Consider the following 66,448-nt stretch of genomic DNA (forward strand, 5'->3'; position numbering starts at 1 on the left):
TGAATAGGGTTTATTGCTTTATGTCTCATGATGATAGAGGTGGACCCTTGTTGATTTAGGTGAATATTTTGAGGTACCCTATGTTTCATACTGGTGACATACCCCTAACTATTGCCTTTTACTAAGGATTTAGTAAGGACTAACATGGAATAATCAAAACTACCCTCATCTTAAAATTGTAGGCAAAAACCCTTGGTTTTTCTTCCTAAAATATGTCATCTTTATCCTTTGGGGTACAAGATTTTACAATCATCATGAACCTTAGCTTTCAAATTCTAAAATCTTCAAATCCCGATAATAAGATATATTTTGAGGAAGTTGAAGCCAACGATATTTTAATGGAAAAATTATAATTAATAGTAAAGTTTAAGATGATTGATTGATGATGGATATTTAGAAGAAAAATCAAAGTTTTTTTTTTGGTTATTGGTAGATAACAAGGGCCCTTATGTCAATTTTTTCCGTAGTCTCTCAGACCAAGATCAAGGCGTATGTTATCAGTTTAAAACCACCCCTAGGCATACCGAATATCCAGTAATTTCTAAATCGTCTCTTTTTTATTTTTATTTTTAAATAAAATAAATTGGTATCGCAGTTATCTGGTAGGACATGATAGTAATTTAATAGCAAATAAAGGGTAATAAAAATGTATGCTGATTCAACATGAAACAGTTCCACGTCATTTTTGCAGAATCTATTTATTTATACTTAAATGTTCTCACACAGAGAGAGAGTCGAAGTTCTAGACTCTTGTGTAACAAATTACTAGCAGATTGGATTTTTTGCAGAACTATTTTGCAATCTTGGCAGAGATGGGTGAAGTAAGTGTAATTCTATCACAATATGATCATATATTGAAATTAAATTGACAAATAACTTGGGCTAATTTTGTTGTTTTTTTATTCCTTGAATCTATGGCGGTTTAATTTCTTCTTTATTTAGAGATTATTGTTTTTATAATTTCTTTGTAGAACAATAGTGAGATATGTTTATAGTTAAAAAACTCATGTTTTTAAATACTTTATTGTGTTGTTTTGAAGGAAAATAAAGAAGAATTAAAGAAGGAAGAAGAAGAGAAGAAAGAAGAAAGTAAGGAAGAGAAGAAGGAAGAAGAGAAGAAAGAAGAAGAACCTCAAGAAATTGTACTCAAGGTTGATATGCATTGTGAGGCTTGTGCAAGGAAAGTTGAAAGAGCCCTTAGAGGATTCCAAGGTTAATTACCATTTACCACCACTATTTGACTTATATCTACTAAATATAATATTTATTAGCTGAAATTTTAAAATACTGAAAAAATATTTTTTAAGGAAAATTTTCTTAGCTTGAGCCTTGTTTTTTTTAGAAGAAAAAAAAAATCTAAAGAGAGAGGAACTTGTGTCAAGTGAAGTTGGGGTATGGGTTGGGGACACATCATCATCATGGGCTTCTCAACTTGGAAATTTGAATTTAAATGTTTACTTAATGTTCCATACCTACTTTCAGTGAAGAATAAAATAAACACCTACTGATAATCTGACTTAGGCACTAGGCATACTCAATCTACTCTCCTCAGGATATAAAACTGCGATTTCCCCATAAAAGATGTAGTTTTGTATCATGAAGAGAGAAAATCTACGGTTTTCAAGTCTGTCATGTCAGGTAAAATGATTGAGTATGCCAACCTAAGTCAGATTATCACGAATCTAAAATAAAAGTTGGAATCATGATAATCTAACTAGCTCACGTGTCAAACTCAATCAACTATCCTGATGTGACAAGTTTGGAAAATGTAGATCTACTCTTCTTGGGTTATATGACTGCATTTCTCCATAAAAAAATGTCTCCCGAGGGAATCATGTACTAGAAGAGTGCAAATCCCCGTGCAGTAGCGGGATTATCACAACTCTAAAAGTTGTATTAAAACTGTCACGTTTTACAAGTTTTTTATATATGAGATTATTTCATTAATTTTCTTTTTCATCATTTTATAATTTATTTATTTATTTATTATTGTAGGTGTGGAGGATGTGAAGACGGATTGCAAGTCTCATAAGGTGGTAGTGAAGGGAAAGACAGCAGACCCCATAAAGGTATGTGAGAGGATACAAAAGAAAAGCGGCAGAAAAGTAGAGTTAATTTCGCCTTTGCCCAAACCCCCTGAAGAGGAGAAGAAAGAGGAAGAGAAAGAAAACAAGGAAGAGAAGAAAGAAGAGGTACCTTAACAGTTTTTTTTTTACTTGTTAACACTACCATTCAGGACGAACGAGTCCACTCAGTTTCGAGTCTGTGAGTTGAGTCGATTGAAAAAAAAAAACTATAATTTCCGTGCCCATTTGAAAGAAACCAGACAGGGAATGAGCACTGCAATCTAGACATGCATTTTGAAAATTGATTGATTCTAAAAGGGAATTGAGCTTCAACTTCAAGCATAATTCAGGATTTTCAATATATAAAAAATTTGCATTAAATTTTTTTTGCAAAATAAAATACTAATAATTTAATAATGTTTATGATTTTTATTCTATAAAATATCATTTTACAATAATTCAGGTATAATGCCTGAAATTTTCAACTAGACCCACAAAGTTTGAGAATTATTCTGAATTTTCGCTTAACTGGTCTAATTATAACTTTCTCAGATGATTAAAAAAGTACATTTGGACTTTTTTTTTGTTTTTTTTTGTTTTTCTGTTTGTTTGTTTTTCTAAAGGTAGTCAGGTACTCTCTTGATGTGGCATGTGCTAGAACGATATATCTTTTGCCTCGAGATACACAATTACACATTTATGAGGATGCGAATGTGTATCCCGAGACAAAAAATCTAAGGTTCTAGCACATGCCACATCAGGAGATTATTTTGAGTATGTCTTGTGGAGGAGTCAGATTATCACGACTCGTATAGGAATCGAAATCATCAATTATATAATATTCTTCTTGGTTCTGGTTCCTGTTAGTTTCGATTATGATTGTCAAATCAATGGAATCAGAATTGGCATCATCAAAAATAAATTTCTTTAAATGATTTTGATTATCAAATATTATTATTTTCTATTGATTTTGATTTTCAATTAGTTAGGTTTGAAGAGATCTGATTCTAATATTAATTCCACTAAAAAGAACCCACAACTGTCCAATCGATTTCGGCCAAGTTAAATTTACACCCATACTTTTAACTTGGTACTGACCAATCCCCGTGATCGGTTTTAACTATAATTATGTTAGTTACACCATAAGGACAATCATTTGTAAGGATTTGTTGGTTGGTCACCAACCAAGGTCGTTACCTTGGTCAGATGGTAAGGTCTGTGATAAGAAAGAATCATGATGAATGCACATAGTTTTAGGTACGTGGTTGATGTGACAAGGGCAAGCACAGAACCATAGATCTTTTTGTTCGTGATACACAAAAAAAAGATCCACGGTATTGTGCCATTGCCACATCAGCCGCATACCCAAAACCGCGTGCATTCTTCATTATTCCAAGAAAAATTAAATAATAAAAAATGCCATCAAACTTGTGTGAATCTCACTATTTTTATTTGCAACAAATATTAAAAGAGAGTTAAATATTTTAATGCTATTTGTTTTTTAAATTATCAAAATTGAATTAAGTGGCTGGACTTTTTAGTAACTCGCTAGACTCTCCAACATTTTAAATGGAGGCTAAATTGATGGGATGTTAAAACAAGCCATTAAAATGCTGGACAATCCAGCGTTTTAAGCATTCATAGGGCATTTGTGGTAAAATAATGTATATTAACACATTGAAACGCTCCAACAACTTAATTTGTTTCGGGTGATTTTTGGAAAATAAGATTCTTTTTTTTTGTAAATGTTAAAATATTTAACCATTTCCCCTTCTTATTTTTATTTTTATAACTGTAAGCGTTTTTTATCATATTTATTTATACTTTTCATGGAAGTAAATCTTTTTTACAGTACTAAGTTATAACCCAAGTACGTTTAAAAAGTATGACTATGACAACACATTTAAAACTTTTATTTATGTAATTTGTTTTGCTTGTTGTCTTCCATGGCAGCCACCTCCTGTTGTCACTGTAATACTGAAAATACACATGCACTGTCAAGCATGTGCTCAAGTTTTACATAAACGCCTCAGAAAGATCAAAGGTATTTATCTATATCCCCTATTCCCCATTTATCTTATTTAATACTGCACATAATTTCATTTTTTGCTTTACATAAACCCAAATATGAACCAATCAGGACCTTTCATCGCAAGCCAATGCTCATATGATCATAAGAAGTAGGTCATCCTAATAAACAGGAAAAAAAAAATTACTCACAAAAAATATAAACAGGGATTTCAAATCCCGAATTAACCAATCACACAAACCCATGTGTGTTGAGTTATGGTCTATCTAAGGAGCACCGGCATAGGGGCATGTCTATGTTAGGGTACATACATGTAAATAAGATAGTTTTAAAAAGATAAAATTAGAAATGAACGCATTCATACTAATGTCAATTATTCCAATAAGTAATAAATTAAGGGAAAGTAGATTAAGATGGTTTGATGATGATGGTGATGACCCAAAGGAGGACATCGATGTCATAGGCCTGATCTTTGCTCACCTAAAAAATATGACTAGTTTCACTTTTGGCTAAGTCCGAAATTGCATTTTAGAGTAAATTAATGGAGGGACTCAAAATTCTATGGTATTTATATGTTTTGCAGGTGTCGAATCAGTAGAGACTGATCTAATGAACAATCAAGTGGTCGTAAAAGGTGTTGTTGACCCAAATACGCTCGTCGAGAGTGTGTACAAGAAAACCAGGAGGCAAGCTTCCATAGTACCAAATGAAGAGAAGAAAGAAGAAGAGAAGAAAGAAGAAGAAAAGAAGGAAGAGGAGAAGAAAGAAGGAGAAAAGAAAGAAGGAGAGGAAGGCAAAGGAGAAGATGATAAGAAGAGTGATTCCAAGAAAAGTGAATATTGGCCTCATAGGTACCATGTGGAGTATGCTTACCCTATTCAAATTTTTAGTGATGAGAACCCAAATGCTTGCTCTGTTATGTAATCAAATACTGTAGCCATTGCGTACTTTGGTAAGCAAACTACGAAATTTTCTATGTATGTATGTACGTATAATGCAATAAGAATCTAGATTAGTATGTGAGTCTGAATTTGTACACTAGTTTTTATTATTATTATTTTTTTTTAATTTAGCATATTCGAAGTCTTGTGATTTCAAGTGCAAATAAATCTGATATTTAGAGAATCCCAAGTGTTGTGTTGGATGTGTTGAATTAAGGTTCTGCGGGTTCTCTTCGTTAGATGCCTAAGCTTGGGGTCACAAGGAAAATATGGCATTTTTGGTTATAGAGCTGTAATCATTCTCAAAGATGGTGAAAATTTCTCATCTCTCATATGTGAACCTAGGCTTTAGTTAACAATATAAATATTGTGTTTTCTTGATTGTTTTCCATTCCATACCGACCTAGGGATCCAAGCTTACACTAACCATCGTAAATTATCGACTTCTCGAACCAGCTTGATTTATAACCACTTATGTCATATAGCTGTAGCACATCAATGGGAATTTGGACCACAATTCGACCCAATTTTCCTTCTGTAATTGAACCCGTGACCTCGAAGTTACATTGGAATTTCGTGGACGCAATTATTGCAATTTCGTTTAGGTGCAATTGTTGCAGGGAAAAATAGATATTATAGATTCTCTATGGCTCAGTTCTTGGCTCTTTGCAGATTGGAATCACAGAAAGAGCTAAAGAGGTAAGAAATATTCTTTATTCCAACAAGTAAAAGTGGCACCATTTTTCTTGTCATTACTAGCCAACCCAAGTAACAGTCTATAATTTGGATCATTGCCTTTATCTTCTGTGACCACTTAAAAGATTCTAAGGGCTTGGAGATTCACAATCATCAAATTGGATTGATTTTGATTTGATTCCAACTTGAAAAATGAAGGCCCACTGTGAATCTGTGATCAATGATTGATGGGCAAATAAATATTTTTCCCTTCTAAATATCAAATGAAATAGAAAAGTTGGTGTTTATATTTAAATGATATAGAAGAAATATGAGTTAAAATATTTTTTCTTTTCGAGAAAAGATCTTCTTTTTGAATCCACACCCACCACAAATAGAGGGAATATCATCTCTCCACCTTTATTAGGCAAGTTATGCCAAGAACTTATGTCGATGTTGATTATGAAATTTGGTTTTTATCTTTGCCTGCTTTATGAAAAGAAAACGGATTGTCCAATCATGTCCAACAAATCCAGGAAAATTGTATTTCTTGTCTCATCTCAACCATTCTTGAGAAACTTAGCATAATTGGACAATATAAGTATTTTATCAAACAGAGATAGAATAGTAATGACCACCCAAGACTAGTGCAGATGCCATGTCAAGTGAGTGACTTTTTTCGAGTCAGTTTATCATTAGTCTTTGACCCCCCCCCCCCCCCCCGATAGGACTGCAATTTGGAAATCTACCCGAGCCAATCCAAACACCAACTCGGACCGTGCCTTCGCCCCACGTGACCTCAGACACGAAATGCTAATTCATTTCTCATTAATACTAGATAATTTAGTAAAATGATAAGAATTGATATAAAGATACGTGATATTAGTATGATATAAAATTTACATTTATTTGTCCTAAAAATGTATTTCAAAATTTCCATACATGAAACTATAAGCTAATTTAAAAAACTCGATCCCTATCCCTGGATCCAACCCGATTTGATTCAGACAATTTTTTTTTATTTTTTATTTTTTGCCAAAACCTAGACAAAAGTCAAGTTTTCTGTGACCAGGGCTAGCCCGCCCAACTTGAAGCCCTACTATAATACCTTTATATACATATAGTGAAGGCAACAGGTTTTGGGCTGGGCTGCTTCATGGACCTAGTTTAGGCATGCGTTTTGCACGTACTTGGGACACCTTCAGACGAAATCTTTAAATTTAGTTGTACTTTGGCTGACCTTAGCCTCAGGTTTGAAATGGATCCAAATTTTGTGGACCAGGCAAGACCACCTTGAGATAATGATTTTAGAATTTATAGGTTGGTCATTATTTTGATTAAGATAAGCACTACGATCATCACATCGAAAGCCTAACTTGAAATTATTTTCTTCAGGAGCTATGAGTCTCTCTTGTAGGCTTGTGTAAAGGTAAGGAATCTAAGATAAGGGGTCACATTTTTTGGAGAATGTAATCCCACAAATGGATAGGAGAATCTCTTGTGCCACTTTCTGTCATATCATAGCGACAAAAATTGGTGACTTTTGGAAAAAAAAAATTGTATTAAATCACAATTTTAATAATTGTTGAATCACTATTAACGTCATGTTTATGAAAAAAATGCACAGCCAATCATGATTTAATTAATAATTTTTTGAAAAAAAATACTGATTATTTTTATTTTTTTAAGTGTTATTTTATTATTTAATGTATGAAATACATATTTTTATAATTAATTTATTATCTTTTTTAAAGAAAAAAAAATATCAGATGTTTTCCCATGTAGAAGCTCATGGGCTTAAGTCATCCTTACAAAATTGGTTTGTAAGTTGAGAATTGCCCTAGGTTTATATATAACCCAAAGGTCATGATATCCAAGAGATATGGGAATATCTCTTACACTCCCCCTCACGTACAACATGTATCCTATATCCTTGTGATTACCCGTTCTATATCATGGAGAAGTCCATGGGCCTAACTCATCCTCTCAAAATAGGATTGTAAGGTGAGAATTGCCCCAGGTTTATATACAACCCAAGGTCATGATACCCAGGCGATGTAGGACTATCTCTTACATCACAACTTTATTGATTTTTTGCCGATTTTTCAAGAGCTTTTCCTTGCAGAACTATTCCTAAACCTGGCTTAGGATAAAAATGTCCATCATCTATCAATTAATATGTTTCAAGAATTTTTTTTTTAATATAATAAGTTAATTGTTCTATACTTCTCCTATAATTACCAAGATTTACAGGGAAGTTGTTTGTTCACCAAATTTGGGGTTTCAATGGATCGGTTTTGTTCCAATTTCTATATGAATCAGAACTACTTATTTTTCTCGATTCTAGGCCTATCAGTTTTGATTCCACCATATAAAAAAAATTCTCTTTAAACGATTCTTGACTCTTGGGATTTACTGCTTCAACTGGACTCTAATCTGTTGAAATAAAAGAAGACAGCCCCTACACCAACTGTCCAATAGATTGAGAGTGGTGGTGCCATCTAACCTGGCCAGACTTCTTTTTGGCCATGAGAAGAGAGAAACTTACCAAAGCAGGTATGTATGATTCCAAAGTTATTGGCCGAGCAAAAAATATCTATTAAAAGAATGAGTTATACCCATTTTGATATTTATTTATTCTTTCCTAAACGGATACTCACTGTACAGTCATTTATTTACCTTTATACCCTTCTTTTTAATTTCATACAAATGATCTTTTTATTTGGGGTTCACAAGAAGCATATAAAGTAAAATCACCAAAGTGTTCCTAGACCCAGAGTGAGCAACTTTTTCTCGAAGGTATATTAAATATCAACATGGGTAGATACCCGTTTTGATAAACATTTAAAAAACACGTATGAAAAGGTCATTTGAGCATTTTGGTAAATTACCCTTAAAGTTGAAAGTGGAAAGTTGAAACAGACAATAGGCAGCCTTACTTTTCTTACATGTAGAATGTTTTCTGGGTTTTAAAGTCTATCCCACCTTTTTTTTTCTTGGCTGCTTATGTGCCTATCGGTCTCTATAAAAAGATGATGAACAAGAAAAAGAAGGTCATGATAATTATATCTGAGTGGACAACCTACCTAAACATTGAATCCTTAATTATCCACATTTATGTGAGAAGAGACTTCAGAGCCCCCTGGTCATCTCAAGTTAGGTTTCAATAAAAGCACCCAGCTGAGGCCCATTCCTTTTAAAGATATTAATTTTTTAAAATTTGAAATATGGATTAAAATTTTGCTTGAACTTGTTATAAGGTTAATTAAACACACAATTTTGAAATTTTTTTTTTCACAAATAGAAGAAAATTGTGTTTAACCAAGGGGTTGGTGAGATGGCTAAAACCACACCCACGAAACGGAGGTCTTGAGTTTAAATCCCCCTTAAGTACTCCTCTTAAGGATTTATGTAAGAAATTATGTGGTAGGTGTGGTGGGAAGGGGGTGGCATGTGTCTCAAGAATTAGTTAGGTGCTCTGAAAAACCTGAATACCTCGGCTAAAAAAACAAATGAAAAAAAGTTGGTCTCAAAGATATAATTTTACTGTTACTGATTGGAGTCTACCTAACCCGATTTTCACTATTTTGATGATTTAATCTTTCGCAGGAGCCTAATTTTTATGATACACTTCATCGTGAATGTATGTGTGATCATTTTGAGGTAGGGTGAGGACTATAAACCTATTTATAGACCCTCCATGCATTAATCCATTATAAAGAACGGAGGGTTGTAAAGAAATACAGTTTTTTCACGTTAAAGAGAAAATTTGTTTTCCACACAATCTTGGGGTGAAAGTGATTTTTGCACATTAATGACTGGCACAGTACTTTGTCACCTTAAGTAGATCCCGTTGGCAACACCAATTCTCTAGTCCAACAACCAACACGGTGTGATCCATGAAGACATACTTGTGAATATAAATTCTAACAGCTACGACAACTTCCACACTCTTAATATTGCAAAATTCGAGACCAAAACAATCACTCAAATCATCAATAATCCAATTTCGGTGAATATTGAAACATTGTTGCATGCTAACATTCAACTAAGTACTTCAAACAAACTAAAAAGAAAAACTATATGGTAGTTCCTAGACCATCATAAATCACAACTTTTCTCCTAACCTACATTTTCATGGAGATTTTGATACAAGACATGTGATCGGGCAGAGGCCATAATAGCCACTAAAGCATCACAAAATAATGTGACGCCATTTGTCTTCTTCATATTAGTGGAAACCAATCCAATAGTGGAAAGACCACAACTTTGATCTTTCACAATTTTGAGACTTTTTGGCGTTATAAACATAAAAAAGATTTGATTTTGGTCTTAGTGCCCCCACCAAAAATAGGTAACTTGTCTTGAATTTTTCTTATATAGAGTAAGCTTTTGTCTAGATGTAAAAAAAAAAAAAAAGTGCAAAAACAGCAAGAAATCTGGAGCACCACATAGTAAAAGAGGAGAAGAGGTAGTAATCAGTTTCACAAATGTCAACGAGTAGTCTTTACTCCCCACCACGCATCCACACACATAAAGGCCTGGAGGAAGACAGAGGTGACATGCCCAACCAAGAAATTCCTCGGGATTCCAATATAACATACAGTCCAAATAGATTGTATACTTGATGGGAAAGATGGAGAAATTATGTTGTTAGTATTTTTAAATTTCACTAAACAATGGGTTGACTCACCCTGCAAACGTTAGATCCTAAATGTTATGTAAAGAATCTTCTATTAGTATATTGAGGTCAACCTTGACTGGTGCATTTTCAAGAATCTCATGAAAACCCAATCCACCTTCACTCTTTCAAGCATACAGAACTATATCCAGATATTGTATGTTAAACACTTGAATTTATTTTTGTATCTTTAACATGGGCATTTGGTTGAAATTGAATAAAAGATATGAAAGTAAATTTAAATAAATGTAATTAAATATAAAAGATTTGATATCCCATTCTTCTAAATATCTTATGTTTCTTAGACTTACAGTCTTATTTTAAGGTTTTCGTCTCCTCCACCTCTCTCTTTATTTATTTATTTATTTATAGAGTTTTCATCTTCCAGGTTTTCTTTGAGAAGAAAAGCTTAGAAGAAGACTCTAGGAGAAATGTTTGGTTTATTTGTCTCTATATGAATTTCATAGCTACTGTCATTAAGGAAGACTAGAAGGCATGGTTTTAAAACTCCGTTTCGTGTCTTGTGTCCTTCATGCCAGATACCAAGTCATCTCAAACGAACTTATCAATACATTTGAGACATCTCATTCAAAAATTTAAAAATGAATGTGGGGTTTTAAATCTCGTCTAAAAATTTGACTTGTCCGTCAATCTCGTCCATGCCTAATATCGAGACGATTAGAGTGATATGTCTTGGTCTCGGACGAGTTTTGAAACCATGCTAGAAGGTGGCATGTGCAAGCGCACATATATCAAAAGGCTCTATTTGTACTTTAAAATTTTGATTAAAGGATTTTTGAAAATTAGATGCTTTTGCAATTTTGAAAACTAAAGGAACTTGGATTGCAATTTTCTTGGTTTTTTAATATTAATCTAAATATAAAAATGGGGGCATTTATGGTAACTAAAATTTTGGTGTCAAACCACTTCTACCTGGCCTTCTCTCATTATAATAGTTATGGTTCCTCGAGGCCATCCGCAAGTGCATACCCTCACTTACTTGGTACGTATGATATGCGGGCATTGCATGTGCCCGGGTGAATGACCCATATGCCTTGATCCAAGCCTTGGCTTTCCCAATCCCAATAGTTGAACGTAAGTTCAGATACCTCACTAATAAAAAAAATATTATAAAAAAGAGTCATGATAATTTGATATTCTTTGTATGTTCCCTATACAGAACCATAGATAGTTTGCTTCGGGATATACAAGTACAAAAGATTTATGGTTTTGTGAACTGGTTAAATAGCATACAAAAAGAGTGTCAAATTATCACAATTCTATAAAATAAATAAAAAAGTTGGTGCGACAATAAAAATCCTCCTTTTTGATAATCATATTTGTTGGACTACAATATAGTGTTATCTTTTCACAAAAATAAACTATGGAAATTTAGGAACAAATGCACATTTAAAGTTCTTTAAAAATGTAAATGAGGTGTAGCAAAATTGGACCAGATGAAGTGCGTCGGGGAACTGTCTATTCCGAATCAAAAGAGAATATCTCTTTACGAATCTGTAAAGTTGTTCGTTGCGAGGCCCAGCATTGTTTGACTCTACATGAATCTCTAAGCATGTTGTGAGGCCCATCACTCTTTGTTTCGTTGTGATAAATGGAAAATCATTAAAAATATTGCTCAAAATTTTGAAGAATCCAAAACACCTCTCTCTCTCTCTCTCTCTCTCTCTATAACAAGGAGGCACTAATCTCCCTGGCTTTAGATGGGTATAAATTCTCTTAAAGATAAGCCTCCCATCCTAACATCTCAAAAAGAGTTGCAAAGCCCATTCATATAGAATAACTAGCTTTCAAGATATTTTACACATTGGGTTTTTATACCCACCACATCCATGTGCACAAAAGAAGTTTTTTTTTTTTTTTTTTCACCCAGGGAGAATCCTCACATTGGTGAGGCTATAACTACTTGGGGGCCCACGCAGAACCCACAACTTAGTGAGAGGAATTTGTAATTACTCAATTTCGAACTCACAATCAGAGAGAGCAAACTCTTGTTGCTACGTCTTACCGCTAGCCCCCACCCTGGCGGATGCACAAAAGGAGTTGTGCCAAGTCATGCATGAACGCCACATCAACATTTGGTATTCAAGACTTCAGTATCTCGATTCTATTTTTCTCTATAGCACTTGACCTCAATACCCCCATCTTCAATCACTAACTTAAAAAATCATTTTTATCTTTGCAAAACTAGTCTCATGCTCAATTTCGTATTTGTTTAAAAAAAAATGTATCTTTAATCCATTCCAAAACTTCATTTGATTTTTTTATTTTTTTTATTTTTTTATATCAAAATTAGTCATACTTCCCTTAATATTTATATTTTTTCCCCTCGAAATAAATCATCTTAAATCCTTGATTTTTAATTTTTCAAAATATCATCATATATGATGGCATTATTTTGATAGAAAATCTATTTTTTTTTTTTGAGGATTTTAACTTGGTAGATTCAAACTAGGTTGAATAGATTAAAATTTCTTTAGGTTGAATTGATTAAAAAAATGAGGAAAAGATGATTATTTTGGGAAGAAAAATTATGTAAGGTTTTTTTTTTTTTTTTTTTTTATAAATTAGAAAAGGGTTGAATTACTAAATTAAAAAAATGAATATCTCGGGGAGGGGGTACTTAAGTCATTTGCTGTGTATAGAAAATGGAAGAGGTCATGCACGACCTCGTACAACTCCTTTCGTGCAAACCCTTTGCATCAAACTCAGACTCTACGTTTGGAATGTCATGCATGTGAATCAAACAAAAATCTTTTATTAGAATTGCGGCTGTTAAATTTGTCGGAAAGTATTCAAGTTTTCCCTTGATGATTATATTAAGATTTTGGGTTTTGTTAATATGTACCCCAAGGACACACGTTAAGATACATTAAATACATTTTAAAAATATATTTTCTTATACTATAAAAATACCCTCTAAAATAAAATAAAATAATTTCAAAATACCCTCAAATGCTTATTTCCAAAAAAAATTCAACAAAAGTTCATGTGCCCTTAGGGCCTGTGGACCCTACGATTTTTTACTTTTTCGATTATTGATTTAAGAGCTCAAATCATGATAATGTCGAGAGAACAAGATTGAAAGTGTCCGGCTTTGAAGTGGGGAGTCCACTTCAAACTTTGAAGGAACCCTCCTATTACAAGACACATGACATTTTGTATTTATTTTATGCCCTTACATTTTTTGTCAATATCTGGAATACCTCTTTAGAAATGTCATGTGTAATAATTCAAAGGAGAGGGTTCCTTTGAATTTTTGAAATTGCATGATCACTTCAAAGTTTTTTTTAGGTTGAAATCCCACTCCCATATCTTAAAAAAAAAAAAAAAATTTATTCCTTCTAAAACAAACACCAAAAAATTTCCTATTTACAACTTTAACTTTTATTTTTAACGTCGTAAGACTATATCATCCTTATAACTCGAACATAAACTCATGTGTGTTACTTTTTTTTTTCTCTGAAAGGTCTATTCATAAAATCCATAATGAAAAAATCTTGAATAGATAATAACTTGATTGACTTATTTTCTCATTCTAACTTATTTTTTCATTCATAAGCTTGCAAAGGTAAGGTAGAAGGTTTAAGTGCCAAAGGGCATAAATAATGTACAAATAAGAGGGAAAGGGTTCATTGTTCGGCTTGCTACCTGACTTATGACAACTACTTGGAGATTTGTCTGGAAGATGGATGGAAAAAATACAATGCTAATTACATCAACGAGTGGATCCAATCTTCTTGACTATGAGAAGCACTATGTGAAAATTGAAAAGATAAACGAGAAAATTCGATGGGTCCAAGCCCAAAAATTTTAAAAATCGAATTTTGACAATTCATGACTATTGAAATTTTTTTATATTCCCCACATGTAATGTCTTAGAGTCGTCGAATTTCTCTAATACTCCATTCATTTGACGATTTCAATTCGTAAAAAAAAAAAAAAGTATTCAACGACCGCGAACTCTCAAATATGATTTATTTATTTAGTTATTTTAACATTGTGAACAATACAAGAAAAATACCTAACTTTAATTTTAAATTCAAATTTTTATACACACCCCTTTCCTTATCCTCTCAAAGACTAAAAATGAGAAAAGTCTTAATGATGAAAATAGTCCCATAACAATTTTATTATTAAATTAAGAAAATAATATATCATAATCATTAAATTAAAACACATCGAACGACTCAGATAAAAGATACGCATAACCAACATAATTACTTGTATTTTTGTTATAAATTCTTAAAATAAATTAAAAATTATATTTAAATATTCAAAATTGGTAATATGTCATGCGTAAGGGTGTATCAGTCCAAACTATTCAAAAATAAAATGAGAAGATATTTTCAGTTGAATTCATTCCAGCCATCAACAGAAAAGATTACTTTATCAGTGGTCGGGTCCACTCCGAAAGAAAGTCATGCCACATGTGAGGAAGAAGTCCAGATGCCACTTGTCATTTAATCAAAAGAACCCAGAAATATTATTTAACTGATGTACTTTAACAATTTTCTTGCAAGTTCGTGCCATCTAACATGTAATAATTGTGTGGAACTCGTATGCCATCTGTCCACAATTACCAAATAAATAAAATATAGTTAAGTATCCAGCTTTTACTCTTGCTGGGACCCACCACATCAGTCATAAATTACTACTGTGTTTCATCAAAACAAATGATTGGTTAATACGTGATCGTTCCCGTCCACAAACATGGAACCCAACCCACTAAACTAACCACGTGGTTTTTAGATTCAAAATAGTGGGCCCTACTCATGCCCATATTATGTTTTTCCAACATAATATAGTCTTCTATTCTAATGGTCGTTAGTGGGATTTGATGATGGATCAGATAGTCAGATCATTAATGACGAATTTCTGCCAAGTGGATTCCACTTTCCTCTTCTCCTCCGAAGAGAACCCGAGACGTACACGTGCTTTTTTGTCTTACGTGGCGAACAAGTGTACAAAAGTCACGGCGACGTTAGTTTATGCTGATTAAAAGCTGACATGGCTTTATAACGTTTGCCATTCCGTCAGTTTAAGTGAGACATGCAGTCTGAGATGGACATCATTGTTAAAGAAACCACACGTATTAGCTGTCCAGCTTTGATAGATGCCCAGACAAACGTGTGCCAACAACACGTAACATAAGACTCTCACACGCTCCAAAAGAGTAGTCCACCGCCTTCCATACTTTTTTATTCTCTCAGTACGAAAATGCCCTTTTACATGTCAAAGCTTACTCATTATTCCTAGACAAAATTACTTCATACACCTTATACTATAGAATAGTCTTATATTATGACTTGCCAGGTGGCATACTCAATAGATAAGTTTTGAAACCGTAGATCTATATATCTTGAAATACACAATTCTCACAGGGGAAGTATAATAATATATCTCAAGACATACAAATCTATGATTCCCGAATTTATCACGTCATAGAATCGATTGAATATGCCACCAGGCGAGTCATATTATCACTACTCAATATAGAACTTTTCTTGTCAAAAGACTCTCAATTTTTTGATGGCATTGAGTTTGATCAGTAGACTTGGCACACTAAGAACAATACAAAGTCACTATGTTTGCCACATCAACCTTTTAATTTAAAATCCTGATCCAAAATAGTGGAGTACGAATTTGATGTTAAAGATTATCTGTGGTAAGTTGATCAACCCATGGCATGTTGTCACGTGGATTCAAAAACAAGCGTGATTGGTTGGTGGAGGCACAAAAAAATTTTAATGATTAGAAATTTGGACTTTTAGTACTTTTCAATACATGTGACAATAAGCCATTGGTTCGTAACACAGAAATACCCTAATAGCAAAATTAATTCTCAAAATGGTGTCTCATTTCTATAGCAATCTATGGTGTCAACGTTGCATTTCTTTAATGGCTTTGTTAGAAATCTTTAAATTCTAACCAACACATGGACACCTTACCTAATCCTTAATCCTAATTCTTTAATTTAAGAGTTATGTCGGGATGACATTGAATTTTACATCATTTCACACATTATTCAGGTGGAGGTGCCCACAGAACCATTGATGTTTTTCACTCTTATATTGGTGTAAAGCATTTATGGTCACATACACACATTCACATCAACAATGTGTGAAATTATGTAAATTTCAATGTCACTTCAACATTTTCCTTAATTTAATGTCTCCAACACTGTTTTAGGGATACACACTCTCACCTAAAAATACCCATATGCCCTCATCTTCACCCAATAATAAGAATTATTATTATTATTATTAATGACAACTAGACTTGGATCAAAAGTTATTATTTATGAACGACATACTATGAAACCTCTCCAACGACACGAGTGTAATTCATCCTCACAAAGTAAGACCACAACCTCATCAAAAAGATTCATGACATCGAAAATTATATAATTACACGATTTGAAGGCAAAAGTATACAATCTTTATCATACTAAACTAAAATTTTGTTGAATTATAAATTGACTTGGGAGCGCTCTGTGGTGCTTTTTTTCTATAATTCCATGTACTTTAGTTCGACAGTTAAGAGAGCGACATGTGGTATAGGGACCAATATCTCTTCGTTGAAATGTTAGATTTTATAGACCTTCCATTTTCAATCTCTTTAATCTGGCTTAAAAATGAAATTTTTTTATTTTCAAATCTGATCCAAATCATGATCAAAACATTGCTGGTGGTTTAGATTTTATTTTTCAACACGGTTTCTTCACCATTGAAAGAGTAATACAGAAAACTATAGTAAAAAAAAATACCACACAGTATCCGTTCCCATTGACTTAATTGTCAGGACTATTTCGCATAGCCACCTCCCCATTTAGATAAAGAAGCTAAGGATCAAGGATCAAACAAGAAAAAGGATCCACACTTCCTATACATAATCTCCGCATTTTATGAAGAAATTTTTTTTATTATTATCATTATTAATCCAACATTCAAATACTAATTTGTTTTTATTATTTTGTAAAAATTTCTTTAACTTGGTATCAGATAATATTTCAAAATCACTCACTACTTGATCCATCAAGTACTAATCAGCAATATATATCATCAACATTTTCTCTGTCTTAATGAATAATTGAATAGAAACAATGAAACTGATCTTTATGAGATATTGTTTAATTGTCGCTTTTAATTAGTACTTATTATTAACTTACTCCTTGCATGGTTTCATCTAGCAATTTTATATATTCTACTAATACCATAAAACGACAAGCCTAACCTCAAATAAGAATACTTAATTCATCACCTATAAATAATGCAAGCAAGGGTACAAAAAATGAGCATTTGTGATGCAGAGTTATCCTATATAAAAATTATACTTGCTTACCGACAGTTGTTATAAAACTACTAATGCAAGAAAGATGCCGTCGTAGGTTCAAGTCCAATTTACCCATAAAAAAATTAATAATAATAATAACACAAGAAAGAGTACGAATGATAAAAATTTGCCGTGCAAACTCATTGTATGTAATAAAAAAAATTCAAATATTTTATCGACAATTGTTAGGATACTTGTTATAACACCATCATACATTTTCTTAACATACTTAAAAATTCTATATTATTTTTTAGAGTCGTTCTAAACTTACTTCCTCCGATACTGTGTTGGCATGGCAGTCTATAGGGAGTCATAAATTTTTTTTTCTTTCTTTTTTTTTATTTTTATCTCGAGAAAAAAAAACTTGTGGTTTCTCTACACACTGCCACATTAGCATTGTCTCAAAGGAAGTCAATTCAGCATTTTTCATTTTTTAACGCTTATGTAATTTACCAAAATACTTAATTATACTTGAAGATAAGAATGAATGGCCTTCACCATTGTTTAATGGATGGCCATCCCAAAATAGTATCTCCATATTAAGAATTGGAATCAAGATGACCATTGGGATGTTAGGCATTCCCAAGAAAAATGTTTCTTTAGTGAAAATTGTGCTAATCCTTAGAAGTTGGAATTGATCTCTAGGAAATCTACGTTCTTCCTCAAATCCTTACGATCATGTTGATGGAGAGCCTTAATAGATGGAAAAAGCCTAGATAAGTCCAAATTAATTAGATCACAATCCTCTGTTAATGAATGGCCGTCCTAATATTGTCTCATTGTATCTGACCAATTATAACTATGGAATCACGATAGATTAATACTGAAACAAAGATTTAAATGTAGTGTTTAAATGATCCCATGAAATATAAACTAAGAGGATATATGTATCTTAAGTAACTTACTTGTTGTTATTCCAAAATTAGAGGAATTAATTATTGGTATGGAATCACGATAGATAATACTGAAACAAAGATTTAAATATAGTATTAAAAAGTTACTTACTCATTGTCATTTCAAAATTAGAGGAATTAATTATTGGTATGGAATCACGATAGATAATACTGAAACAAAGATTTAAATATAGTGTTGAAATGATCCCATAAAATAAACTAAGAGGATATATTTATCTTAAGCACCTTACTCGTAGTTATTTCAAAATTAGAGGAATAAATTATTGGTATGGCATGAGGCATGGTATGGAATGAAAGGAATGTCTCTTATTATTGAGTCAGAATGGTGACTTGTTCATATTTTATGAGAGTTCAACACTATTTTTAAATCTTAGTTTCAGTACTATCTGAGCGCAAGTAAATTATTCTCAATGATCTTTATGATGAGGAGATCATCTTGACAAAAACTTAGCTCATTCCAAAAATTTTAAACCCATTTAAAGTGGTTACAAATTGACTATCCACGATTCTTCAACTTATAAATTAGGATTAGAAATTTCAAAATAGACTGATTTTTTGTGAGAATAATCTCTATGGATGATCTCCTCACCAAATAGATTATCCTCACAAAAATCAGGTACTTCCAAAACTTTTAGACTGTATAGGACAAAACACATTGTCTACAATTTTGTCTATCGAACCCAACCCTATATATATAATTTTAAACCTGATCGGGTGCCATATGGATGTAAAGAACAAAATTTAAAGAATTCTAATTTAAAAAGAAAAAAAAAAAAAAAAAAAAACCTCTCTTTTCACCATTGGATTTGAATTGTAAACTTGGGACTTCAACACAGGTTAATTTTCAAAGGTTTGGTGGACTGCATTGATGGAATTTAAGAAAGGGACTAGATGAGAAGTTTAGATTGGTGTCTAGGGCGATTTACATTTGGTGGCAATGGGGGTACTTGCAAGATTTTTTAAATTTACAGGGATATATATGCTACTGCAACTAATAATAGTGGTCCACAAGATATTTTAAAATTTGCAAAGGCCTTTGTCACCTCCGCGTAGACAAAAATCTTGGTTTGGCCCACTAGTGGATGATCATATCTTCTTGATCAAGAAAAATATAAAAGTAATGATTACATGACTCCCCCACATGGCCTACTCAATCGACTCCCTCGACGTGATATGTGTTAGAACCGTAGATTTGTGCAATTATATATTTGGAGGTGTATAGATCTACAGTTCTAGCACATGTCACATCAGGGGAGTCGATTGAGTATGTTGCATGGGGGAATCATTTTATTATGACTCAAAATATAAATCCCATTGTTTCTATAATTGTCCAAGGTTACTTTTTAGTTGAGTCGTGTGATAATATGACTTTTCAGGTGGTATACTCAATCGACTCCCTGATGTGAAAAGTTTGGGAATCGTAGATCTGTATGCCTCGAGATACATGATTGGACTTCTTTATTAAAAAAGTGTATCCCGAGACTTATAGATCTACGATTTTTGAACTTGTCCATGTCAAGAAGTCGATTGAGTATGGCACCCGGTGATTCATATTATTAGGACCCTTTTTAATTAAGAAAACCTTGGAGATATCACATTGCTTAATTTTGGCTCTTTTATCAATTGCTTACGTGTCATCTTTACTTATGCATTTTCGTTCATTTAAGATATTTAATATAAATAAGAGAATATCACAAACACAAAAGATCCACAAAAGTACTTTATTTCTATATTTACTTTGATTAAGGTACTGTAATTAGTAAATTCCTTCTTGAACTTGCATTCTAAACCGCATTTTGGAGTATATTTATAAAATTACCATGCACAATAAAAATATATTTTTTTTCTTCACAAAATGATAAAATAATAAATATTCTTTAATTACATTTGTGAAAAATCAACAGTTGTAGAAGTTGTTCGAGGACGTATCAACAACATCCTAATAAAAAGAACAACTTCTTCTCGTAAGGTTTCACAAGATGGTTTATTAGTTTAAGACCTAAGGACATTTCGTCAAATCTCTTCCAACTGAGCTATATCATATTTACGCCCACATTTTTGTTGGTTCAGAGTCTAGTCCCAATTAATCCTTGCACACCATGAAAATGTGTGGTCCATCCAAAATTTTTGGCCCCATCTCCATGAAAAGGAGTTTGATGAGAGCTTTTAATTAGCATGATAAAACTGAGTAGTGTGTATAGGATCTCCAGTTAGATTTACTAAAAGAAAAATTACATAAAGGTTAGATTTGGGTAACAAATAAGACGGAATCTATGATTAACAATCAAACATGAAATTTTATCAAATCAAATGATTAGAAGTCACTGATCAAATTGAATGTTTGTGCATAGGTCTATCAAAAGATGTTAAATCAATTTTTTTCTATATTTAGTAATAACGTAAACTTTATTTTATAATACTACCAATTTATAATTCTGATGGCGCGTTCTTACATAACCCACAATCCCAAAAAAATAATAATAATTATTATAAATAAATAAATGACATGTATTGACCAACCAATGCTTTGACCATCCTAAGTGGAAAAGTATACCAAAATTATTATTAAAAAAAGAATGGTTGATAACTTATTGGCTTTGACCATCCTTGAAAGAGCCGTTACAATCTGACTACCTCACGTGGCATACTCAATCAACTCTCTTAACATGATAAGTTCAGGAATTGTAGATATGTACACCTCAGGATACATGGTTCCTTTGGGATACACTTTTTATAGGAAAATATAGTTGTGTATCCCGAGGAATTTATATCTACGATTTCCAAACTTATCACGTAAGGGGAGTTAATTGAGTATGCCCCATGGAATAGTCTGATTATCACGATTCTCCTTGAAATACTAATTCTGTGGGTATTTTAGTTACCCCACTAATGTCCTTGCCTCACAACTAAATATAGGGTTAGATTAGGTCTAACCTTTTGAAGAAAAGTCAATGTCATCAACTCACATTGAAATAACACAGATTTTTAAAACTCTAAAATTATCAAAAGTATTCTTTAAAAAGAAATAGTTTATCAAAACTATCCCTATTAGTGGGTTTCACCAGAGTACCAGAAGTAAGTATAAATCTCTATTGTTGCAATTTTCTTTTTAAGTAGTGAATTTTTACTTGTCAAATTGTTCGTGGATGTAGTTTCATTGTATGTGAACTATGTAAATCTTATGCCGTGATTGTGTATTCTTTTTTTATTTTATTTTATTTTATTTTATTATTTTATTATTTTTCTTTACAACACATTCTTAAGGTTTGATTGTTAAAATTAGTCCATTTATTGTTAGAAATGATTAATTTTGATAATTAATTTTTCTCGTGTAACTTTGAATCTACTCATAATTCTCTTCGAGATTTGTTTCAAATTAAATCGTAATTACTCTTTATGTGAGATAAACATTAGGAAGACAACCATCCTATTTTATTTTATAATAAAGTTTCCTTGTGCCTATAGTAGATATCATTTTTATAATGAGTGAGTAAAAGAGGAAAGACAACAAAGTTGGAAGATTATATTGGAAAATAATAATAAAATTGAAGAAAAGGAAAAAAAAAAAAAAAAAAAAGTTGAAAAGGCATCTTAAAAAATGGACAAAAAAGGAAAATAATAAAGTTATGAACATTCTTAAAAGGTGGGAGAATAGGAAAAATATTAAAATTATCCTTAAGATATTTTAAATAAAGGAGAGGGGATAATTATTATGTTTTATTATATAGATATATTAAAAGAAAACATAAATATTAAGAGAACATCTTCATTGTTCAACCAAGATTGAATGGTATAGACTTTCTCTTATTCATTTAAATCCACTCCCATTTTATTGAAAGTTCAGTTCACATTGGATTTATAGAATGCAGGCATTTTCATGAATATTTGAGACACCCATAAGTTTTCAAACTAGTGACATGCCCTTTGACTTTGATCTTCTCTAATAAACTAATGAAAATGACCAAATGCCATCATCTTCTCCATGTAACCAAAAGACCTTCATTTTTCCCAAAATCAACCAACTTGGTTAAAAAATTTAACCTTATTTCTTAATCTTAACACTCTATCCAACTCAACGTTAAAAGTTCAACAATAAGCCAAACTAAAGAATCTTTATAAATAAATAAATAAAATTATCTCTATCTATTCTTTTGAATTGGGTTTGCTCAAGATTCTTCCTAGAGGATAGGCTAACCAATGTGTAGGCTCACCACATGCAAATTAAACATTAAAACTACAAAAAATTAAATATTACTTTCACAAATATAAAAATTAGTATAACCTCATACATAACCGGAAAAACCTTACTTTTGTTTTCCCTCGACTTATTAGGAAAATGAAGATTTTTGTTAATAAAAATATCAACAACTGTCTTGGAGCTTTTTATTTAGTTTTTAGTTTTACTTTCGAAAATATTCTATAAAGATAAATATGGAGATCATTAATGCACTAAAATAAAGAAATAAGTGGAAGAATGTAGCATTTGGGAGTGAAGTGACGAATTGATTCCTAAAGAAAATGAACAACATCAAAGAACCTGTTCGGTCAATAAAATAAAGATGAAGATTTGAAATAAACTATATTTATATGAATTTCTGCCCATCTTATTTTTCTAATAAAAAATAACATTTTTGTAATGTGGATCCCATGCATCGAAGTAGGGGATCATTAAAACAAAAATCCCACACCATGAATCTTGCCTGATAGATCTCTCATCAGGGAAAAACAAAATCTTCTTTTATTTATTTATTTATTTATTTATTATTATTGAGAATTTTTTACTTATGACACATCAAACCCTTTGATATTACACAATTTTTTATTTACAGATTTGTGTACTAGAAGTAAAAGTTGGTGTGTTATGGATTGATTTAGGCGTGGTGGATCTTGACTCTGCTTCAGTGTAACGTTCAAAAAAAAAAAAATAATAAAGAAAGACTCTTGAACGGTGGGAATGGGGTGTATAAAAATAAAATAAAACCACTGTCAGTTCGTTGTCAGTCAACACCACTGACTTTAAGTCAAGAAATTGACTAAAATACCCTTGAGAAAGGCATACGATGTGGGAGCTTTTTATTTTTATTTTTATTTTTCAGATAGTAGACCCTAATAGTTTACTACGTGGCATTTTAAATTTGAGGTGACGGGGGCTTTCAATATAGGTCAATAAGTCGCTTTCTAGGGGTGTACCCATTTGTGAGGTTAATATGGTCATTTAACTGTAAATTTTCAGCGAGGAGCCGCGCGAACTGTCCAATTTAGAATAAGGGTGTTTACGTAATTGGATATTTCTCTTCCCTCTCTTATATAATGAATCCACTTCTCAACGTTTCCTAATACCGAACTCTTACAGAGTACAACAGTTTGAAACAGAGATCTGTTTACAGAGCTCGAAAACCATCCTTAATGGCGTCTGAGCCCAAAACCCAGAATCTTGAAACCAATACCCAGAACCTTAATGGAGAGTCACCAGAAGATGTTTTCCCGATTGAGGAAGTACGTCTTGTGGTACCGGAAACTGACGACCCATCACTCCCTGTGATGACATTCCGGGCATGGTTTCTGGGTGCTACTTCGTGTACTGTTCTTATATTCCTTAACACATTCTTTGCGTATAGAACGCAGCCATTAACGATTTCAGCGATTCTGATGCAAATTGCTGTCTTGCCCATTGGAAAATTCATGGCGTCTACGTTACCGAAGAAGGACTTAAAGGTGTTTGGTTGGAGATTGAGCTTGAATCCAGGTCAGTTTAATATGAAGGAGCATGTGATCATCACTATATTTGCGAATTGTGGGGTGTCTTATGGTGGAGGTGACGCGTATTCTATTGGAGCCATCACTGTTATGAAAGCTTATTATAAACAAAGCTTGAATTTCTTCTGTGGGCTTCTCATTGTGTTAACCACACAGGTTTCTCTCTCTCTCTCTCTCTCATTTTTTTTTCAAGTTCATGCATTTAGTTGTTGTTGTTGTTTTTTTTTTTGTTAACTGTAGTTATTGGGGTATGGATGGGCTGGGATGCTAAGGAAATATTTGGTTGATCCAGCTGAAATGTGGTGGCCTTCAAACCTTGCTCAGGTGTCTCTGTTCAGGTCTTCTCCTCTCTCTCTTCTTTCTTTTGTTCCCCTAAAAGTTTATTTTCTTTATAAATTTGATTTTTGGCGGTGGTCCTTCAAAAGGTTTTGTCCTGAAACTTTATGATGGAAGGGATTTAGAGATAATAATTATAAAGAATAAAAGAACAGAATAAATGCATCTGTTAATGGTACTAGAATTTTGATGGCCTGTTTGATTCGATTTGGTTATGGACTTTTCTATCCTCAATCATGGGTTGAAGTTTCCCCATCAAACAGACAGTTGAGATAAGAGGAAAAAAACACAGAATTCCTGGAGATCAGTACTGTCCTTGTTAGGATTAGTACTGTTTTTTCTAGGGATACATTTTTGTTGGGAATCTCTAGCATCTCATTTGATGGATGGTTAAGGGTAGTATTTTCATTCAATAATTGATAATTGGTAAGATTTTCTTGATTTGTAGGACCAAAAAATAAATATTATGTTCTTATTCTTGCATATCTCCCCTTTAAATTTATATGGTGATTTCAGGTGTGCTTCTTGTTCCAAAATTTAGTACAAATTCATTAGTAAAAGATGTTTCTATCTTGGGTGAGAGAAAAGTATTCGATGGTTTGCCTAATTTATTACTTGTTTTTTTTTACTTTTAATGGGTAATTTGCATACAATTAGTTACGCTCGAAGAACAGAATAAGTGAAGAAGCAATCCTTGTGTCACCTCACTTGTTTGTAGATAAAAGAACCCATAAATCTGCCCTGGAAAAGATTTTAACTCGGTCAAGAAAATGTTACTCACCATAATTTTGATCTTGCAGAGCTCTCCACGAGAAGGATCTTGGATCAAAAGGATTCACCCGAATGCAATTTTTCCTTGTTTTCATGGTGGCAAGTTTTGCATATTATGCTTTGCCTGGCTATCTATTCCCAATCTTGACATTCTTCTCATGGGTATGTTGGGTATGGCCTCACAGCATCACAGCTCAGCAGATTGGGTCAGGATACCATGGACTTGGAGTGGGAGCCTTCACCCTTGACTGGGCTGGGATCTCAGCCTACCATGGTAGCCCACTAGTAACACCTTGGTTCTCAATTGTCAATGTCGCTGTTGGGTTCATCATGTTTATCTACATAATCGTCCCTGTGTGTTATTGGAAGTTTAACACCTTTGATGCTCGAAAGTTTCCTATATTTTCAAATCAACTTTTCACTTCTAGTGGGCACCTTTATGATACCACCAAGATCTTGACTCCACAGTATGATCTCAATATTGCTGCATATGATAGCTACGGGAAGCTTTACCTTAGCCCTCTATTCGCCCTGTCTATAGGATCAGGTTTTGCAAGATTTACAGCAACCCTCACTCATGTGGCACTCTTTCATGGCAGGTAAACTTCCTTCGGATGAACCATTTCTGAATGCTCGAAAACTTTAAATTAGACTAAGAGTACATGCTTGCTTTTATTTGTGTATGTTATACGGATTAATGATAACTTCTCAGTATGTGACTATTAAGTTAGATTTATCCGATATTAAATTTCCTTTATGTAGTAGGATGAAGGGGACAGAAACAATTTTCGAGGGATCCCATTTAGGAGTTTCCTTGGCCGACAAATAGCGTAAAATGGTTGTAACAATCCCATTCATCTATGATTTTGGACAATGAGGGAAAGGAGTCTTTATCTCTAAGCTATAATCATATATAAACCTTAGGATTTCTCATTTACAAACTGTAAATGTCTTAGTCATTCCCTGTGGATGTGATTTTGACAAGATTCATCTTGCAGTGATATTCTGAGACAGAGCAAATTGGCAATGAAAAATGTGAAGTTGGATGTCCATGCAAGATTGATGAAGAACTACAAAGAAGTGCCACAATTGTGGTTCCTCATCGTATTATTTGGAACCGCTGGGGCCTCTCTCTTGATGTCCTTTGTGTGGAAAGGAAACGTGCAACTTCCATGGTGGGGGATGCTCTTCGCTTTCGGCTTGGCTTGGGTTGTTACCCTACCCATTGGAATCATTCAAGCAACTACAAACCAGGTATGCTATCAAAATTGGCAATTTTTTCAAGCTTTCTATTAAAAATATTTAAATCTATAGGCAAATAATATGTCATTAAGGTCTTAATGTATAAAGAAAAAGAAATTGCGGACTTTCTTATTATTTTGATGATCTTACGGCTATTTTGCAGCAACCGGGATACGATATAATAGCGCAATTCATATTTGGGTATGTCCTACCAGGAAAACCCATAGCTAATTTGCTTTTCAAGATGTATGGACGAACGAGCACCATTCATGCGCTCTCCTTCTTATCTGATCTGAAACTTGGGCACTACATGAAAATCCCACCTAGATGCATGTTCACAGCTCAAGTAATGCAATTCTACAACTCCTCACGTTAACTTCATGGAATGTCATTCTTTGCAATTCAGAATTAATTTAGTCTTTGTCTTTTTGAAGCTTGCGGGGACAGTAGTTTCTGCCACCGTCAACTTTGTAGTTGCATGGTGGATGCTTGGGAGTATTAACAACATCTGTGACGTCGAAGCACTCCACCCAGACAGCCCATGGACTTGCCCGAAATTTCGAGTCACCTTTGATGCTTCTGTAATTTGGGGCCTAATTGGACCAAGGCGATTATTTGGGCCTGGAGGATTGTACAGGAATTTGGTCTGGTTATTCCTCATTGGAGCTGTCTTGCCAGTTCCCGTGTGGCTCATGAGCAAAATCTACCCAGAAAAAAAATGGATTCCCTTGATCAACATACCTGTTATCTCTTATGGATTCGCAGGAATGCCACCCGCGACTCCTACCAACATAGCTAGTTGGCTTGTCACAGGTACCATATTCAACTACTTTGTTTTTAGGTACCGGAAAGGGTGGTGGCAGAAATACAATTACATTCTATCCGCAGCATTGGATGCTGGGACAGCATTCATGGGTGTTCTATTGTTCTTCGCTTTACAAAACGCGGGTCACAATGTGAAGTGGTGGGGGACCAAGCTTGACCACTGTCCTTTGGCTACATGCCCAACAGAACCGGGTATATCGGTTAAAGGGTGCCCTGTTTTCTAGTAGCCAGGTCATTGTTGCATTGGTACATCTCCAATAAGCTTCGGAAACCAAGAAAGTATGGAGATGGTAGAGGAGCTGAAGTAGAGTTGTTAGTATAAGTATTGGGGGACCAGGAAATTTGAATCTTGTACATTCTTGTTTTCTCTCTTTGAAAAGTGAAGGATGAGGGGAGGGTCTTGTCAGGGTGTTGGTTGCATGATTTGAGTGTTGTAGTATTTTCATTTTGGATTGCCAACCTCTAACTAGTTTTGAGGCTTCTACCCAACATACAATTGAGATGTGACGAAAAACAGAAGCTTTTTCGAGATCAATACTACTTCCTTAGGAATAGTTCTATTTTTTCTCGGAATTTTTCTCACTGGGATTATCCTCCCATCTCAGCTGTTAGTTTGATGGAGATGCCCCGAACCTCGTTTGAGGCTAATGTTTTTCTTTCTTTTTTTCTTTTTATGTGTATATGTTGCAATGAATAAAAGTAGTCACCATAATCCTTCTCAAGACTGGTGGGGTATTTTAGAATTTGAAAGCTAAGGTAGCAGGCCCAAAGGATCCCATGGTTTTTTCACCTCGTTGTCTTAACATGTGGCAAGTTACAACCCAAGTTTTAAATCTAGTTCTGAAAGCTAATAATACAAACCCAATTGATACACCAAAAGTACGAAGGCGACGATGCTGTGGAAAGTCAAGTCATTATCCCTTTGGCATGGTCTATGGCCCCATTATCGTCATTCAAAATCGAAAGTTCCCCTTTCGAACCCAGACATGGTAATGTACCTATGAGTCTAAGGAGGGGGATCTTGACTCGGGATAAACATTGGTGGCATACTTAACACATGCAAATCAGGCGAGAAGTAATGTTTCTAATGACGGGCAAGTTATACGTAAGAACCTACCCTTGGGATCTCTTTGGGGTGGATTCTTTGCTCAGGCCCAACAACAGAGTGGTCCAGTTGATGAATTTATCTGCCATGTGTACGGTGGACTTCGAGTTCTCAAGTCCATTTTTAAGTTGACATATCTCCTTTAGAGCTAATTCTGACTCTACAAGAAGAAAAGCACAGTAAACACCAAAAACTCAGAATAGGCCCAATTTAAAAACAAGCCCAACATCGTCTTTTATGGATAACCATGGTTTGAATGAAGTGGGCCTCCTTGATATATCGTCAAAATCAGAATTGCATAATATGGGGCCCTTTCACACATGACTACTTTTTCGAGTGTGAGCAAAGAAAAAGTTAAAAGGTTTTTCAATTCTACGCGAGAATTACAGTCCTTGTTTTCGTCAACGTCAACCCAGTCCTGTCAATGTGGGCCTATAGGTTGCGTTAGAGAATGTGCTTGGGTCAGTCTACTAATTGACTTCAAGCCACTACATTTTGGACAAAAAAATTTGGGTATCTGACTTTATAAAAACTTTTTGAGTGTTTGGATGTGATCGGCTCAAATTCGGGTTTGGAGTTTGTGGTTTGCCAATTTAAAACAAACTGGTTTGTAGGGGTAGGTAGAGAAAATTCGTTTTTGGGTTTGCTTTGGTTTTCTAATTCAGTTCGTAAGCTTGTTTCGCTTGTGCATATATATAATTCAAGTATACTGGTTATAATTACAATTATAATATTAATATTTTTAAATTAAATAAAAATAATTTAATAAAATAATTTAAATTTTAAATATAAACAATGAAAATAAAAGAAAAATTAATTAAAAAAATATTTGGTTCGCCAAGCCAAATTGGTGGGTTCACTGAACCAAATGTTTTGATTCGTCGAACCCGACCAAAATTCGATGACTTTGTGATTCGTTTGATTTTACGAACTGTACTTTAAACTGGTTCGCTTTGTACTAATTTGTGGTTTAGACTATTAGAAACGAATTGGGCAACATAGGTATGGAGAAAGAGTGGAGCCTCTCTCTTTTAACATGAATGCAAGTAGTTTTACAAGTTATACTAAACTTGAAAAAACTTAATATGACCATTAATGTCAATTTAGATTTATTTTATTTAAAATTTGGAGATAAAGCAAATTGAAAACAAATGATAAAATATATATATATATATATATTTGAATGTAATTGTTAGGGTTGCAAGTTGCAATTTAGGTAGGCGAAACCATAACCTGGTGGATTGAACCAGATCTTGGGTCAGGTTTGAGCACAATTAGCTAGGGTTTGGGATTAAGTTTGAACCATAATTGAAAATCCTAATTAGATCCAAATCTTTTTCTTCTATTCTCTCGATTAGAGCCAAGTCTATAAGATAGTTTTCAACCATCTTTTTTGAAAGTAACCGTTGAAAACAATTTATTTTGACATTTCTTTTTATATTAAGATGGTTGAAGGCTTTCTTATCTTTTAACGCTACTAAATATTACATAAAGTTCTTCAAGTTTTCATTTAAATTATGAATTCAGCTTAAAATTGGCCAATTCTCCTAAAACTTTATTAGTTCAAAAAAAGGTTAATTTTAATTTCGAAATAATAAATATTATAGAGAGAGTTTTTATTGTCACACCGACTTTTATTAAAAGCACCCCCAAGGTGTGTGCTAAACTGCTAATTCTTTGGTGATCTCATTTGTTGATCCTCTTGGATGGTGAGGTTAGTTAGTTCCAGTTGTGAGGTTAGTATAGTAATTTAACTAAAGAATCAGCGAAGAGCCGTGGATGGCATGCAAGTGCAATCCACAATAGTACCATTTTGAAGAAACCATAAAAATAAAAAAAAGGACATTTCTGTAATTGAACCTATCTCTTCCCTCCCTCTATTTTAATGACGGCCACTCACCCAACGTTTCCAAATACCGAATTCCTACTCTCTTAAGATTTCAGTACAGAGACAGACCTCTGTAAACAAAGCTCGAAAATCACCATTAATGGCGTCTGGGACCAAACCCCAGAATCTTGAAACCAACACCCAGAACTCTAATGAAGATTCACCGGAAGAAATTTTCCCGATAGAGGAAGTACGACTAGTCGTGCCGGAAACTGACGACCCATCGCTCCCGGTGATGACATTCCGAGCATGGTTTCTGGGTTCTACTTCATGTACAATTCTTATATTCCTCAACACATTCTTCACGTTTCGAACGCAGCCATTAACGATATCTGCGATTTTGATGCAAATTGCGGTCTTACCCATTGGAAAATTCATGGCGTCTACGCTACCGAAGAAGGAATTAAAGGTGCTGGGTTGGAGATCGAGCTTGAATCCTGGACCTTTTAATATGAAGGAGCATGTAATCATCACTATATTTGCTAATTGTGGGGTGTCTTATGGTGGAGGTGATGCTTACTCTATTGGAGCCATTACTGTTATGAAAGCTTATTATAAACAAAGCTTGAATTTCTTGTGTGGGCTTCTTATAGTCTTGACTACTCAAGTAATTCTCTCTCTCTCTCTCTCTCTCTCTCTCTCTCTCTCTCTCTCTCTCTCTCTCTCTCTTTGTGAGTTTTCAAGTTCATATATTTAGATTTTGTTTCTAATAATTGCAGATGTTGGGGTATGGATGGGCTGGGATGCTAAGGAGATATTTGGTTGATCCAGCTGAAATGTGGTGGCCATCAAACCTTGCTCAAGTTTCTCTGTTCAGGTCTCCTTTTTTTTTTTGTTTTTTTTTTTTTCAATCTTTAAAGTTTATTGTTGTTATAATTCTGGTTTTGGTGGTGGTGCTTCAAAATGTTCTGTTTTGAAATTTTATGGTTAAAAGAGATTTAGATATAATAATAAGGAACAGAATAAATGCATCTGTTAATGGTCTTTGATATCTTGTTTGATTCGTTTTCATTAGATTTCTTGACCTGTAACTTTGTGGGAAGAAATAAATAAATATTCTGTTCTTGGTCTTGTACTTCTCCCTTTCAAATTTATATAGTGATTTCAGGTGTGCTTGATATTCTGGAATTTAGGACAAATTCATTAACAAAAGATTTTTCTTTCTTTTTGTGGACTTGATCGAAAGGGAGAAAGGGAAATAGAAAACAAAGTAGACTAGAAGCTTAATTACTTATTTTGTTACTGATTTTAATGGGGAATTTGATACACTTAAAGAACAGAATAGGCGAAGAAGCAATCCTTCAGTTTCCTCACTTGTTTGAAGATAAAAAGAACCCATAAATGTGCACCAGAATGAAGAAGATTTTGAGTCTTCCTTGAATAGGATTTTACTTCACGTCGATCATACTCACCATAATTTTGCTCTTGCAGAGCACTCCACGAGAAGGATCCTCGATCAAAAGGACTCACTAGGATGCAATTTTTCCTTGTTTTCATGGTGGCGAGTTTTGCATACTACACCTTACCTGGCTATCTATTCCCAATCTTGACATTCTTCTCATGGGTATGTTGGATATGGCCTCATAACATCACAGCTCAACAGATTGGGTCAGGGTATCAAGGACTTGGAGTGGGAGCCTTCACTCTTGACTGGGCTGGGATCTCAGCTTACCATGGCAGTCCACTAGTAACACCTTGGTTCTCTATTCTCAATGTCGCAGTTGGGTTCATCATGTTTATCTACATAATCATCCCTTTGTGTTACTGGAAGTTTAACACCTTCGACGCTCGAAAGTATCCAATATTTTCAAGTCAGCTGTTCAATTCTAATGGGCTCACTTATGATACCACCAAGATCTTGACCCCACAGTATGATCTCAATGTTGGTGCATATGATAGCTATGGGAAGCTTTACCTCAGCCCTTTGTTCGCCTTGTCTATAGGATCAGGTTTTGCAAGATTTACAGCAACTCTAATTCATGTGGCACTCTTCAATGGAAGGTAAACATCTATTGGACAAACCATTTCTGAATACTCAAAAACTTCAAACTGGTAGATTAAGAGTACGCCTCTTTCACTATGGTAGCACTTTGTTGTAAATTACATTTGATTATTGAAGCTAGATTTATCCGGTGTTAAAATTTAATTCATATAGTAGATGGAGGGGACGAAAACAATTTTAGAGGGATCCCACATAGGATATTTCCTTGGCCAACAATTATTTTAATGATTGTAACAAATCCCATTCATCGATTGTGTGAAATGGGAGAAAGGAGTCTTCATCTCAAACTACTAATAATATCTCAATAATAATAGAGCTTAGGATTTCTCATTTAATACATGTAATTGTCTTAGTTATTCCCTATGGATGTGATTTTGATCAGATTCATCCTGCAGTGATATTCTGAGACAGAGCAAATCAGCCATGAAAAATGTGAAATTGGACATCCATGCGAGATTGATGAAGAATTACAAAGAGGTTCCAGAATGGTGGTTCCTCATCCTATTATTTGGAAGCATTGGGCTTTCTCTCTTGATGTCCTTCGTGTGGAAAGAAGACATACAACTGCCATGGTGGGGGATGCTCTTCGCTTTCGGTTTCGCTTGGCTTGTCACCCTACCAATTGGAATCATTCAAGCAACTACAAACCAGGCATGCTCTCAAAATTTGCAATTTTTCAAGCTTTCTGTTTGTCCAGTTAATTCTATAGGCAATTAATAAGACATTAAGAACCTAAATATCTTACTATTTCATTGTTCTTATGGCTCTTTTGCAGCAACCCGGATATGACATAATAGCACAATTCATATTCGGGTATGTCCTCCCAGGAAAACCCATAGCAAGTTTGCTTTTCAAGATTTATGGACGAATCAGCACCATTCATGCACTCTCCTTCTTATCTGACCTAAAACTTGGGCACTACATGAAAATCCCACCTAGATGCATGTTCACAGCTCAGGTAATCCAATTCAACAACTCCTCACATTAACTTTGTGGAATGTCCGTCACTCTTTGCAATTTAGAATTAATTTAGTCTTATCTTTTGAAGCTCGCTGGGACAATAATTGCTGGCACCGCCAACTTTGCAGTTGCATGGTGGATGCTTGGGAGTATCGACAACATCTGTGACATCAAAGCTCTCCATCCAGACAGCCCATGGACTTGCCCGAAATTCCGAGTCTCGTTCGATTCTTCTGTGATATGGGGCCTTATTGGACCAAGACGGTTATTTGGACCCGGAGGATTATACAGGAATTTGGTCTGGTTATTCCTCGTTGGGGCTGTCTTGCCAGTGCCCGTGTGGGTCATGAGCAAAATCTACCCCGAAAAAAAATGGATTCCCTTGATCAACATACCTGTTATCTCTTATGGATTCGCAGGAATGCCACCCGCGACTCCTACCAATATAGCTAGCTGGCTTGTCACAGGAACCATATTCAACTACTTTGTTTTTAGGTACAAGAAAGGGTGGTGGCAGAAATATAATTACGTTCTATCCGCAGCATTGGATGCTGGGACGGCATTCATGGGTGTTCTATTGTTCTTCGCTTTACAAAATGAGGGTCATAATTTGAAGTGGTGGGGTACGAAGCTTGACCACTGTCCTTTGGCTAAATGCCCAACAGAACCAGGTATATCAGTTAAAGGGTGCCCTGTTTTCAAGTAGCCAGGTTAATGGTTAGAGGAGCTGAAGATAGGACTGAAGGGTGTGTTCAGTTGGTTATATATAGAAGAATTTGAATAATTCACATGCTTGTTTTCTCTCCATTAGAAGTGAAGGAGGAGTGGTGTAGTATTTTCTTTTGGATTCTTAAACAAGGTTTGAGGCTCCCCATCAAAAAATATGATTGAAATGTGAGGAAAAATACATTCTTCGTCGAGATCAGTACTTCTCTAGCAATTAGTACTAATTTTTCTCGTGATCTCTTCGATAGGAATATCCCCCCATCTCAGCCATTGGTTTGGTGGAGAGCCATAACGTCATTGAGTTGTATATGTATGTTTAGCAATGAATAAATCAAGTGGTCTCCTTGATAACCATGAATTGAATCAAGTGGTCTCCTTGATAGTGATCATTAGTGGGAAGAATCTTCCACAAGTGAGGCTTTTCACACATGCCTACTATTTCAAATGTGTGGACGTATCAGATTGATTATTTTCTACTGATATAACCTAATTTTGTGATGGAAAATGGCTGTGTCCCCCCCCCCCCCCCCCCCCCCCACCTTGTCCTCTTGTATACAATTCAAAGTTTTTTTCTTTTTGAGGTTGATAGAAAACTTTGAATTATTGAGTCAAGCTTACTGTTGGTCGACGACTTTAGTGACACTTTCGTATTGAGGATGGTGTTTAATCCGTGGACGAATTACCATTGTATAATGATAACAAAATCCTTATTTTTTTACTTGGTGAAATACAGAAATTGACTGCCTTTGATACAAAATTTTGAAAAAAATAAAAATAAATTGGGTACTGATACTTGCAACATCCAATGTCCACATTTGACAGTAACATTCCCAAGAAATAATTGAATGTCAACCCCAAATTTAAACGATGGTGATTTTCTCATAAATTGTGTGATTAACCGTGTTCTCTTGATGTAAATATATTCTTTCATAAATTGCAAACTGAACACAAATTCAATATTTTTTTGGCCAAAAAAAATATGACAATTTTAAGCTAAATGGATCACACCATCAACAGTCATTGATATGGGATCACTCACTCACACCATACCTAAAACACGTGCATTGTTATAAGATTCAATGAAAATGTAGATGTATCTCTTTACTACTGGCAAGGAAAATGCATTTTTGTGTTCCAGTCTCTTACGTCCCAGTTGTTTTTCTCTTCATAATACATTATTAATTAGATAAATTACTTTTTAAATATGCTGTCACCTCAGTCTGAGAGATTTGAAAAGAGATGTGATTTTCTGTGCAGCTGTGCATCTCAAGGAAAAAGATCTATGATTCTTAACCATGCTATGTCGGAGGGGCGTCAAAAATCATTATTCATTTTCAAATCCTCATAACTTTTAAGATTATTGATAAAAATGACTCACTAAAACATTTGCAGTTGACATGGCAACACACAAAACCGTAAATCGTTTTCCTTGTGTATCCTGAAGAAAAAAATCTATGATTCTGTGCACTTGCCACGTCAACTGCATACAAACCTCGTAGTTTTAGCGCATCATTTCATCAGGACTCAACTTTTAGACGGTACCTCTATTAACAAAGAAAAATTGTTACATTTCTCCGATCTTTATAATATTCATTTTTTTTATTGTATTTTTATTATAGTAATAACATTTAATTTGGTGTTAAAACTCCTAAAATTTTGATTTTTTTCACTAAAATTGTGTTAACGAAATAGTTTTTACCTTATAATCTAAAATACCTCAATGATCCATCAGTAGGATTCTTGCTTTCCAAATATCTGCTACAGTTTGCAGCAAATTGCAATCATTTTCTCGATGGAAAAAAGAAAATTTTGCTTTGTTTTTATAAGAGAATTTATATGTATGTGCAAAAAATTGCATAGATTTGTGCCCGACAGAGCGCAAACCAGCACTGGACAAAAGTTCAAGACAATTTGCAGCACATAATTTTGTTTTAAGCTAATCTGCATTGATTTTGGTACCAAGTACCGGGGCCAGGGGTTTCACAAATTGTTCTTTGGAAATGTTTTCCAAAACAATATTTTCGTAAAAGAAATTTTCTACAGTTATGAAAATTCCCAAAACAGTAAAGAAGTTGCAAGAAAATTTTCCAAGCTTCCATGCAGGGATACCCCAAAATCAAACTCATCTAAGCCACTTTATATGTTTGACTCAGATCTAGAACTTGAATTTGCAAGAAAGATGACGTTAACACTAGGGATCATACATAAGATCTCAGTCAATATTTTAACAGGTGCACTTGTGGCATAAAATCCCATTTTCGTTCCTACGTGACGTGGGTTCTTTCCCACTTGTCTCTGCTAAGCCCCAATGACATGATATCATTTACAGTTCAAATATCATTTACATGAGAAGCTAAATACTTCAACATCCAGACATGTAAGTCACAGATATTTTTTTACCTCTGCAAGGACTTGTAGAGGACCACGGTCACATATTTAGCAAGAAAACGGTGTGTTGAACCAAGTGCCAACACAGACTGATCACTCTTCCCTTTCTGCATGTACAAATGGTTGAGTACCACGTGCTGCGGTCTTGATAAAGAAGAAAGATTATTGTCCAGATAGAGTGATGTCTCATTGAGTTGTGTCATCTGTAGGTGTGGTGGGACTAATGGTGGCTCCTTAGCGTAATCTTCGGAGCCAAGGTACACATTGTTGTAGCTCGAATCTGGGGACTGAGGAGGTTCAAAACCAGCGATGCTCTCCAAGTGCTCTGGAATGTAATCCTGCACCACATATTCTTTGATGACTTGGTACGAGGTTGGTCCTACATTCCCATCTTAGAACTATTGCCTAATATAATGTCCATAGGCATCTTATTGCATGTAAGGCATAGATAAAATCTTACGAAAAAATAAATTATTTTTTAAATGTAAGATTATATGTATCTATTGTGTGTTCAAGAGTAATTACTGTTCAACACCCTAAGCTTTACCCGTCACTTTAATAAACGTGTTTTGTCCTACATGGGTTAGAAGTTTTGGATCCTCACCATAGAGATCATCCTCACCATAAATCAGCCTATTCCAAAACTTCTAACCCATGTAGGACAAAACACGTTTGTTTAAGTGTAGGGTAAAGCTTAGGGTGGCGAATGGGACCCATCTATATATATATATATGAAAGCCACTCATGACAGTGATCATTGGCAAACACAGAAAATTGAAACATATCATGAGCAATGTCAAGTGTTATATACTCTAGTTACAAGTTATGGCAATCCTATCAGATAAAGGAAATGGATCCAAATTGAATAAAGGTTCCAATGACTTGGCATCGATGATAAATAGGGAGGAGCATTCTATGTGTGTGCTGCAATTGGTCAGGCCTTGTAGAACTCTAATATTCCATCCATGGTTCAAAGTTTCGTACTGTTTCAGAATGTTTCGGCGGAACATTACGGTTTTGACCAAGACCTGAACGAAACATTCAATGTTCATGAATTTTTCAGAATGCCTTGGAATGTTTGGGTCGAGACCTTTTCAATTTTTCTCTTGAGCGTAACATTTCATTTGTCCCATCCATTGCTATCAATAGAGTTCACGTTCAAGTAGAGAAGCTGCATCCTTGTAGAATTTTCTTACAATGTCTAATGTTCCTCCTACTAAACCGCCTCCTACCCAGCATTTCTACTAGTGGTTATCACTTGTCTTAGGTTCAGGAAAGAGGCTAGAGATGTGAATCATACAAACACTCAAACACTACCAGAAATATAGGATCAAAAATAACCTACATGAAAACCTATACAGGATGCTCTCATGCCACGAGTTTGATGGATAACTAGTGCAATAGAAAGAAAAAAAAATTTGCTCACAAGAAAGTCAATCAGAGATATCACAGAATGCCAGATCGACCAATTGCACAAAGCAGCATGCATTGAGGGCATCCCCAATTTACAAAACTACCCACGTTAGGCACACCAAGCAAATGCAAACAGAGGATCCAAAGGTTCTGAAAGAAGCTAAGAAACAAGCAACGGATGGATTGAGCTCTGGCCTAGCTGATCTACGAGCATAGCCCTTATTTTATATATCAAAAATGAGAATTCAAACGTCGATACAGGTCAATATGAGCTGATGAAGCTTGACTTTCCCGTGAGCAAAAAATTTCTCCAACGGAAGTGGCAGTTGTAATGAATGAAATTTCATCCTTGGTATCAAATGGATATTGTTTTTTTCAAATTGACAGTATACACCACAGAGGGGAAAAGGATGAAACACCCAAAATGGCAGTAAAATAAACCCATGCCAACCCTTCACCTAGGTGGCATATCCAAGAAGGAATTAGAAGCCAGACTTGTCTCCCGGCTTCTCATAAGAATGTTTTGGAAGATGCATAACACCATATTTCATCCAAAGACACATAATTAGCATTGTTAGTTAGTAGTCCTACAACTTTTTATTTTTATTTTTTCACAGTAAAAGCTAAGTCCCAAGAACATTCCACTTGTATAAGAATTTTCCTTGTTGGATGATGTGTCATACAAATGTTGGACACATACCAACATACCTTTAAACAAACCTTAATTTATTCAATTTCTTTTGCAATCATTTATGGAGTGATTATATCTTGAAGCATGAAATTCCAATTCTTTATATCAATAACACCTTGTTTGATTTCCTAAGAACAGTTATGTTAGGCAGTATAACACCTTGTTTGATTTCCTATGAACAGTTATGTTAGGCAGTTGTTTTGAGAGAAAAAAAATTCTCAAGAGATACCCTTCCCTGAAACAGAATGCAAGTCTTTTTTTAGTATTAGAGACATCCTCTATTGTAGCACTTTGCTTTCGAACATAATCAGCACTTTGGATTTGGCATGTACACAAACACAATTTATCTAATTAAGATAAAAAAGAGATAACATCAACAAAACTGACATCAGATATAGACGCAAATTCTGGGTCAAGAAAGAGCAAACACCCAAAAAGAACTAAATCAGAAAGTGACTCTTGGATTTTGGAATCTAGCCAGAAAAGTAGCAAATGTCTTGCAAGTTCCATTTGTCCAAGTAAAATTTTTAGGAATGACGGTGTTTTCAAATGACAGAGACGAAAATAAACCATAATACAAGTAAATGACAATGATGTCTCAGCTACCGGAACTTATTAAGGGCCTGATTGATTCAGCTGCCAGAATCTGCTGTTAGCTTCTGCTGTCAGAATCTACTGTTAGAATCTGCTGTCAGAATCTGAAACACTGAAAAGCTTGCTTGATAGAGCTTTTTAAAAGTGCTGTGCTGTCAGAATCTGCTGTCAGAATCTGGTAATTACTGTTTGATACAGCTTCAAGAATCTGCTGTATTAGGGTAAAATGACCAGAATACCCTTAAGGTTGATAGTGCACCCAGAATACATTAAAAATTATCAAAATACCCCTATAAATATATAATTACACTAGATATATATATATATAAATATAATAAAATTATATAAAAAATTAAAAAAAATAATTGTATTAATTTTAAAATATTTATAATTCTATAGAAATTTTGACAGCATCTCCTCTTAAAAATGGATATATAAAATTTTCCTGATAAACAAAATACTTGCATAATACACAATCCAACATCTACATTACATCATATATATATAACACATCCACATAACATGGATATGTATAACACAATACAACAATTTTCTTCTTTCAAAAGCAAGGTTCAATGGATAAAGGTCAAAATCAAAAGAAGAAATTTTTTTCCATCAAGCAACACTAAACTGAAGAACATTTCTTATTAGAAAGGCAGAAAATAGTTGGACGCACCTTCTTAAGGGTAACCTCGCATTCCAAATGTCTTCCTACAACTTAACAATATTGCCCAAATCCACTTTGAGACAAACAATTTTGTTGAGATCGAAATAAATAGTGGAGGTCCCCATCCTAACCAGTGTTATTAAAGGTGGCTTATGCCACAAAGCGTGCCTCAAGACGAGGCTTGTTAAAAGTGTTATAGAATTGCACTCCTCCAAAGGCTACTAGGTTCCTCCTGGACCTCTTAAGAAATTTCCCGAACAAGATGGTATTCAAAAGAGTCGTCCTGACTATTCCACAAAAAATCCATTATCATTCTCTCTAGTTTTTTGGATAGATAACTCACCCAAAAGAGAATACCAAGATAAGAAGAAAGCAAGCAATAGGTTAGCAGCTAGCACCTTGCATCCACCCCATAAGCAACTCTAAAAACCTAGATCTTAGTAAGATTAATATAAGCCCAAAAATTGTCTCAAAATAACAAAAAAACATTTCTCAAAAATCTTAGATGGAAATGAGAAGCACCCAATAGAAATGATGTAGTGCCAAAAAAACTAAATATGAGGGACATTAAGCTAACATCCACAACACACATCTTCAATAAGAACTCCTTCCAAGATATGCCAACCCCTAAGCCCATAGATCGATTTTATATTTAAATTATATATATGTCTTACCAAAAAAAAAAAAAAAACACCCATGACATATACCTTAACAAATCAAAGAAGAAAGCCTAAAAGGACATATGGTGCAAAAGAAGCACATATATGAGATTACCTTAAAATCCTCTACCCACCCCCCTTTAAAAAAAAACAATCCCTATTAAGAACCATCGTCACATAACCCCATTCTTATAACTAATATTTGGTTCAATATGAGGATAAACTTTTGGTATGTCATTCCAAAATTTATTGTATAAAATTTGAGTCTTATCCAACCAAAAAACCTAGAAAATGGTAATAAAACCTTCAGATTATTTCAAAAATCTAAACCAAATCCACCAAACAGTCTAAAGTATAGCCCAAGAATTGGTGCCCAATGGCATTATAGCAATGCATAGTTCATCATTCCATTATGATCCAAAACAGAGGAACCTATCAACTATCACTTTGTTTTTCTTCTTTTTCGGTTATTTGAGTGAATAAGCTGGAACTGGAATTAAATCCAGGATTCCAATTCAATTATAGGCAAACCCAAATAATTTAAAGTACAGTTTCATTCAAGATTTATCTGTGTCAAATGGATTCTTCAGCTGTATAAAAAAAATTCTGAATTATTTACAAAATCTCAACTAAGGATTCAAATACTAAATCGAAATACAGATTATATAAATTTTACATTGAAATCTAAAATCGAAATTAAAGAAAAAAGGACCAAAATGATGATGAAATGGAGAGATAGATTTACCTTCAGAGCCAATCTAGAAAGGAATCCCAAATTCCCAAGGTGTTAGAAGTAAGATTCAGATCTAAAGTACTTTCTGAATCTGTAGGTTCTTCAATCATATTGAGATTTCCAATATTTTTCAATTTCTCCTTGTCTAATTTCTCGATCAACAGTCCTACACCCAAGTAATCCTCTTCATCTTCATCATCAATGATTTCTACACCAGCCATTTTCTTTCCCTCTCTTTCTCTTAGCTTTTCCCTCTCAACTTCGGCTAAGAACTCATTAATGGTTGCATCAGAAGAAGAGCAGAAAAAGCGATGGTGATGATTTGATAATCGATCCAAATGACGAAAATTCGAAATGGGTTTGTTCAAGAAATGTAAAAATTGAGGTTGGAAAGTGAGGAAATAATGGATTTTTTGTCTGGAGAGATTGAGAGGGGGTTTAATGGAGGGTTTGTTTGAGAAGGAGAAGAGCACCAGCACATTGTGATTTGGTTATTGAGGTAGCCATTGTTGTTAATTAATTGTTGATGGGTTTCGATTTAACGAAGACAACGTTGTCGTCGTCAATGGGTTTCGATCTGAAAAATGGTCGTCGTCGTCAAAGTGGGTCACCGCTGCTATCGAAATCGATGAGAGAGAGAGAGGTTGATAAGGATGATCGACTGAGAGAGGTATTTTCAAGCCTTAGGGTTTACCATCGTCGTCGATGGGTTTCGCTTGAACGAAGCTAACGTCGTCGTCGTTGTCATCAATAGGTTAAATCGGTGCGGTGGTCGTCGTCGTCTTCGTCGTCGTCAATGAGATCAGTCGCCGCTGCTGTGAAATCGAAGGGTGAAGGTACAGTCGACGAACGAACTCAATATAATCGCGGATAGACGATAGAATTTCCAAAAATCTAGAAGGGTATAAATGTCATTTCACATGACTGCGTTAAAACGCTGTTGCGCGAAGCGTCTCCCATCCGCTTTTCAAAACAGCGGTTAAAATTGGTAAATTGCGTTAAAAATTTCAAAACGCAGATTTTAAAAGCTCAATCAAGCGCGCAAAAAACTGTAAAACTCCGCTTTTTGACGCAAACGCAGATAAATCTGCGTTTAGAAGCGCAATCAATCGCCCCCTAAGGTAATGGGTCTAGATCAATTGGCTCAAAACTGAGAGAGGATACAAATGCACTCGAATTAACACAAGTCATGGCTTTGGACCAAATCGAATAGAGGAACAGGACCTTCAGCAGACCCCAATTTTTTGGGATAAGGTTTTGACAATGATGATGATGATGATGAATTCCAGTTTCGAAATTACTAGAAGCAGAACTAAAAATGAAGGATAAATGACAAGATGACCATGTCATGTGAGTGAACCTTAGCAGCAAGAAACTTTTAAACATCACCAGCTCCTTCCAACAGCTATTGACCACATTAATGCTATAATTTTGTCTGAGAATACTTTTTTGTAGTGATCATATACTTTTTTCTTTAATTGATTCCTGTATTGTTGAAATGCAAATTTTTATTGATATAAGCAGGAAAGAAGTTAATTTCATAATTGCATTAAGAATTAGTAGAACCAAGCCTGAGTATGTGAAGTGTAAATTTGGTACTGACACCCAAGAATAGGAAAGTCCAACAAATTGATGGTCTAGAAATACGTCAAGGTGATCGCATTTGTTATCTAAGGTCTATTATACATTAGGATGGAAAGATTAAAGATGTTGCCCATAAAATCAAAGCTAGATGGTTAAAATGGACGTATGCTTTGGGAGTGCCATGTGATTAACACACACAAATCAAATTAAAAGGAAAATTCTATAAGACCGCAATAAGACTAGTTGTGATTTATGGAACTGAATTTTGACTGTCAGTAGTAAAAAATGATCATGTTTATCAATTAAGTGTAGCTGAGATGATGATGTAGAGATGGATGAGTTGGAAGATTATGAAAGATAAAATTAGAAATGAACACATTTGAGAAAATGTAGGAGTAGCAACAAGTAGCTATAAACAAAGAGAGTCGATTCAGATGGTTTGGGCATGTTCAACGAAGGCCAATTACAACTCAAGTTAGAGGACACATTCAAGTTGAAGATTCTAAAAGAGGAAGAACCAAATCCTTGGGATAAGTCTTTGATGATGATCACATTATTTTAAAAAAATTAACTGCAATAGATTTAGGTTCTTTTTTTCATTGCAAGCAAGTCCGTTAGTGGTAACTGGGGTTAGTAGATGAAAGCTTGGCTCCTCTCTTTTTCTCTTTTGTTTTTAACTTCAAAAACAGAAATACGGATGACAATGATGATGACATTTGGAAAAAAAAAAACAACTAATTGAGATAGATTTAGTTTTTTCTTCCGCTGTAAGCAAGTTGGTTACTGGTTACTGGTTGGTAGGTTAGCAGATGAAAGCACGGCTTCTCTCTTTTTCTATTTTGTATTTAACTTCAAAAACAGAAATACGGATCTAACGATTTAGTGAATCTCCTGCCTGTACGTGATGCTAAGTCATGAGGACTGTATGTATGGTCAAACAACTCAAACTTTAGATTTCCCCACCATGTATAATGGCTTCAGATCCTACATATGGGCACGGAGTAAATGACCACTTCTAAAATAAGAAACCAATACTATAACAATGGAATTTGTTCACTCTAAAACGAAGCATCCATGCATTAATAAACTGATTCATCTCCTATTTGAGTGATTGACATGTTCTAACAGGAAACATAACAAGCACTTAAGAAATACTCTATCTGTTGAACATCACTTATATGAATAACGAAGAAAGGGATACGAAACAGAGACATGTTTACCACAGAGTCGCAAATACTTGAAATGGATGAGCATAAAATTTTACCTGCAAGTCCAAAATGTTATAAACATTCCCCGTATCATCATGGGCCCATGGCAGGTCAGGGGCATACCTCCAGTGTCCATCCACAAGAAATCTGTACTGGTAGACACCTGATGGGAGCACCTTCATAATAGTGAAGTCTTTGCCTGATCTCTGCAAGGACTTTCTGCAGGAAAGAGACAAGAATGTTACGATAGAGCAAGATTTTGGAAGTATGGTCAAATTAGAGAATGAAAAATAAAATAAAATTGCTATGCTTCCTGGTACTTCGTCTTCCAGTTATCCCATGATCCTTCCACAGAAACTTCCTTGCCACCATGGCTCCATGTAATCATTGTTGGTATTCCTTGCTCACAGAACATATCCTCATATTCAGTAGAAGTTTGCATCCATGCATGAGTTGGATTGTCCATGTCATCAGGTCTCTGCAGAGGAATTACGGGAACCTAGTTTGGAAAAGAAAAAGAAAAAGACTTTTAGCCTCTAGTTGCAACGTGTTAACCAACCAACTACTCCAAAAGACCAACCTGTTGGACAGGGAGAGAACTATGAAGATAAGAGAGTCACGGGGCTTGATTGGGGCATGAAAAACCCAAGAGTGGAGGAAAATATACACTCAACACTCTCCCTCAACCATTAGGATGGAAAGAATCGAACCCGTGACCTATATATACAAACCTAGCGCTCTAATACCATGTTAGCAAACCAACTACTCCAAAAGACCAATCTTTTGGAGAGTGGGAGAACTATGAATATAAGAGAGTCACAGGGCTTAACTGGGGTATAACACACCTGAGAGTGGAGGAAAATATATACTCAACAATTATAATATAGAGGTCTTGATGCTCATGTGGCACTTAATTGCAAATCAATTATAGTGTAATTTACGTGGTTTCCGGATGATTGCATGCATCCGAAGGGATTAATCATTTCTTGTCAGGGGGTTGGGGCACCCTCCATCACCCAAATATATGTGTGTGTGTGTGTGTGTGTGTGTGTGTGTGTGTGTGTAATTTAATTACACGAATAAAAGGAATAATATACTATGCCTTTCGGTTGGTTGATAATAAGAGGTAGTAAAAACCTAACTGCACAGAATCATAGACATTCAACAACAGAAACTAATTAAGTGGATCAATTACAAAGATAAACTATGAAATTAGAAAAGAGGCTATAAGCCATATTAATACCTAAATTCCATTAAACATGCAGAAAGATCAGGTAGGTGCATTAATTATGCAACTGGAATTTCCTATACATCATTTAATCTCTTAAACAATGCCATGGCTCTAATCAGAATGAGCCTTACTGTTCTCCACACTAGCACTCTGTGTTCTGTAAACCTCGAGCACAATGACGAGGAAAACTCTTCATTATCTTCCATTGATATTATCGAAGTGCAATTCCACCACAAAATAACTAATATACATGCATGAACCAATCTCTGAAAGCGTGAGAGGAAGGCCAAATATAACACTGATCGAGGTAGTAAGAAAGATACGAAACATGCCTTGAGTGAAGATACAGCTGAAAGTAAAGTTGAATGGTGAAATAGAATTCAAGTTGCCAAACCCAAATTTGGGACACTGGGTATTCATTCCTTTTACATTTTTATTAAAGGGTTCCCACTAGCTGAATGTGTGGACTAGTGTTTCAAGTAATTTTTTGCAACTGATATTATTTGTTGAATGAAAAATTCCTTCTAAAAGTTGGCAACTTGAACAGATTCCCTATGTTCTGTCGTGAGAGACTTTAGTCCCGCATTGGATAGGACTGGAGTAGAGAGAACAAGTGGCATATGTGTCACTAGGCTATGGGCCTTGTAAACTTTACCAGAAGAGGTGTAAGGAACACCACATGCACGAGCCAAGCATAGCCACACCAGTCTTGGGTGTGTATATATGACCGTGCAAGCACCCACTAGCCCAACGTATCATGTTAAACTTATGTTTCTACTTTATTTCTTTTCATTAACTAGACATATCAAATTCTTTTTGACAGTTTTAGAGAACTTAAAGATCCTCATATTCTTTAATATTGCAACCATTTTTTTGATAATTCGGTCTTAGTGGAATGATTGAAAGATGCTTAGCCCTTAATGGAGTATTTTAAAGAGAAAAATTGTGGGTCTTTAGGAGTCCATACAAACTCCGGTATTTGCTACTCTAGATATAGAAGAACATGCACAGAAGCTCTCGACCTAAATCCTTAGACCTCTGATTTCTTCCTTTTTATTTTTGGAACCGAAGTATCTGAGCCTCTTAGAGAACCCAACTAATCCTTGGGGCATGTGCAGTCCCCTTCCCCCCACCTCTGATTTCTTCTATCATTTTTCTTTTTTCATTTTTTGAAAACACAGGGTTTCCCCGCACACTTTTTGGGATGAAACTAGTCCCTACGGTCACACACTCCTACCTAATAGATTTTTGTTAGTCCTTCTCTCTAAAATTAAATTACTAAACGTTCATACACCTTTGAAACACCCATTTTATATAATGAACTTCTATCGAACAGATAGTGAGTACCCAAGAAAACATGTGCAGAGGACAAAAATGAAATAGAATTTACTTGAGCATTTTTCCAAACAGAAGTACTAGAATTCGGATTCATTTCATTCTTCTTCCAAAAAAAAAACACATTAAATTCTCATACTATAAACTCACAAACAAACTATAGATGCAACATTTAACAGTCTCAATTAAAACTAGTTTTAAACAAACAAGATAGCATAAGATATAGATAAGCTAATGAAGGGAAAATTTTGAAATATAATTAAAAGAAATATTTCTTATCTCTTACAACCCAAATTCAATCTACCCATTAATCTAAATATATGCAAATTAAACAAACACCCATATATATTTGATAAAAGTGAAAGAAAAACAAAACCTGAGGAGTGAACATCAAAGGTGACCGAGTGGCTCTGGGACTATGTGGGGGAGACTGACCCATCAACACTGGGGAACCCCCACAACTCTGGTCAACCTCCTCCATGTCCTGCCCATGAAACTGCCCTTCTTCAAACCCAACTCCAGATGAGTTATTACCCCCATCTCCTCTAACACTAACATTGCCCATTACAGAGAAAACTAAAAAACAAACACAATTATCAGAATCTAAATCATGTTTCACAAAATCCCCTCTCAAAGTCTAGTAGAAGAGAGACAAAAAAAAACCCATCTTCCTCTCACCCAATCAACTCACAAAAACGTTTGATTCGCTAACACACCCATCTCTTTGGGCGAGTTGAAGAAACCCAAAACATAGAAATTATTGAAGGGTAGGTAACATGATTTGCAGCTTTGCTTTGCAGGAAAGAGAGCCTTTTTTTTCTCTTTTTCAATGTTCTTTTATTTACTTTTATTGTTAAGACTTCAGAAGAGCACCATTTATACAAAAAAGAGATTTTATTCTCCAATGAGTTTGGAAGATACTATAGTGGCCTAATGATGTAATTTTAGTTAAGTAAAGACATTAAAAGGGAATGTTGCTATGTCACTATTGGAAGATATTCAATTTTTCGGTTACCCATTTTGCCCCTCTTAATTGTTTGTAACTATGAATTAGGTTTTCATCTTAGGGTCAAAGTTACTATAATACCCCTTAATAGCTAATAATGTAGCGTAATTAAGTCTAGAATTACCATTCCTTGGAACCATTATAGTTTGCATTGTTAGAAGGTTAGTTTCGGGATTGGAAGATGTCCTGAAAATGAGTGAAAATGAGATGTTTTGTTAGAACGAAAAGGTCAATGAATGATTTATTTAAATGGTGATTTTGAAATTTTCAGTAACTTTCAATTATATGTAGAGCTTAGATCATATACACTCAAAGCATTTTTATCCAAACATTAATTGATCGTGTACTAACAAACGATATATATGCATTGTCATTAGAAATCAAGATATTGGGATTGGACTTGACAATCGATTCTTGGAATTTGTGTTTAAAGTCATGATTTTATTTTGTTAGGATTTCTATATCTGCCCCCTTCCTTTTACTTGTAGGTATGAAAAGGGGTGGCAAACTCTAAGTTTCGCACACCTCAAAACATGTCATGTAAGCCACAATCCAAGGAAATTACAAAAATGATATATTTTAAGGATTAATTTATCATATTGTGGATTACGTGGAATGTATTGAGATGTGGAAGGAGGGTTTCAATCCTCCAATTGTTCATAGGATCCAGATTCCTATATGTATGTATGTATGATAAATTATTTGATCTCATTAGCAATGTTGTTAGCGAATCCTCTAGCACAAGATTCCTATAGCACGATTTCAACAGATGAGAGAGAGAGAGAGAGAAAAAGAGAGAGCTGTACTGGGAAAAAAAAAAAAAAGCATCTCAACCCTCTAGTAATCATGACTTATATTTAATTTAAAAAAAAAAAAATCTCCAGATCTATGCCTTTAAAAATGTAAGGTTATTGAACTCCCAATATTTTAAGTGTAAGATTTAATTGTATCACTGACATGGCATTCTTTCAACCGTTGAGATTGTGCTACATGGTGTTACAAGAATCTTGTGCTATAGAGGATCCGTTTCCTAGCAATGTGTGCTTTTTTTTTTTTTTTTGCGACTATGAAGTATTTATTAGTTTTTTTTCTTTTTTCAAAAAGAGTCATATTCAAATAATTTATGTTAACATTGTTATTATATTATTTTTACAGAGTTCAGTACTATAATATCCTTTCGATTTAGTATCACGTGGATAATTTTAAGCTGTCTAAATTTAAAAAATTATTAAATCATTTAATTGCATCAAATAATATCGTCCCACGTGTAATTTCTCTTTACAAATAAGATGTTAAAAATCTCTATCAGAGATATTTATTAACACCTTTACTATTAATTATAAAATTGTAATTATATTCCTCTATTACAAAAGTGATATAATCTGCTTATATTACTGATTCTTTTTATTTATGTATGAAAAAATTCTACTATTTAGACAACTATATTAAGTATTAAAAAAATGAATAAGTAAACTGCCCCTACTTGTACTAAATAGTAATGATTAGAGACTAGGAGGGATTCTGTCTGATACTGATGTAGAAGGTAGGGGTAGTTTAAAGGCATTCTTGGATGGTTGGTTTTGATTGTCCAGAAGGGTAGCTGCAACAACCAAAACCTCAAATAATGAGAGAGAGAGAGAGAGAGAGAGAGTGTGTGTGTGTGTGTGTGTGTGTGTGTGTGTGTGTGTTTCACTCAGGCAACCAAACACCCATCAATACAGAACTTCACCATCATATTTATTCCTAAAATAAATAAAAATATATCACTAAAATGCCCTTTTCTTTTCTGTATTTCAATGGTTAAAAAGAAAGGTTATAGCTTTGTGCCAAGGTAATTTTGTACACATGATAATAGTGACCTACATCACCTCGAGATTCAAGATAACATCTGATTCATGGAAGTTTCTGAGCTCGACTTAGCTTGAAGTCAAACACATTGTATGCATCTTGACTCTTGAGGTTGGATTAATCTTATATACAATTTAATGGTAAAAATTGACGATCCATGATTCTTGAAATTGTAAACCACTTTTGATGCGGTTTGCTAGAAGTTTCAATGGGCAGAATTTTTTTGAGGATGTCAACAATAAAGGACAATGGTTGGTAAGAAAGGTTGTCGACATAATCTTGATCCAAATAAATTAAGGATTGAAAACAATGGGTCCTCAGAGAAAAACCAAGAGTTCTCCCTAGGTTAATTGAAGCTTACCAAATAAATCAAAGTTTTTTACCTTAATGATTGAAGAGGTTGAAGATTTTGGGGAAAACTCAATATACCTTTGACAACAAATTGAAGATGAAGATATTTTGAAAATTTTCTCTGTTTCTAATACACTATGGGTAAGAATAAGAGATATGTCATCAATTTGAAAAGTATGAATTTTCAAATATTCACAAAAAGTCGAAATGATATGGAAAATGTTCGGCACCCTACTATTTGCCCTACTTGTTTTGTCCTACATGGGTTAGAAGTTTTGGAATGGGCTGATTTATGGTAAGAAGATCATCTTCACAAAGATCCCCATGTTTACGACTTGAAGAACCGTGAACCGTCCATTTTTTGTAAACTAATTTTTATGGGGTCAGAAGTTTCAAAATGAACTGATTTTAAGAGATTATCCTCTCTAAAAATCAACTCATTCCAAAACTTCAAATCCATGTAGGACAAAACATAGGGTAATTAGGAGGGTGCCAAACATGCTTATATATATTTTAATGGGGTATTTCAATCATTTATATTAGTCAAGTAGATGATCTCTATTAATGAATGGGATTGCAGGAACCACATCAACCAAAAATATATAATGAGAATTAAAATATATATATATATATAGGGAAATGTTCAGCACCCTAAGTTTTACCACACACTTTAACAAACGTTTTTTGTCCTACATGGGTTAGAAGTTTTGGAATGAGCTGATTTTTGGTGAGGATGATCTCTATGATTAGAAGATCATCCTCCCCAAAAATCAGCCCATTCCGAAATGTTTAGCCCCATGTTTACACGTTGAAAAATCGTGGACCGTCCATTTTTTGTAAATCAATTTTGATGGGGTTAGAAGTTTTGGAATGAGCTGATTTTTGGTGAGGATGATCTCCTCACCATAGAGATCATCCTCACCAAAAATCAGCTCATTCCGAAACTTCTAACCCATGTAAGACAAAACGCGTTTGTTAAAGTGTGTGGTAAAACTAAGGGTGGCGAACGGGACCCATATATATATATATATATATATATATATATATAGAGGTTGATGTGAATCCAGCAATCTCATTCATTAATAGAGATCATCTACTTGACTATTATAAATGAACGAAATACCCCCATTTGTAATAGATTGGAAACAATGGGTTCCTTTACTTGTTTGACATCCAAACAAGATTCTCTTTACATAACTGATGTCTAAAAAAGGTTTAGAAACACAATTATAGTGTCAATAATATTAGATAAAAAAAAAAAATCCAACATCTTTGGATACATATGCTTGATCATATATTCATTTTTTAAAATAAATAATAATTTAATGATGTTGGACATTTTGTATCCAAATATTGCTGGACAGTATAATTATCCTCTTATAATTTATACTTGATCCAGTAAATGAAGAGTAATCTTATTATTTAATAAATAAAATAAAATAACATGGTTCTCTCAAGAGAGAATTTGTAAGGAAATAGAAAAAAGTAAGCACTGACCGTTGCTTATACTGCTTCCAACTTTTAAGGCCGAATATGCAAATAGTACTTTGTTTTGGGGTTTACTGAGTAAAATCTTTTTTTTCTAATATATATATATATATATATATATATGGGGACGGTTCATGGGCTATATGTAAAATCAATGGTTTTTCAAAATATGGGTTAGAGGTTTTGGATTGAGCTGATTTTTTGCGAAAATGGTCACTATGATGAGAAGATCATCCTCACAAAAAATCAGTTCAATCTGAAACTTCTAAATCCATTAAAAGTGATTTACAAATTATTGATAAAAATTGACAAAAAAATCGATGGTCCACACTCTAAATCACTTTTAATGGGGTTAGAAGTTTTAGATTTGATTGATTTTTTTTTTCCGGATGATCTTCTCATTATAGATATCATCCTCACAAAAAATCAGTTCAATCCTAAACTTCTAACCTATATTTTGAAAATTTATTAACATTACATTGTTTTTACATATGATTTTTCATATGTCCCTTGATCCGTTCCCTATATATATGGTAGAATTGACCCGTGCGAGCATTCACATTAAAATGAAAAAAAAAAAAAAATTGGATTAAGTGGTGAAAATTTTAACAGAATACGAAATTAGTGGATTTTGGTCAAACCTAATTAGGTTTGAGATATTAATTAAAAAATTTAAGATTAAAGAGGTAAAATATGAAAAATAATAAAATGGATTAAATAAGTAAAAGAGAAAATATAATAAAATTATAGGAGGTGAAGTGTAAAAGAAATAAAATTAATCCCACAAAACTATACCTTGATGGGAGAGTTAAAAGCACAAAAATAAAAATTAGAAGAGTATTATTAAAGATTTTTGAGGTTAAAGAAGTAAAAAATGTTACTAATAAAATAGGTTAAAAGAAGAAATATATTTAAGTTAAAATAGTGAAAATAAAGTTGAGGGGTAAAAAAAATATATACAATAAAGTAAATCCCATACAAAAGTTTATGTCTCACAATTGTACAAACTCAATTGTGTTTTATTATATAGAAATGGATCTCATTTGGGGGACAAAATTAGGAAAACAACGTTGGGAGACAAAACTTGTCCTATATGACATAAAATTTTGGATTGAACTGATTTTTTAGGAAGACAATCTCTATAGTGAGGAGATCATCCTCACAAAAATTCAACCCAATCTGAAATTCTTAACCCCATCAAAAGTGATTTAAAATTGTAGACCATCATTATTTTACCGTTATTTTGTAAACCACTTTTGATAGAATTAAAAGTTTCATATTGGACTGATTTTTTATGAGGAAGATTTTCTCATCGTAGAGACCACCCTCACCGGAAAAAAAAATAGCTCAATCCAAAATATTTAAACAATATAAGACAAATTTTATTTTCCAACTTTGTCCCCTAGACACTACCCTATATATATACACATGCAGGACGACTCAAGGGACAACAATGGTGACAAAAGTTAATGTCTCATACGGGTTAGAAGTTCTGGAATGTGATGATTTTTAGTAAGAATGATCTCCTCACAGAAAACCAGTCAATTCTTAATCTTCAAATCCTATCAAAAATAATTTACAAAAAAAATACACGGTCCACGATTTTTTCAACTTGTAAAATAGACATTAATGATGCGGAATTCAATTTAACGGAGGTGAGATGATGGAGATAAAAAAAAATTTAGGATTCGTTGAAAGAGAAGAGAAAAGAGAATGGGGGAGGAAAAAGTTTAGGAACAAGTGGACAAACCATCTAGAGAGATCATTTTTCACTCAACTTATGGCAAATGGGGTTATTTCAAGCATTGCAAAAGTGGCTGTCATGATCAATCAAATACATGAAATGTGATTTTTTAACATGGTACCACAATAGAATAGAGTGAAATATTAAAGTGGGCATCTTTTATATCTTTCTTTCTTTTCTTGTCCTCCAATCAATTACAATCAGGCCAGAAATAGACCAATCTAAGGCTAACAAATTGTCCTCTTAAATCAATTGGTCGGTGGACCATAGCTTGTGAGCATCAAAAGGGGTCATTTTCTCTTGAGGGGGAATCTTTAGAAAAATGTGGTTAAAGGAAAGTGAAGTTATTTTAATTAGAATTATAATTACAAAATTGAGATTAGGTAGTTAGATGTCTTCATCATAGAGAGGAGATGAGACACAGAAGAGAATCCATCCAGGTCGCTGTAAGGGCCCTCATCGATGACGATTTAAGAGGTAGATACATTGGGAGGACAGTTGTTACTATGTAAAATGATCTTCAGTTGATGTGATCCCTCCAATGGCAGCAACTGCAACTCGCTCTTTTCAATTGCATGCAATTTGTATTCATGTGTCTATAATTTTTTTTCATAAAGATGTATATGATGTAAATGTCTTGTATTCTGTTGCGCTACGCAGAACTATGGGTTGTAAGGGGCAACTTCTCCACCGGGGGGTCTCTCAAAGCCCTCAGTCCAAATATTTTAAGAGATGTGAAAAGGGAAACATGTAATATTTTTTTAAATATTTTTATAAGTTTCTATTTTAAAGAGATTTACATGTTTTGATAACTACCGATTTTATAAATAGAAATCTTTAGGATTGTAAAACTAATAAGAAAATAATGATTGTTCTTGTTTTGTTCTGTGAATGTAAGCACAGTGTCGAACCACGTAAATCCTTGTATTCTGTGTGATTGTGTTATATTTGCTATTTCGTTTTTTCACACTAACCTTTTTTATGCCAAGCCAAATTGTTTGTCATTTCTATTGCAAGGGTCCAACATTCTATTACATCATATGCTTTTGGGTAGAATCAAATTTTCAATTTAGTCTAAACGAGAAAGTGGTTTGTTTGTCTCTCTAGCATTCACAATCGTGTTCTGAAGTTGTTTTATTTTTTTTTATTTTTTTATTTTGAGTTTGGAGAATAATTTTGTAACTCCTCTCTTAGAAGGTATTTTCAAAATTTCCAATTATTATTTAATTTTTCATAAAAATGTAATCATTTTTCCATTTTTCCAAATTTTAAGATCTCTATCTTCGCATTCCTATCTCTTATCATTTCTTTCTTGATCTTAGCCTACATCACTCTTATCCAATATTTCTTAGGATCTATTTAACACATGTATCTCGAAGATTAGGCATCCATCCTATAATTTTTTTTACCCAAGCATATGTAAAAGGAAAAATTATTTATAAAAAAAAAAAAGTTAATTCGCAAAAAGAATCAATTTTTTTAAAAATTATCAATGGGAAACATTTTCAACCATTTAATGGCTTAAAATAATTTTCTCTCTCTTCTCATGTAATTTTAGTAATAAAAAATTGGAGAGAGAAAATTTTGGCCATTTTCTCTCTCTAATATCTCTCTCCTATCAAGATCATATTGATTAAGATCAAAATCTTATTCACGTTCTTAATCTTGATAGGAACCATTTTTCTCTTTCATATTTTCGGCCTTTAAATGGTTGAAAATGGTTCCCATCGAGATTAAGATTGTGGTTGTGATCAAGATCTTGATCTTAATCAATGTGATCTTGATCATGATTAAGATCGTGATCGTGATCTTGATTGGAGAGAGCAAATTTTCGGCCCTTAAATGGCCAAAAATGATTTCAATCGATAATTTTTTAAAAATTTGATTCTTTTTGCAAATTATTATTATTTTGTTGATGTTTTTTAATAATTTCCCCTATATAAAATCTATTAAGTTAAAATCAGTAAGATAAATTTAGGTAGGAATACCCCCATCTATACTCATGGAAGATTATGATCCATCTCAAGGAAAAATTGCTCGGTTGGAATGATGAGTTCAACAACTACCACTCAAAAATATTATAACACAATCAAACAAAAAGCCTCATGGCTGGTCAGTTGTTCGATATCGTACGATATATATTTTAAAGATTATTTTTCAGTATTAATTTGAGGAGATCTATGATATATATTGAAGTAAAAAGAGGTCTGCTTGGGAGGACTCCATCTATGTTCCTAAAGAAGACAGAAGATTACTTACTGTTCAGCCCAATATTGGCCAGGGAGATCTAGTCCAAGCCCATCAAAGTTTAAGCCCAATTAATCAAAATTCGAAACATGCCCCACAAACGTTAGGACCAAGCCCAATTACATGATCTTCTCAATTGGTTGACTATCTCTTGGATGAAACCCAATCCAAGAATTCTAAAGACGAAATCGATATTCAAATAAAACTCTATAGAGCAAGATCAAGATCATTTGTTTAAGGTTTGATTATAAAATAAATTAATATTATAAAAATTAACATAAATGCCATTAAATTGAAACCAAAAGTTTTGCGATCTTTTTATTGGTGAAAGATCCAATAGAAAAAGAGATACATTTGACAATTGGGAACTCAACACGTGTCACCACTCTTCTATACCTCGAACAAAGCCCCATTCCTCTCTCTTTTCAAAATTAATTAGATTAATACCTAAGTATATAATAAAACAAGTGGAGAGAGACTTAATTTGTTTATGAAGTTCAAATGCAAGGAGTATACTTGATTAATGGAATAATTCATTAGAAAAAATTGATTATCAACATTTGATCATAGGTGAAAAATAAGATTCTAACGTAAAATAGTCGACTTCAAATATCTCACCATGCGACAAACCATTACTCTTAAACATCAACAAAATGCATTTTTCCAAAAAAAATTGATTTTCCAAAAAAAATTGATTTTCCAACATTCAAACACACCCAAACCCAAACCCTTTTTTTTTTTTTTTCTGCATTTGTTTTTATCTCTAGTGAATAATAGTCTACCTTATTAGGAACAAAGGTTGCAATTCCTTAAGTAATAAGCAACATAGACTAACACTGTAATCAAAGTCCTATGTATCTTGATTCAATGCAAGACTATCTAATGCATTATGGGAGTAGTAGTGCTAAAAAAAACATTCTCCAACACAAGGATATGGTCCCCCCCTTCCATAATCAAGCTTCACAAGCAAAAAACATCACTAAGTCACATTCCCCAACATGGGTATTCATGATCCCATGTATTCTCTCAAGAAAAACTTCTCCGAACACCAAAATTTCATGGGTCTTCAACAAATTTAAATTACTTGCATTGAAATTTACTCAAATTTAACTGTTAGAACCTGTCCAGTTAGGGTTTCATGTGGCACTGCTTTATTTGGCAAGTAGCAATTGCAACTGGCCGACAAGTGGCATCATCATCCGCATAATTTTATTTTCACTATATTTTTTAATATTTATTCTTGAATCGAAAAACCCGTTTCTTCTTCTTCTTCTTCTTTCATAGATCCAACACCGACCAACGATTAAAAAATGTGATGTGATCTTGATGCAACTAGCCGACAAGTGGCGGGATCATCCTTTTTTCTTTTTTTTTTTAAATATATTTTACACCCTTAAATTGAAATTTGTTATTTCTTTGCTGGAAAAACAAAAAAGTGGACTATAGCTTTTCTAATTTTCCATGGGACCACTTCCACCAAACTACTAAGAATGGAAAGAAGAACAAGTTGGGTGATCATAATCATTTAAGTGGGTAGGACAGTTTAAATAAAAGTGTCACATTTACTTACTATAGTTTAACCATATTTGTATTTAATCTAATTTCTACTATTATAATGAGACGAGGCAGAGTAGAAGTGGTTCGACGCCAAATTTTGAATGGAGGAATTAAAAATGCTTTCACCTTTACATATAAAAACTCAAACCCCTTGAGTTTATTTTTGTCAAAAGTCAATAAAATTACAATTCTACAATCTTTAATTTTTAAATTTACAAAAACATCCTAATTTTTTTATGTTTTTTTGGTAAGAAATTGTGAGATATTTTATATCAAATAATTATTTATTTATTAGTTTATAGAAAATCACTGTCAATTGACTTTTTAGTATTTTCCACATAAACCAAATTAAGGGTAAAAATATTAGAGCTTCAACATCCTAATGGAAATTGTTCAAATCCAATAGTCAAAAATCATCGATCATGTTGATATTTTGCATGAAGATCGATCGGTGTGACCAACACATGAGACATATATTTGTTATTAACACCCCAAGTTTCTTTTGTTTTATTTTTTTTTAATTTCTACTTATTTGTTAATTATTCTTTAAAACTTTATTTGTCCAAATTATTCCCAAAACGTCTTACAAATTGTAAAAATGTTATCCTTTTGAGTCGTGCTAGAGTGACCTCAAGCTGAGACCTCATATCGCACTTCTTGATATGAAAGTGGATAAGAACCATTTGTGTTTTTTCACTCATATCTCGATGAAAAGTTTTTATAGTTCTCATACACTTTCACGTCAAGAAGTGCCATGTGAGATTCTAGCCCGTGATCACTTCAACATTATTCTATCATTTTTGTTTAGCGCAGCACAAATTCATTAATTTTTAAAATTAGAAAAGTAATTTTCTATGCTCCTCATTAATGTACAACCATTTTAAATAGGAAAATGCTTTATTGTCTGATTGGACACTTGGTCCAACACTGAGTTGACCTGGCAATATAGAGAATTGTTGATTTTCTAACTTGTATCTCGAGAAAATAAACCTATTGTTATCTGTGCATTGCCAAGTCAACTCATTGTTCGACCCATTGTCCAATGCAGGCAGTGTAGCACATACAACTCTTTTAAATAAGGGTTGGAATCAATAGACTTGTGGAAATGAATTCATATATGTTCATAGATCATACACAATCTTAGTCGTATAAATGCAAAATCCCACAATTGGGACTTACGTTGAGTTACATAATTTACATTTATATGATTGGGATTATGTCAATGTAAAAGTTCCCTTTCGACAAGTCCACGGATTCAGACTCTTCAATTAAATGACCTCATATTTTGAAATAATGTAAGATTTTACACTAGAAATTTTAAAATAAAAGACAACTAAGTTCAATAGTCCCTTTTTTTATGATTTTTTTTTTTAAATTTACCTCTTTGGTTCTTGTTCTCTCTCTCTCTATCTCTTATGTTTTTTTTTATTTTTTATTTTTAATTCATTCCACTTTCTCCCTTCTCATGATAAACAAGAAGTATTGTTGTAAATTCTAAGACTCGTTTTCTTTTAGTTTAAAACCAACAAATTCATCCAATTCTTTATTTTATTTTTCATCCAAAAGTAAGTATTCTTATAATTTTTTCAAAAAGCTTCTCCGCATTGATTTCATTAAGTCTATTTAATTATTATTTTTTAAAAAGATAATAGGGAGTTAAGACAGACCCAGACTAAATTAAACTACAACCTCAAGTAAAGGTGCTCAAAGGCATCCTCTCTAACAATGCTACATACCTCTTGGGAGAGATCATCAATTAACAAGGACACCTCTTGAGGAGAGGTTATAGTGAAGCTAACCTATCCGCATCTCTAATGCATTCTCTCTTATGACCGATAAAAACAACATACCAAAATTGAGGATAATGTACCTAATGGCAATAACAACGTTATTTCATTGAATCATATCTTATCAACAATCGACGTTGTTGTTGGGTAAATTACAAGCAACAAACTTATAAAATTCTTCGAAACTTATGATTTTACGCTTCACCTCTAATTGGCATTTTCATTTTTCACTTTTACATATTTTACTATATTTTTTTCTTTTAATAGAAGAATAAATGTTTGCATCATATCTCGTTAGAATAAGATTTAAAAGACTACTAAATTGTGTAAGATGAGATAAGGATGGGAAATGGAGTGGGAATAGAGAGGGTAATATGAACACATTTACGCCACGAAAAGTAAAGGTATTCCTAAAGCCATCATTAGAGGAGCAAACTAGAGACAAAAAGCATTACAAGCCTTCAATTACTAATTAAAAGTCATAATCAGACTCGCAGGGATACTACCACTTCACCCATCTCTTTTTATCGTGATATTTTCAATCCGAGTTTTCACGAAAAAAAAAGAGAGACAGAGAGATACTATTGCCGCATCAACTTTTGCTAACGTCACACCATTTGTGTGCGGTGCAATTTTACATAAGAATTAATGTGGCATTAACAAAAGTTGGTGTGGCAATATAGGTTCTGAAACCGTTTTAATAATTTCATTTTGACCCTTAACCTTTTGATAATTTCACTTGCGTCCCTTATAATTATCCAAAGGGTTCATTTACCCCCATCCATCAAATTTCTATCAACTTTAAATTCCCTTTATAAAGATCATTTTTTTTCCCTTTTAAAATGTCATATTTTTTTTTTAAACAAAAATATGCCTTACATAAAAATGGGTTCAATGAATGTTTAGACCCGGGTATTTTAATTATTATTTTAAAATTTATTTAAAAAAAAAAATTAAAATGATAAAATAATATTTGAATTTTAACCTCCTAAATGAAGAGGTGGTAAGTGTAATTATCAAAATGTTAGGGAGTCAAAATGAAATTATGCCAAATTTCAGGGTGTTAAAGTGTAAGTTACCCATCCCCATTTGATGGGTTGGAATAAGGTCTTATTTAGTATGATCCGATTCGAACCCGATCCAATCCATTTTATGACCTTGCCTTCCAAGGTTGCATTCAATGCATCATTCATGGGACCCAATAATCCAATTTTTTAACATGGGTCTTTTCAGATCCAAGCACAAATTATTACCCATCAGATTCAGAACATTGTTGGATAAGAGATTTACCAATAGATGATCTACGAATACACGGATTTTGTGGGCCCACAGTGTCTGCGACATGGCAAAAATTTGTCGCGACTAACACGTGAGACATGTATTAGTGGGAAACACCTGACGTTTTCTTTTATGTAAATTTGGATTTATCTTCCGAGATTTTAAATTTATCGGGATATTTTTATTTTCAAAATGTTAAAGTTGGGGAAGGAATTTCTCTCTCTCTCTGATTTCTGTTTGTTAGATTTTAGAGAGAAATGGGTGTCTGACATCTGAATTCCATTTAATTCTGGGAAAATTTACGGAGCAAAGATAAGGTGAGCAATTACGAAGAACCAACTACAGGTTGATGGGTGTTATGGGAGTTGCAGAAATTTGGTGGAATCCGATCATTTTGGTTGTTGGGTTCTGATAAAATTGCAGGAAATGGTCTTCATCTGTTGATTTTGATAAAGGCTTCTGTTTGAATTGCAGAAAAGATCTCTGAAAAAAAAACTGATTTTTTGGTCGAAGGTTTCAATGGTTTCTGAAGAAAAGGTGGTTCCTTGAGAGGAACCCTTTAGAGTAAAACAGGTTTCTTCTTTGTGGGGTTTCAGTGATTAGCAGAAATTGAGTAAAAAATCCATTTTTGGATGATGGGTTTATCCAAAATCACCCATTTTTGGTTCTAAGGTGATGCTTTTCTTGGAGTTGCAGAGAAATAAATGGTGGTAAAAGATAATCTTTTATGTTTCATTGAAGTTGGAGGGAAAGTGCCATGTGGTGAGCTCAGATGTGTGCACATGGTTTTTCCGATTTCCAAGCTTTGAGGCTGAAGACCCATATAGTAAAACCAAGAGTTTTGATTCTTCCAAGAGAATCAGTTGCAGAGAAAAACCACCTGATTGGTGTTAAAGAAAACAAAAACCCGGTTTCTTAGGAGCAATGGGAACTGTGAAGAGAGAAACAGCTCTGTAATTTCGGTGCAAATTCAATTAAAAAGAAACCATTTTTTTTTAATCCTTGAAAGCTTCCTGGTTGTAGCCAGTTCAGGTAATATCTGTCACCCTTAATCTCTAAACAAAGAACCGCTGAGATTCAAATGGGTTTACTCTTCTTTATAGCCCTGCAGCTTCTCTTCTTCAAATCCAATTAAAGCCACTTTTTTCTCTCTAAATAGCTAGTTTTTTCAAGAAAACTTTAAATACCCATTAAAGTATTAAACTATCTCGGAGTTTAATCTTGTTTAAATCCAGTAGAAGCCCACACTTCTCTTTGTTTCTTGAGCAAGAAAGTCACTCCATCTACTACTCTAAGCTACACATTGATCTCATCTGCAGTTGTTCATTCAAACCCATTTGTATTTTCTCCTCTCCCTCTCAATAACTGAGTCTGGGTAAAGTAAAGTTTGGCTTTTTATTGCTGTGTATCTGATCTTTGAGCATGAAAAGAACAGCTGAGAATCAAATGTGTTCTTCTCTGTGTTTCTTAAGAAACCACCTACTCTATATAGTACTTGTTCTTGGTCTTTTTCTAATCTTTATTGGTTATTTTAGTTCTTTGTTTGCTTCAATCCTTCTTACATTTACTTTCCTTATTATATCCACTGTTCTCCTCTTCAAAATCCCAAAGAAAAAGCTGGTTTTGGAAGAGAAACAAGTGAAAGATGAGGTTCTCAGTTCTAGCCTCAATAACCTTCCAGAAATTGATGAGGTCGTCATGGAATTAAAGCCAGAAAATGAGGTTTTTAAACCAAAGAAAGAAACCAAAGAAGTTGCAGTTGATCAGATTCATGACTACATTGTCAACAAATCGCCCGACTTATCGTCGGAAAGTGAAATCGTTGATCTTGCGTCTTCAACCAGTGAAGATTCTGATATCGACTGGTCATTCGGACACAATGTGGGTCAGATTCTAGCTTGCTCCGATGATTCAATCTCCGACGACGATAGCCTCATCGAAATCGCTCTCCCAGGGGGTCATTACATTGATCCCAAAGAAGACCCAAAGTTAAATTTGCCGGAATTCTTGCCGGAGTCATTTTTTCGACAAGAGGGTCTAATGGAGCTGCTAGCAGAGATCAATGAGATGAATGAGGAAGAAAATCTGATTGAGATTGATATATCCATGGGCTCCATCAAGTGTTCAAGATTAGAGATTGAAGCTTGAAGTATTGTTTTAATGTCATTTCAGTCCTATAAAGGATTTGTTGTTAAAGATTTAGGGTTAGGGCTTTTAGGTTTTGGGGTTTAGGCTTTTATTTTATTTTATTTTGGGGGGTGTTTCCAGTACTGTGAAGTTTCTTACTTTTTTCCATTGACCTTGTTGTTTTATTGAAATCTTTGGATACTAAAGCATTTATAACATGCTCTACATATTAATTATAGCTACTACATAAAGTAGTAAAGTTGTCACCTTTTTTATTATGTATTTTGTATATTATATATTGCTACTTAATTAAAGGATTGTGTTTTAATTTTTTTAAATAGAGATTAGGTATTCAGATGGAAACACACTTGCATTTGAGGACCTACCCTTTATTTATTTTTTTTTTTTAAAAGGATGAATTCAGGGTTGAAAAGAATTCAATTGAAATTTGATACTATTGAAGGAACCTTATGAGTAGGATTTAAATAAAAGATAACTGACTCTTAAAATAAAAACTTTACCAAACATATTCCCTAATTAGAAAAACCTAATTGTGCCTTAATTGATAGTTTGATACACTTGCTTACTAATTATATTGAGAAAATTCTAATAGAATTATTTAATTACACCATAACTTGTCATATGTGATTCAGTGTTTCTCGTACAACTTCATATGATGTCCTTTTTCCCTTATTTACCCAAAAAAAAAAAATCTGTCATTGTTGAATAATATAAGAATTTTTCAATAAGAAGATAAAAGGAGAAATAGAAAAGAATAAATAATGAGTTATGGTGCTTGGACCCATGCTTTGGTTGGTTCATCACATTGCAAAACCACTTTGAAGTCGTGGGTTCAAGTGCTGTTTACCCCACCAAATCTATGGATCCTTGAAAATGACCTAGATTTCTATTAGCCCAATATGAGCGTCTTAAAGAGGAGAACTTGATCATGGGAGATTTGAAGGCTCGAGGCTCGTTAGGCCATTATATATTACTTGAGACAAGTAATGGACCACTTTTGGGTCAAATGGAATTTAGGGCTTTCTATTTTTGAAGCATTGAATAGACAATATTGAAAGGTCAAAAATCAATGGCGAGTGGATTCATCTTGCATTCCATGGTGCAACAACATGGATGACGACAAAAAATGCATTAGATTTGCAGCTTACCAAGAGGTGCAAGACTTAGTGACTGATCTGATTTGCATCTTTATGAATAATTACGATAATGGCATTGTGTCAAATTGTTATAAGTCGCAAAGTGAAACAATGACAGGAATTACTAGGTACAAATACTGGTTGACATCAATGACAGAGACTCCATAGAGGTGATTGCATTTTAGTAGTGGTGATGTTATCTTGAGAACAAGGGTTTTTGATTGCCAAAGTTGAAGGATTGAAGGCAAGATATATATATATATATGGTTGGAGATTTGTTGATACGTTATGATGGTGAAAATATTGGCAGAGTACCACTAATGATGATATTGGTGTCTTTCGAGCGACTCTGCTCAGTTGCCACCCATCGAAGGACCAAGACCAAGAGATCATGGCTTCCATATCATGAATAAGAATTGAATTCTATTGCAACTTGATAATATTACAAGGACCATGATTAGTATGGTTTAAATAAAACATTACATGATTCTTAAATAATAATAAAATTAGCCATAGAACCGTAAGTCATTTGCCTCCCGTAAGTCATTTGCCTCAGGATAATACAAGAAAAAGACTTACGGCTCCACATATCTCAAGGCAAATGATCTATGATTTTATGGGGGGGGGGGGGGGGGGGGGGCTAGGGGCATCAAAAAATCATTATTGATAGAAAAAAACATCATAATTGTTGCGGGCTACCATTGTAACGGTTTTTTAGTAATACACCTTCTAATACAATTTCTTTATCATATCAACTTAAACATCATCAAGCCATTTAAGGAATCCACAGACCACAATTTCTATGTAGGAATCTATCAATTTTTAAGCACCCAATGCATTGTGGTATGTTTATTTAGGTTGGACGACAACATGCCATGGTCCAAAATTTGAGAGCCAAATTTTTTGCGGGACTTCGTGAAAATCGAATCAGACTTGGAAAGAGATCTAAAGCATCAACCTTTACCGTTTCTTAACTGCCCTCGATTTAAAAATGCTTTTTAATTCCACATTTGAAGTCCGGACCATAAAATCCATAAAAGAAAAAAAAAATGTTATTTTGATAGCCTTAAGAGTCTTGATCAATATTTGAGAGATAATCCATTGAAATTGTTTTAACGAGTGTAATAATGTTTTGTAGTCTTGAGATTATAATTTGAACCAAACATTTGTGATGTTTGAAAAGTGTGTTTTAATCTTTAATTGGGGTGTGAAAAATTATTTAAAATATCGAGAAGTATTAATTAAAGAGTTGTGATAATATGACTCGCCAAGTGGCATACACAACCGATTGCTTGACGTGACAAGTTTGGGAGCTGTAGATCAGTACGCCTCAAGATACATGATTGCACTTCCCCATAAAAGTGTATTCCGAGACGTACAGATCTATGGTTCCCAAACTTGTCCTCATCAAGGAGTCATATCATCAGGACTCTTCATTAAAAGTAGGGTTTGTCAACAATAACTCTCTTAAATTAATGAGATGACGGTGAAGAAAGTTTTTTACATTTGATGACTTTAGCGAATTAAGCATTAAAGATAATAAATCTTAGAATCTAAAATCAAAATTTTCTATTCAAATGCAAATGAAAGCAAGGTATTTTTCAATGTGACTTCATCTCACATATGAGTTGACATGGCTTGAACAAAATATTGAATAGTAGTCTGACAATGTAAAAGATTGTGAATCTATTTCTTATTATATCCTTAGAACCATTCTTCTCAATTTAAAATAATCCTACTTTTCATCCTTCTTCTTAAGGTCTCGTCCTACCCTTCTAGTAGCTCGTTTTAACTTCTTTCTTTAGGGTAATTATAAAAATACCCCACGAATTAATAAGGGTAAACCACATCATAGCCGAATTATTTTGTCTTATATGGGTTAAAAGTTTTGATACGAGCTAATTTTTTTAGTAAGGATAATCTCTATAACGAGGAGGTCATCCTCGCAAAAAATCAGCCCGTTCCGAAACTTGCAACCCCATCAAAACAAATTCAAGAATCGTAAATTATTCATCTTTTTTGTAAACAAGTTTTGATGGGGTTAGAAGTTTTGGAATGGGCTGATTTTTTGTGAGGATGATCTCTTCATTGTGGTGATCTTCTCAATTTAAAATAATCATACTTTTCATCCTCCTTCTTAAGGTCTTGTCCTACCCTTCTAGTAATTCGTCTTAACTTCGTTTAAGGGCAAATCACATCATAGCCGAATTATTTTATCTTATATGGGTTAAAAGTTTTGATACGAGCTGATTTTTTTAGTGAGGATGAACTCTATAATGAGGAAGTCATCCTTGCAAAAAGTTAGCTTATTCTGAAACTTGCAACTCCATCAAAACAAATTCAAGAATCATAAATTGTTCATCTTTTTTATAAACCAGTTTTGATGGGATTAAAAGTTTTGGAATGGACTTATTTTTTGTGAGGATGATTTTCTCATTGTGGTGACCATCCTCATAAAAAATACGTCAATTTCGAAACTTTTAACTCATACAAAATAAAATAATTTGACTATGATGTGATTACCCTTATTAATTCGTATGGTGCTTTTATAATTATCCTTTTTTTTTTTAAAGTTAAAATGTTTGGCTTAGTTAGTCAAGTAAGACTTTTCACTTGATGTGGTGCTCGTTGTTATCATGGTTTCAAGATTTGATTTGACGTCTTATCATGGACAAAACCGATTTGCCTTAGATGAGTCAACTCATCTTGGACAAGACAAACCATTTAACAATTTAAAATAATTTATTTACATATATTTAAATTAAATAATTATATTTTTTAATAAAATTAGGTAGATTAATCAGTCATAAATCCTATTTTATTTACATGATAAATATTTAAATTCTAAAAAACTTAATTATTTTAATCAAAATTTACAAAATTGACTCGACTAAATTTTTACTAATTCAATCGAGATTTTCAAAATATCATTCGAGTCATCTTGCTTATCTTGCAAGAGGTTGTAAGACCATGGTTGGTGTGGATAATCATTAGAGTAAATAACACATGACACAAATCCCAAGAATATTAGGAGATACGCGTAGATCTGAGTTCGAGAGATTGAAGGGACACATGGATCTGAGT

General features: G+C 33.8%; 5 protein-coding genes across 5 annotated transcripts; 4 read left to right on the plus strand and 1 right to left on the minus strand.

The window, feature by feature from the left end:
- Positions 1-668: 668 nt before the first annotated feature.
- LOC147411740 (heavy metal-associated isoprenylated plant protein 8-like) lies at positions 669-5,118 on the plus strand. Its single transcript, XM_086451761.1, has 5 exons — positions 669-821; positions 1,041-1,212; positions 1,996-2,192; positions 4,020-4,110; positions 4,679-5,118. Exons 1-5 carry the CDS (start codon positions 813-815, stop codon positions 5,017-5,019), a joined length of 810 nt encoding a protein of 269 aa, XP_086307887.1. The 5' UTR covers positions 669-812; the 3' UTR covers positions 5,020-5,118.
- An 18,866-nt stretch (positions 5,119-23,984) lies between these two features.
- On the plus strand, positions 23,985-28,312 carry LOC147411741 (oligopeptide transporter 3-like). Its single transcript, XM_086451775.1, has 6 exons — positions 23,985-24,572; positions 24,657-24,754; positions 25,553-26,122; positions 26,522-26,777; positions 26,929-27,111; positions 27,200-28,312. Exons 1-6 carry the CDS (start codon positions 24,066-24,068, stop codon positions 27,812-27,814), a joined length of 2,229 nt encoding a protein of 742 aa, XP_086307901.1. The 5' UTR covers positions 23,985-24,065; the 3' UTR covers positions 27,815-28,312.
- Positions 28,313-30,602: 2,290 nt separating this feature from the next.
- LOC147411742 (oligopeptide transporter 3-like) lies at positions 30,603-34,638 on the plus strand. Its single transcript, XM_086451784.1, has 6 exons — positions 30,603-31,190; positions 31,303-31,400; positions 32,015-32,584; positions 32,981-33,236; positions 33,361-33,543; positions 33,634-34,638. The coding sequence occupies exons 1-6, from the start codon at positions 30,684-30,686 to the stop codon at positions 34,249-34,251; spliced, it is 2,232 nt and encodes a 743-aa protein (XP_086307910.1). The 5' UTR covers positions 30,603-30,683; the 3' UTR covers positions 34,252-34,638.
- Positions 34,639-36,390: 1,752 nt separating this feature from the next.
- Positions 36,391-47,639, minus strand: LOC147411743 (SNF1-related protein kinase regulatory subunit beta-2). Its single transcript, XM_086451794.1, has 4 exons — positions 47,151-47,639; positions 44,529-44,707; positions 44,265-44,427; positions 36,391-36,997 (listed from the first exon to the last, which is right to left on the minus strand). Exons 1-4 carry the CDS (start codon positions 47,337-47,339, stop codon positions 36,668-36,670), a joined length of 861 nt encoding a protein of 286 aa, XP_086307920.1. The 5' UTR covers positions 47,340-47,639; the 3' UTR covers positions 36,391-36,667.
- A 12,633-nt stretch (positions 47,640-60,272) lies between these two features.
- LOC147411744 (uncharacterized) lies at positions 60,273-62,500 on the plus strand. The gene has a single exon (XM_086451806.1). The coding sequence runs from the start codon at positions 61,503-61,505 to the stop codon at positions 62,226-62,228; it is 726 nt and encodes a 241-aa protein (XP_086307932.1). The 5' UTR covers positions 60,273-61,502; the 3' UTR covers positions 62,229-62,500.
- Positions 62,501-66,448: the final 3,948 nt, after the last annotated feature.

The sequence above is a fragment of the Akebia trifoliata genome, chromosome 1 (genome assembly GCF_017979445.1).
Source record: "Akebia trifoliata isolate Shusen 1 chromosome 1, ASM1797944v1, whole genome shotgun sequence".
Lineage (NCBI taxonomy): Eukaryota > Viridiplantae > Streptophyta > Magnoliopsida > Ranunculales > Lardizabalaceae > Akebia > Akebia trifoliata.

Coding starts and splice junctions, on each gene's coding strand:
- LOC147411740 (XM_086451761.1), top strand. Junction 1,213..1,995: donor AGCCCTTAGAGGATTCCAAG/GTTAATTACCAT, acceptor TTATTATTGTAG/GTGTGGAGGATGTGAAGACG. Junction 4,111..4,678: donor ACGCCTCAGAAAGATCAAAG/GTATTTATCTAT, acceptor TATGTTTTGCAG/GTGTCGAATCAGTAGAGACT.
- LOC147411741 (XM_086451775.1), top strand. CDS start 24,066: ATGGCGTCTGAGCCCAAAACCCAGAATCTTGAAACCAATACCCAGAAC. Junction 24,573..24,656: donor TCATTGTGTTAACCACACAG/GTTTCTCTCTCT, acceptor TGTTAACTGTAG/TTATTGGGGTATGGATGGGC. Junction 24,755..25,552: donor GCTCAGGTGTCTCTGTTCAG/GTCTTCTCCTCT, acceptor TTGATCTTGCAG/AGCTCTCCACGAGAAGGATC.
- LOC147411742 (XM_086451784.1), top strand. CDS start 30,684: ATGGCGTCTGGGACCAAACCCCAGAATCTTGAAACCAACACCCAGAAC. Junction 31,191..31,302: donor TTATAGTCTTGACTACTCAA/GTAATTCTCTCT, acceptor TAATAATTGCAG/ATGTTGGGGTATGGATGGGC. Junction 32,585..32,980: donor GTGGCACTCTTCAATGGAAG/GTAAACATCTAT, acceptor TTCATCCTGCAG/TGATATTCTGAGACAGAGCA.
- LOC147411743 (XM_086451794.1), bottom strand. CDS start 47,339: ATGGGCAATGTTAGTGTTAGAGGAGATGGGGGTAATAACTCATCTGGA. Junction 44,708..47,150: donor CTTTGATGTTCACTCCTCAG/GTTTTGTTTTTC, acceptor TTTCCAAACTAG/GTTCCCGTAATTCCTCTGCA. Junction 44,428..44,528: donor TGGGATAACTGGAAGACGAA/GTACCAGGAAGC, acceptor TCTTTCCTGCAG/AAAGTCCTTGCAGAGATCAG.
- LOC147411744 (XM_086451806.1), top strand. CDS start 61,503: ATGAAAAGAACAGCTGAGAATCAAATGTGTTCTTCTCTGTGTTTCTTA.